The sequence below is a fragment of the Hyla sarda genome, chromosome 4 (assembly GCF_029499605.1).
Source record: "Hyla sarda isolate aHylSar1 chromosome 4, aHylSar1.hap1, whole genome shotgun sequence".
NCBI lineage: Eukaryota > Metazoa > Chordata > Amphibia > Anura > Hylidae > Hyla > Hyla sarda.
The window spans coordinates 404,388,450-404,455,201 of record NC_079192.1 but is presented as its reverse complement, the minus strand read 5'-3'; the positions used below and the strand labels follow the sequence as shown (position 1 = coordinate 404,455,201).

Here is a 66,752-nt window from a genome sequence, read left to right as displayed (position 1 = left end):
GAGAAGTGATGGTATCACATAAGAATACATTATACCAGCTCTCCTGCACCCTTGGATAGAACAGGAGCAAGACCCCCAACTGGTGACATGGAAGGCGGATTCTGGCTGGAAAGATACTGAAGGATGAATTATCAAGACTGGTGCAAAATGAAAAAGTGGAGCAGTTCTCCATAAGATTTAAACTTATTAACAAAAGAAAAAAAAGTCTGCAAACTGATCTGTCACTATGGGCAATTGCACCATGGCATTCCAGAACTGGCTACGTCTAGGTATCAAACTCTCAGCACTGAAGTATCAAAAGATTTTTTAATTTTTTTAAATGACAGTAACGCCTTTAAAGGGGTTGTCCAGGAATCGAAAAACAGAACAGTTTTCTTTCAAAGACCATTCCCTTTCTGTCTCCACTTTGAGTGTGTTATTACAACTTGGCTCCATTCACTTCACATGGAACAGAGCAGTAGAACCACACCCAACCTGGAGACAGACAGGGAGAGGTCTTTGAAAGAATATAGGTCTGTTTTTCGATTCCAGGACAACCCCTTTTAGACAACAGAACTGTGCTTTCCAACAAGGTTGTCTCCAGCTATTGCAAAACAACAACTCCTAGTATGCCCATCCATGCAAGTTGTAGTTTTGCAAAAGCTGGAGGCACTGAACTTAGAAATGTTTTATGGACTTTAAAGGGGGAGATTTATCAAAACCTGCGCAGAGAAAATGTTGACCAGTTGCCCAGAGCAACCAGACGCCTTTCATTTTGAATAGGCCTTTTCAAAAAATGAAAGCAGCAATCTGATACAAATTTTCCACTGTACAGGTTTTGATAAATCTCCCCCATAGAGTATTTCTGCCATGCCTGATTCCAACCTACATAGATGCTGATCTATTATCTATCATAGCACTAGCAATGTACTAAAAACATTAGCACTTTATTTTGTCAAGAGATATCGCCACTCTAACCCATGGGCTGTTCTAGTAGTGCAATTGGATGGAGTTAAAGGGGTACTCTTAAAAAAATAAAAATTTCCACCAATCACCTGGTGCCAGGAAGTTAAACAAATCTTTGTAAATTACTTCTATTAAAAAATTGTTACCATTCCAGTACTTCTTAGCAGCTGTATGCTACAGAGGAAATTATTTTCTTTTTTGTCCGTCTCTCTGCCGACCCCTCTGTCCATGTCAGGAACTGTCGTGAGCAGCATAGGTTTGCTATGGGGATTTTCTCCTGCTCTGGACAGTTCCTGAGTACTGAAAGTGTAAAGATTTTTGAATCAGTCATTTACAAATCTGTTTAACTTTCTGGCACCAGTTCATTTAAAAAAAATAAAATGTTTTCCACCGGAGAACCCCTTTAAAGAGATACTGCGGTGGAATTAAACAGATTTGTAAATTACAAATCTATTTTGCCCGACCTCAAGGAAAGTGTACAAGATTATTAGGTATATTAATAAAAAATATATGTACCGTATATAAAAATGATAGAAACCCGTGCCTCAATTATAATATATATTTTACTTTATTAAAATTATCAATATCCAATATACTATCTTCACACGGGGCATTAAACAATAAAAATTATTGCCACTAGTGAATAATTATTCATTTGATCCTAATAATAATGGTCAAATAATATTGACAAACAGCGTCCATAAGTAACACTAAAAGGTTAACACAGGTTAATGTCTAGTTTTTTTTTTTTATCTTAAATGTTCAGATGTTTCAAAATGTTTTTAAATGTTCAAATGTTTCAAAGTTGTAGCAAGTGTTTATAATTTGTAGCACTGTAGCCTAAGTGTATAGCACTGTAGCACAGGTGTCATATTGTTTTACCAGTCTCTGGATTGCCGTCCGCTTTAGATGGAGTTAGGATAACAGCGATCCTCCCAGGGTTGCAGGAGTTGAGCGCTGGCAGTGGCTGGTCTGGTCTGGTCTGCGCCGGACCGGAGGAGAGCCGCTCGCTAGTGATGGTTCTCACTGCTGATGGGGTCGGCGTGTGACGTCACTGGTAACTGGCTGGAGGCAAATGTTGGAAACAGAGGCTGGGACCAGAAGCTGTGCGTGCTCACTTGGTGGAACAGGCTGGGCTACAAGGTAAAACCCGGAGATGGATATCGCAACAGTAGCTGATATGATGGCACAAGTCCAAATCGTATTAAAGATATTCCTGTGTTGGTGCTGTGGTCAGGATCAATATAGTGGCATATAAAATCAATACAGGACTAGACGCGTTTCAGGGCACTGCGGTCACGGCCCTTTCCTCAGTAGTCATGTTTGTTACTGTGAGAGGTCACCTTTTTATAGAGACACAGATTTAATTTTGCAAGAAACAGTCAAAACCTAAAGTGGACCTCTGGAGCGGAACATCCGGGTCGGCCATGGCGGCAGTCACACGCCAAACCCCCAGGCCGCCCGATCGTTTCTGGGATAGGTTCGATCACATCGAACCTGTCCCAGTACTTCGACAGGTTTTTACAACCATTTGTACAGAAGACACCCACTTATTTAAAAGATACTACACAAATAATTGAATTAATAGCAAAATTTGTTTGGACTGACAATCATATTCTAGCCACTTTAGATGTATCTTCACTCTATACTATCATTCAACATAATTTAGGTATTACAGCAGTGCAACATTTTTTTGAGCACGGGCACATGAAACCACAACAAATTGGTTTTATCACATCAGCGATTAATTTTATTTTGACACACAATAATTTTTTCTTTGAAGGGGATTATTATTTACAGTTGGTCGGTACCGCTATGGGCACCAGGTTTGCGCCAAGTTATGCCAACCTGTTTATGGCGGCATGGGAGGAACAAACCAGCTTACCCCGACTTGGCGCAAATCTGGTGCTCTGGAAGCGGTACATAGACGAACGACATTATTCTCATTTGGGAGGGGAACACTTAGTTTAGAACACTTAATATTGTGGTGATTATTATTCAACTCAAATATAAATTTTACATCTACCATTAGTAAAGAAAGTATCAATTTTCTGGACATACAGATTAATTTATCCCGGTCAGCTCTTATCTGCAACACATGTCAAAAACTCACTGCTAGAAATAGCTATATAGGGTATAACAGTTGTCACCTACCGAGATGGCTAGCGAATGTCCCCAAAGGACAGTTTCGCAGATTAAAAAGAAACTGTACCCAGGAAAATAAATTCCTGGAGGAAGTCATTAATCTCACTAATCAATTTAAAAAAAAATAATTTTCCCGGTTGGCTCTTAGAACAATCCCTTGAATCTGTTAACCAGCTAGATAGGTCCACATTTTTTATGGAAAAAGAAAAAAAAACATTCTGGAAGTGATTTTGGAGGAAAAATAATAATTCCATTTAATAAATATTTTTTAAAAAAGTAGAGAAAATTATAATAATAAAAAAAAAAAATAATACTGGCCAATGATTAGAGAGGACCGTGATATCGGTAGTCTACTGCCATTACATCCCCCAATTGTCTCTACTCGAGCTCCTAACTTAGGCATTTCAGTGGCCCCATCTATCAAACCACCAATTATGAAAAAACAGAATAACTCCTGGCTCATTATGAAGGGCTTTGTGCGCTGTGGCTCCTGTGCCAATTGTAATAAAACAAAAGGCCCCAAAAAAGTTACAGAAATCCAATCATGCACTTACTCTTTCAAATGGAAAATAGAGGAACAATACATCGGACGTACAAAAAGAACTTTAAAAATGTGAATTGCTGAGCATTTAAATAACATTAAGAATAAGAATTTAAAACACCCACTTTCAGCTCATTTTATTACATCACATAATAGCAATCTGAGTTCCCTCTCCTTTACGGGTCTTCAAATAAATAAAAAAAAAAGACCGGGGGGGGGGGGGGGGGGGGGGTGTTAGTTATATGATAAAGATGTTGCGTGCAGAAAGCAAAAAGATCTTTGAATTTGCCACCTTGAAACCTGTCTATTGGGGGGTGCCCTTCATGGCCGACTATATCCCTTATGGTGCATCACAACTCTGTTGTACTGTATTTTTATATTATTCCGATTGTTAATTTAATTGTATCACTATTCATTATTGCTTTTATTTTTTCACTTCTATTTCACTTTTATTTATTTTTTTATTTTCCATTTTTATTAAAATTTTTATTTTTAATGTATTCTCATTATCTATTTTCGTTTATTATCATTCATTATTCATCTTTTTTTCTAATAATTACCTTTCACTCTTTTATTAAGTTTTATTTATAATTATATGCTTCTATTTTCTATCAAAAATTTACGTTTAGTCTCAGTATAGGACTGTTGTGAATTTATTATCTCTATTACTACTATATGGTTGATATGGATGTGTGAGTAATATTCGATAATTACTAGATAGACAGTGTGATATATGTTATTTAAATCTTGCGTAGAGCTGGGAGTGTCTCCGTTGTCCGGCTCGGACGATGTGTGGATGCCGTCCTAGCCGTTCCGGTGATCATTCCTTGGCCGTTTCATATCACTGCCTACTATAATCGATGGCTTTTTGTTCCACATTAGGGAAATACATTTCAGTTTTGAATATTTGTTGCATGCTATTCACACTATATGTATATTTGTAACGTCACGAGCAGTTCCGCCGGCCGGCCAGGACGGTATTCACACTGTTTACTGTGTGGCTGCCGCCATGGCCGTCCCGGATGTTCCGCTCCAGAGGTCCACTTTAGGTTTTGACTGTTTCTTGCAAAATTAAATCCGTGTCTCTATAAAAAGGTGACATCTCACAGTAACAAACATGACTACTGAGGAAAGGGCCGTGACCGCAGTGCCCTGAAACGCGTCTAGTCCTGTATTGATTGTATATGCCACTATATTGATCCTGACCACAGCGCCAACACAGGAATATCTTTAATACGATTTGGACTTGTGCCATCATATCAGCTACTATTGCGATATCCATCTCCGGGTTTTACCTTGTAGCCGAGCCTGTTCCACCAAGTGAGCACGCACAGCTTCTGGTCCCAGCCTCTGTTTCCAACATTTGCCTCCAGCCAGTGACGTCACACACCGACCCCACGAGGTTTTGCAAACCCCCATCAGCAGTGAGTACCATCACTAGCGAGCGGCTCTCCTCCGGTCCGGCGCAGACCAGACCAGACCAGACCAGCCACTGCCAGCGCTCAACTCCTGCAACGCTGGGAGGATCGCTGTTATCCTAACTCCATCTAAAGCGGACGGCAATCCAGAGACTGGTAAAACAATATGACACCTGTGCTACAGTGCTATACACTTAGGCTACAGTGATACAAATTATAAACACTTGCTACAACTTTGAAACATTTAAAAACATTTTTGAAACATCTGAACATTTAAGATAAAAAAAAAAAATTTAAAAAAAAACTAGACATTAACCTGTGTTAACCTTTTAGTGTTACTTATGGACGCTGTTTGTCACAATATTATTTGAACATTATTATTAGGATCAAATGAATAATCATTCACTAGTGGCAATAATTTTTATTGTTTAATGTTTTATTAATAATTGTGAATTGTCTATTCTATTTTTCACACAAGGGCCCTGTGTGAAGATAGTATATTGGATATTGATAATTTTAAGTAAAATATATATTATAATTGAGGCACGGGTTTCTATCATTTTTATATACATATTTTTTATTAATATACCGAATAATCTTGTACACTTTCCTTGAGGTCAGGCAAAATAGATTTATTTGTATTTATATTCCTTGGGTATAGGTGTATGACCGAGGTCTGATGGGCAGTGTAAAAATTGTGAGCTGCACCATTCCTTTTTCTCAGATTTGTAAATTACTTCTATTCTAACACCTGTTGATTTTAAAATTAAAAAAATTCCACCAAAGTATCTCTTTAACCCTTTAAGGACCCAGCCATTTTACACCTCAGGACCCGGCCATTTTTTGCAATTCTGACCACTGTCACTTTAAACATTAATAACTCTGGAATGCTTTTAGTTATCATTCTGATTCCGAGATTGTTTTTTCGTGACATATTCTACTTTAACATAGTGGTAAAATTTTGTGGTATCTTGCATCCTTTCTTGGTGAAAAATCCCAACATTTTATGAAAAATTAGAAAATTTTGCATTTTTTTTAACTTTGAAGCTCTCTGCTTGTAAGGAAAATGGATATTCCAAATAATTTTTTTTTTTATTCACATATACAATATGTCTACTTTATGTTTACATCATAAAATTGACGTGTTTTTACTTTTGGAAGACACCAGAGGGCTTCAAAGTTCAGCAGCAATTTTCCAAAATTTCCAAACTCACAATTTTTCATGGACCAGTTCAGGTTTGAAGTGGATTTGAAGGGTCTTCATATTAGAAATACCCCACAAATGACCCCATTATAAAAACTGCACCCCCCAGAGTATTCAAAATGACATTCAGTCCGCGTTTTAACCCTTTAGGTGTTTCACAGGAATAACAGCAAAGTGAAGGAGAAAATTCACAATCTCCATTTTTTACACTTGCATGTTCTTGTAGACCCAATTTTTGAATTTTTACAAGGGGAAAAAGGAGAAAATGTATACTTATATTTGTAGCCCAATTTCTCTCGAGTAAGCACATACCTCATATGTCTATGTAAAGTGTTCGGTGGGCGCAGTAGAGGGCTCAGAAGCGAAGGAGCGACAAGGGGATTTTGGAGAGTACGTTTTTTTGAAATGGTTTTTGGGAGGCATGTTGCATTTAGGAAGCCCCTATGGTGCCAGAACAGCAAAAATTCCCCACATGGCATACCATTTTGGAAACTAGACCCCTTGAGGTACGTAACAAGGAATAAAGTGAGCCTTAATACCCCACAGGGGTTTCACGACTTTTGCATATGTAAAAAAAAAAAAAAAAAATTTCACTAAAATGTGTGTTTCCCCCCAAATTTCACATTTTTGCAAGGGTTAATAGCAGAAAATACCCCCCAAACATTGTAACCCCATCTCTTCTGAGTATGAAGGTACCCCATAAGTTGACCTGAGGTGTACTATGGGTGAACTACAATGCTCAGAAGAGAAGGAGTCATATTTGGCTTTTTGAGAGCAAATTTTGCTCGGGGGCATGTCGCATTTAGGAAGCCCCTATGGTGCCAGGACAGCAAAAAAAAAAACACATGGCATACCATTTTGGAAACTAGACCCCTTGTGGAACGTAACAAGAAATAAAGTGAGCCTTAATACCCCACAGGGGTTTCACGACTTTTGCATACGTAAAAAATAAATTAAAAAAAATCACTAAAATGTGTGTTTCCCCCCAAATTTCACATTTTTGCAAGGGTTAATAGCAGAAAATACCCCCCAAAATTTGTAACCACATCTCTTCTGATTATGGAGGTACCCCATAAGTTGACCTGAAGTGCACTACAGGCGAACTACAATGCTCAGAAGAGAAGGAGTCATATTTGGCTTTTTGAGAGCAAATTTTGCTCGGGGGGCATGTCGCATTTAGGAAGCCCATATGGTGCCAGGACAGCAAAATAACCCCCACATGGCACACCATTTTGGAAACTAGACCCCTTGAGGAACGTAACAAGGCATAAAATGAGCATTTACCCCCCACTGGTGTCTGTCATATCTGTGGAACAGTGGGCTGTACAACATTTTTAATTTGCACAGCCCACTGTTCCAAAGATCTGTCAGACACCTGTGGGGTGTAAAATCTCTGATTGTTACAACGGTTTTGACAAACGCAAAAAAAACAAAATCCCACATGTGACCCCATTTCGGAAACTGCACCCCTCACGGAATGTAATGAGGGGTGCAGTTTCCGAAATGGGGTCACATGTGGGATTTTGTTTTTTTTGCGTTTGTCAAAACCGTTGTAACAATCAGCCACCCCTGTGCAAATCACCTCAAATGTACATGGCGCACTCTCCCTTCTGGGCCTTGTTGTGCGCCCCCAGAGCAGTTTGTGCCCACATATGGGGTATCTCCGTACTCGGGAGAAATTGTGTTACAAATTTTGTGGTGCTTTTTTCCCTTTTACCTCTTGTCAAAATGAAAAGTATAGGGCAACACCAGCATGTTAGTGTAAAAAGTTTATTTTTTTACACTAACATGCTGGTGTAGACCCCAACTTCACCTTTTCATAAGGGGTGAAAGGAGAAAAAGACCCCCAAGATTTGTTAGTCAATTTCTCCCGAGTACGGCGATACCCCATATGTGACCCTAAACTGTTGCCTTGAAATACGACAGGGCTCCAAAGTGAGAGAGCCATGCGCATTTGAGGCCTGAATTAGGGATTTGCATAGGGGTGGACATAGGGGTATTCTACGCCAGCGATTCCCAAACAGGGTGCCTCCAGCTGTTGCAAAACTCCCAGCATGCCTGGACAGTCAACGGCTGTCTGGCAATACTGGAAGTTGTTGTTTTGCAACAGCTGGAGGCTCCATTTTGGAAACCGTGGCGTACCAGGCGTTTTTCATTTTTATTGGGGAGGGGCGGGGGGCTGTGTAGGGGTATGTGTATATGTAGTGTTTTTTACTTTTTATTTTGTGTTAGTGTAGTGTAGTGTTTTTAGGGTACAGTCACACGGGCAGGGGGGATTACAGCGAGTTTGAGCTGCCGCGCAAAATTTGCTGCATCGCAAACTTGCAGCCTGATACTCACTGTAAGCCCCCTGCCCATGTGAGTGTACCCTGTACATTCACAGGGGGGGGGGGGGGCTCCAGCTGTTGCAAAACTACTACTCCCAGCATGCCTGAGAATGTTTGGGAGTTGTGGTTTTGCAACAGCTGGAGGCACACGGGTTGGGAAACACTGAATTAGGAAACAATGTTTCCCAACCAGTGTGCCTCCAGCTGTTGCAAAACCACAACTCCCAAACATTCTCAGGCATGCTGGGAGTAGTAGTTCGGCAACATCTTTAGAGCCAGATGTTGCCGAACTACAACTCCCAGCATGCTTGGAGTTGTAGTTTTGCAACATCTGGAGGACTACAGTTTTCAGTCCACTAATACAGTGGTTCCCAATCTGTGCCCTTCCAGATGTTGCAAAACTAGAACTCCCAGTATGCCAAAACTGTCCAGGCATGCTGGGAGTTGTAGTTCTGCAACATCTGAAGGGCCAGATGTTACAGAACTACAACTCCCAGCATGCCTGGACAGTAAGGGCATGCTGAGGATGTGTAGTTTTGCAACATCTGGAAGGGCACAGTGGTCTCCAAACTGTGGACCTCCAGATGTTGCAAAACTGCAACTCCCAGCATGCCCAGACGCCAAGGGCTGTCTGGGCATGCTGGGAGTTGTAGTTTACAGGGTCCTATTACAGCAATGCATGTCGCTTTACGGCGACGTGCATTGCTGTAAAGGGCCCGACCGCGGCTGAAGATCTACTCACCTGTCGCCGCCGCCGCCATCTTCCTCGCCGGGATCCGGGTCTTCAGGGACGAGGTAAGTACCGGGGCCGGTCCCCAGCACTCCCCCGTCCCCCGCCGCGTCCTCCGGTCTTCCTCCCGTCCTCTCCGGACTTTCAGGGGCCGGGCAGGACGGGAGGAAGTAACCGCCCCCCCTCCTGCGATTGGTCGGTTAACTAACCGACAGATCGCAGGGGATCGGAGGAGGTGGCCGGCTTGCCACCTCGCTCCGATACTCCAGCATGGTCCTGGCTGTCTGTGACAGCCGGGATCATGCGAAATTACCGGGCGGTCGGGTCCCAGAGACCCGATCAGCCCGGTATCACCGCAGATCGCAAGGGCGATTTCCCTTGCGATTTGCGGCGATCGCCGACATGGGGGGCCTACATGGCCCCCCTCGGCGTTTGCCCTGGATGCCTGCTGAAGGATTTCAGCAGGCATCCAGTTCCGATCTCTGCCCGGCGAGCGGCAGAGACCGGAAAACGCCATGACGTATGCATACGTCATGGGTCCTTAAGACCCAGGGTGTGAAGACGTATGCATACGTCATTGGTCCTGAACAGGTTAAAGGGGTACTCCGGTGGAAAACATTTATTTATTTTAAATTAACTGGTGCCAGAAAGTTAAACAGATTTGTAAATGACTGATTAAAAACTTTACCCTTTACACATTCAGTACTCAGGAACTGTCCAGAGCAGGAGAAAATCCCCAGTTCCTGACATGGACAGAGGTGTCAGCAGAGAGCACTGTGGTCAGACAGAAAAATTCAAAAAGAAAGGGACTTTCTCTGTAGTATACAGCAGCTGTCTGACCACAGTGCTCTCTAGACAGTTCCTAAAATGGACAGATGTGTCAGCAGAGTAGGAGCAAATTCCCATAGCAAAACTATGCTGCTCTGGACAGTTCCTGACATACAGGTGTCCACAGAGAGCACTGTGGTCAGACAGAAAAGAAATTCAAAAAGGTAAGAACTTCTTGTGGAGCATACAGCAGCTGATAAGTACTGGAAGGATTAAGATTTTTAAATAGAAGTAATTTACAAATCTGTTTAACTTTCTGACACCAGTTGATTAACAAGAAAAACAAAACATTCCAGTGGAGTTCCCCTTTAAGCTGCAATACCAGATGCAACCCCTGTATAAAGATTAGGAAACCCATCTCCTTCCATTTATCACATCTGCAGAATCCATGGTCGGCCATGACAAGCTGTACAGTAAATAACTCCACCCATTTAAACCAATATGGTAAAGTATTAGGCATTGGGGTGATCAGTAATCATTTTATTAGTCAAATAGGTCACATAATCCTGTGCAATCTGATGTAGAGGTGAGAAAATAAAATACATTGTCAAGTAATTGTAGAGTTACAGTCTGATTTCTAGTGTCTGCCACATGATCACAGAATAGATGGTACAGAAGATAACGTAGGGACAGAAATACAAGATGTAACACCACAGGTAGGTGTCCCTGGGCTGCCCGTCACCCACAGAGAATTTAGGGTATGATCAACACAGAAATTCCAGTCCGGCAGCCTTCCATTGTATTCTGCAGCACCGTGCACACAGCAACCTGTATTATTTTTTTTTATTATTTTTATAAATAGTAGTTGTGAAACTACAACTCCCAGCACATCTTGCCCATACTGTTTTTTTCATACCAGCTGGAGGGCAACATGTTTTAGAGCATCTGAATGTTATAAAGGATGATGGCTCTTAGAGATGAGCGAACTTACAGTAAATTTGATTCGTCACGAACTTCTCGGCTCGGCAGTTGATGGCTTTTCCTGCATAAATTAGTTCAGCTTTCAGGTGCTCCGGTGGGCTGGAAAAGGTGGATACATTCCTAGGAAAGAGTCTCCTAGGAATGTATCCACCTTTCCCAGCCCATCGGAGCACCTGGAAGCTGAATTAATTTATGCAGGAAAAGTCATCAACTGCCGAGCCGAGAAGTTCGTGACGAATCAAATTTACTGTAAGTTCGCTCATCTCTAATGGCTCTGTTCACCCCCTCATCCAAAGAACTGCTCTCCATCTTGCAGACTATCAGTATACACTAGGAATCGACCGATATCGATTTTTTTAGGACCGATACCGATAATCTGTCAACTTTCAGGCAGATAGCCAATAACTTATACCGATATTCCGGTATAAGTTATCGGCTAATTCAACCCCCCCCGGCAGGGCAGAAGCAGATCAATGATTTATAGCGGGCACTTTAAATCAATGAACTGCAGCGGCTTCTGCCAGGCCAGAGACCGCCACCCGCTTCTCTCCCCCTGCCTGTCCTGGGGTCCTGAGTCTACTCCCCCCCCCTCCCTCTGGTCTTTCACGCCGGACACTGAAATTTCCATATCAGAAATTCCGCCATGTTCACAGTGCAGCAGAATCCCACTGAAATCAATAAGACTCTGCTGCAGTGGAATGTCCATGCAGAATATTCTGGCAGAATTCTCTTTCAGCATTATTGCTGTTAAAGGGAACCAATCATCAGATTTTACCCTATATAACTATTGGCAAAGCATTATATAGGTTAATATCTTTATCCTCACCATCCCCGGGGGACGCTCCTGCCTGCAGGGTTGGTGAGGATTTGAACTTATAAAACTGCTCCCCACCGCGCCTGTAAGTAGTGCTCTGGGCGGGGAGCACCTCTTACCTAGTCCCGTGTCTTCAGTCGGCAGCAACGCCCCCTCCGCTTGATTGACAGGCCGCGTCATCGCTCTGCTCACTGAACAGAGGGGGTGTCGTTGCCGGCCAAAGACACCGGACTAGGTGAGAGGAGCGCCCCGCCCAGGGGACTACATACGGGGCCGGCAGTGACTAGTTTATAAATTAATATCCTCACCACCCCCGCAGGCAGGAGCGTCCCCCGGGGACGGTGAGGATACAGATTTTACCCTATATAAACAAACACTTTGCCAAGCATTATATAGGGTAAGATCTGATGATTGGTTCCCTTTAAAAGGAAAACTGTCAGTCAATTCCTGTGGTTAGTGCGGGAGTGAACACGCAAGTTTTCCTTTAAAGGGGTACTCCACTCCAGTGCTTAGACATCTTATCCCCTATACAAAAGGATAGGGGATCAGATGCCTGATCGTGGGGGTCCCGCTGCTGGGGACCCCTGTGATCTTGCACGCAGCTCCCCAGTTAAAAATCAGTCCCCGGAGCATGTTCGCTCCGGGTCTGATTACCGGCGACCACGGGGCAGGCAGCGTGTGACGTCACGTCTCCACCCCCGTGTGATGTCACGCTCCTCCAATAGACTTGCATTGAGGGGGCGGAGCGTGACGACACACGCCGCCAGCCCTGTGGTGGATGGTAATCAGACCCGGAGCAAACATGCTCCGGGGACTGATTTTAACTGGGGAGCTGCGTGCAAGATCACAGGGGTCCCCAGCGGCGGGACCCCCGTGATCAGGCATCTTATCTCCTATCCTTTGGATAGGAGATAAGATGTCTAAGCGCCGGAGTACCCCTTTAATGTGCACTAGTTACCAGGCTCACCCAGCAATAGAGATGAATTGGGGACCCATGCTATCAGTATCAGAGGCCCTTTTAGATAGATTACGCAAAGTCCAGACCAAAAGAGCACTTTAATATTTTAGTCATATTTTCACTATAACCATGAAAAGAACCTTCAGCATCTAAAAGGAACTTTAATTATAAAAAAAAAATTCAAAATATATTTTGGGGACTAAATGATTCGCAATCCCCCAAACTTTATGAAAAGGTAAATTTTTCATTGTTAAAGGGGTACTCTGCTGGATTTTTTTCCCTTCTTTTTTAACTGATGACAGAAAGTTAACAGATTTTTAAGTTACTTCCATTTAAAAATCTTAATCCTTCCAGTACTTCGCTGCTGTATGCTGCAGAGGAAGTTATTTTCTTTTTGAATAGTTTTTTCTGTCTGACCACAGTGCTCTCTGCTGACACCTTTTTTTTTTTTGAGCCGATACAGATAAAATGTGAACTTTCAGGCAGATAGCCGATAACTTATACCGATATTCCGTGCATTTTAATTCACCCCCCCCCCCCCCCGCCAAATATCCTTGGTAAAATGAGGGTGCGTATGCGGGTATTCCCGGATACTGTTTCTGGCCCCGCAGAAGCGGCTGCAGATCAATGATTTAAAGCGGGAACTTAAAATCAATGAACTGCAGCGGCTTTTGTGAGTCCAGAGACTGCCACCCGCTTCTCTCCCCCTGCCTGTCCTGGGGTCCTGAGTCCAACCACCGCCCGATTGCCTCCCCCTTCCTATTCTCTGGCCAGAGACCGCCGCCGCCCCATTGCCTCCCCAGTTTTATAATTACCTGTTCCTGGGGTCCACGTTACTTCTGGCTCCGGCGGCGTCCTTAGCGGTCACTGTGCGCCGGGCCACTGACTGATGTCGCGTTGAGGACGTCACTCGTCTTTGCACAGCAACAGCGCAGGACGCTACAGTAGCCAGAAGTAGCGCGGACCCCGGGAACAGGTAATTATAAAACCGGGGATGGGGGAGGCAATGGGGCAGCGGCGGAGGTCTCTGGCCAGAGGATAGGAAGGGGGAGGCAATCGGGCGGCGGTGGTGGCCTCTGAACCTGCTGCAGTTCACTGATTTAAAGTTCCCGCATTATCAGCAAGGTAATTGCAGATACCGATAACTTAGAAAATCGTGAATATCGGCCAAAGCGATAATCAGTCGATCCCTAATTTGTAGTATACAGAGCTGATAAGTACTGGAAGGATTAAGATTTTTTAATAGAAGTACAACTTTGTTTAACTTTCTGACACCAGTTGATTGAAAAAAATAAAATAAAAGTTTTATAGACGAGTACCTCTTTAAATAACAATACTAAACTTTAATTTGTTATACATTTCCATTCTGGAAAACCAGAGTCAACATAATGACGTCATAAGTGCCATTTCTGAAGTTCTCGTTCCTTGGAAATTTCCAGCTCTGGCTGGTTATATGGCTAAGTGTATTGGGAAGATTGATCAAGCACTGACAGTCTGGCCGGTATGAACACAGACAAATTCAGGGGTACCCCCAGCATATAAAAGGATTGGGTATTGCTAGGATACGGTATCACTATATGAATGTGGACGGCCCGATTTCTTAAACACCCTTTAATAAACAGGAAAATGCATCATCGGTTTAGCACCATGTACCTTCTTAAGCACCATGTCGCTTGAATGGGCCCAGCTGCAGTTCCTAGCACAGCCAGGTGATTGGGCGGCACTGTGCGGGAAAAACAGCAAAAGGCATTCCATGTTCACACAGCGTAAAATGTGTGGAATGTTCCTCCGGAACCCACAGGCGGAAACAAGTCGTCTCTATAGACGGCAACGCATTTCCTAGCCTAGGGGTCTCAAATTGGTGGCCCTCCAGATGTTGCAAAACTTTAAATTGCAGCATTCCCGACAGCTATTAGTCTGGGCACGTCCAGGCATGCTGGGAGTTGACGTTTTTCCACATCTGGAGGGCCACCAGTTTGAGACCCCTGTCCTAACGGAATCTGCAAAAAACATTGAACAGATGCAATGTTTTGGCAAAAATAAGATTTTCCACAGCGGAATGGGACTCTGCTACAGTGGAATTTTCAAGCTGAATATTTCGGTGGAATTCCGCCGTGTGAACATGGCCTTAGGGAAGGGTCACACGTACAACATCCGAAGCGTATTTTGCTGCCAATTTTTCTAATCCTTGAGTTCAAAGGGTTAAAAAAAAAACAAACAATAATCAGCAGAAAATACACAGCAAATTCTGTAAGTGTGACCCTACTCTTAGGCTACGTTCAGATGTGCATAACCCCCTGTGGGTGTGTAATCACACACCGGATCTGCAGGTGCAGATATTACAATTTTAAATGAGCAGCGGATTTGAATACACCTTTAAGGTACGCTCACACGAGCGGACCCACAGCATATTTTACACTGCAGATCCGCCGCTGAACGACCGCTGCATGGTGGCTTTACATGTGCCTGCTCTGAGCAGACACACTGAAGCGCTGTGCGAGTCGCCGTGCATGCGTGGTGTACTCGCACACAACACGACCACTCCCCCTGTTCCATAAGCTAGGCAGAGAGTAGCTGTGATGTGCGACTATACTGCGCATGCGCGTTGCGACTCACACATAGTGTGTCTTCTCGTAGCGGTGTATTTCCGCTCCGAGCAGGCACATGTAAAGCCACCATGAAGGGGTCCTTCAGCAGCAGATCTGCAGCGTAAACGTACCCTTAGGGCTCGTTCACATGAACGGATTTGAATGCATATTCTAGTGTGTATTGTACTGCGGATTTTGAGCTGCTTTTTTTCTGCAGCTTTGTTTTATGCTGCTAATTTTTAGCTGATCAGTCAAATGATAAAATAAGCAGTAAAAAATAAGCAGCTGAGAATAAAAAGAGCAGTAGATCAGCTGCGGAAAATCCACACAAAAATCTGCTCGTGTGAACGGACCCTTAGGGTCTATTCACACGCACAGTATCCTGCGCAGGTTTGATGGGCAGGATTTGAAGCTGTGTTCAGTCATTTGATTTACATTGAAATCTGCAGCATAAAATCCTGCGCAGGATACTGTACGTGTGAACGCACCATTAGGGTACATTCTCACATGCCGTATTTTGCTGAGTATCTGCTGCTGCATATTTTCTTTCCCACTGAAGTCAATTAGGAAGTAAAATCAGCTGCGTTTTTTGCTCCCATTGACTTCAATGGGTAGGAAAATACATGCTTAGGGTAGAGTTATGCATATCATATTTTGCTGTGTATTTTCTGCAGCTGAGTTTGCTACCCATTGACTTCAATGAGTAGGAAAATTTGAAGAAAAATGTGGCATGTGTGAACCAACCCTTAAAAGGAGTTTTTTCCTAAAAACACTGCCACACCGGTCCTTAGGATGTGTGCAGTATTACAACTCTATTCCATTTGCTTCAATAGAACTGATCTGCAATACCATACACAACCTGAGTACAGCAGCTGTGCTAAAAAAAAAAAAAGTATAAATATAAAAACACCCTTAACCAGTGCTGTGTCCCCTGCATTTTTAGTATAGGTGGGAATCTTAGAGGTTAGATCTCATTGTTCATAAAGTGATAGTATGGCTTCCTAGTGCAGCGTTTCCCCAACCAGGGTGCCTCCAGCTGGTGCAAAACTACAACTCCCATTGTTTTGCAACAGCTGGAGGCACCCTGGTTGGGGAAACACTGGCCTAGTGATATGCAGCAATATTCCAAGATGTAAACACTCCTTTAAGACATTTGTGCTGTTCTGAAGATGCTTCACTTCAGAAGAACACATTAAAATAAACATTACTGGATATTATACAGAAGAAACGTTAACTAACCACACAAAAGGGGGGGGGGGAAACATTTTGTCAAAAAAAAATAAAAAAATAAAAAGGAGCGCAAAGAGCACAAAAGTGGGGCAGAAGAACAGATTAAGTTCTTACTGCTCACACTACACTTGGGTTTTTCCCATTTATCTCCCAAAGTTTTTTGTGGGAGGACCAACTAAGGCTTTGACTGTGATACACGAGCCATTCACATTGACAGCAGGCATTCCTTTTTGACATCGTACATAAAACACTGTTTTCCTTAAAGCTTTATTACCATCCGAATCTTTCCCGAAAAAAAAACAAAAACAAAAAAGAAAAACTTACGAAAACAATCTTTCTGCAGTGAGAAGATAACGGGGGTCAATTGATCTTTACTAGACGAATGGCAACCCTTAAGTTCAATAAATGAGCAGCATCTTGGCAAAGAGAAGAATCCTTTGAAGGCATTTGGGTGTTAGGCCCCCTTTTTCTCCAAAAGAAGTTTGTGCAGCTCGTCGGCGTCCTCTGTGGTTTTCACCCGGACGAGCATGGTGGCGGGAACAGTCGGGTTCTTCTCGTCGACAGGAGGGTTAGGGACGCACACAATCATGACATTGTTCTTCCCTGTCCGTGAACATGGCATAGAGGGCTGAACCAAAATGTTCAACAAGATGTTGCCTGAAATTATAGACGTGATATTAGTTTATTTATTCACAAAAAAAAGTAGGGAATGCAATCTGTGATGAGTTGCTTTGCATATTCCTTTTTCAAAACAAAAATAAATAAATAAATAAAAATAAAACTTTTTTTTAAATCAACTGGTGCCAGAAAGTTACAGATTTGTAAATGACTTCTATTAAAAATGTTTTAATCCTTCCAGTACTTATCAGCCGCTGTATATTACAGAGGAAGTTAATTTATTTTTTTAATTTCTTTTCTGACTGACCACAGAGCTCTCTGCTGACACCTCTGTCCATGTCAGGAACTGTCCAGAGCAGGAAAGGTTTGCCATGGGAAATTGTTCCTTCTCTGGACAGTTCCAGAGAAACTACTATGCCAGAGAACACCAAAGGTGGAAATGTTTTTAGGATAGGTCATTGCTTTATGATAGTTGGGGGTCAGACCTCAGGTGACAAGACTTAGGCTACGTTCACAACTACAGAGATTTCCAGAAGAATTTGATTCTGCTCACAGCAGCAGCCCCTCATTGATCTCAATTAGAATTTTGCTGCTTAGGTCACATGTCGGAAGTTCCATAGGAGAAGATTGGATAGGTGTCATTTGTCAACGGGAGAAAGACAATTTGCAGATTTCAGACAAAGGAAAATTTCATAAATGAGAACACTGCTTTGATTCAGTGCTGCGGCCCTTTATTCTTAGGATCAGGTCCTAGATGACAGACTAATAGTCATACATTTTTAAAAAAAAATGAATTATTCTAAAGCTACATCATCACTTGTACATTATACACTGACCCCTCCCCCCTCCCCCGACATACGATCATTTCAACATACGATGCCACGAGGCCATCGCATGTTGAAGACAACATCAACATACGATGCTTTTGTATGTCGGGGCCATCGCATAAACGGCTATCCGGCAGCGCAGACTGCTTCAGCTGCCACCGGATAGCCGTTTACGGTGCCCCGTGTGGTCCGCTGACGATCACTTACCTGTCCTCGGGGTTCCGGCACGTCTTCTTCGGGATCCCCTGCATAGTCGGCGCTCTCCATCGTCGTCATCACGTCGCTGCGCACGTCGTCCCGTCAGTCAATAGGAGCGGCGTGCATAGCGACGGAGAGCGAGGATGCCGGGGAAGCAGAGGCCTTGCCGGGGCGTCAGGAACACCCCTGGGACGGGGCAACCGTGATGGAAGGCGACATCCAGGGCAGTGGTGACAGTCCGGAGCGGCGGAGACACATGAGTATAACCTCCAATACCAGTGGTCTACATCCTGAGGACCTCCAGATGTTGCAAAACTACAACTCCCAGCATGCCCGGACAGCCGTTGGCTGTCCGGGCATGCTGGGTGTTGTAGTTTTGCAACATCTGGAGGTCCGCAGGATGTAGACCACTGTCCTATACTTTACATTGTTGAAACCATCGTATGTTGAGGGATCCGTGCAAACGATGGTCCATTTGGAACGGATTACCATCGTATGTTGAGGGACCACTGTATACACTTGTATATTATTTAAAGGAACAAGTACCAAACTTCTAGCCCTTTTTCAGCACAGTTCAGTGTTTAGTATGTTTACACCACACTCGATTTCTAAGGTGCTTTAGATCTTTTCCACGCGTATGCAACTGTATGGATACTGTAGATAAGATTTCTTTTAGTGTACAGTATACAAAGCACATGCCTGGCCTACTGTATTGTTGCAAGTATAGAGCAACAAACGCCTTATTCTATATCCTTCAGGTCCTATTGCCTGATGTCAGTCAATGTGAGAGGAATAAGAAATGATTTTAGTTAAAAACAGAACATTTTGCTGCTGGAACAAAACTGTCTGGTTTTTACCAATCCCAGCTCAGTTTCCAATATTAATAAACTCTGGTTCATTGAAAGCTGAGCCGTGATTGTTTTTGAGGCAGTTTTTATGTATTCTCCAGTGTGTTCTAGCAGCAAAACGTTCCGATTTCAACATGACAAAAATCATCTATTATTCCTCTGACAGTGACTGACATCAGGAAGAAACACACTGGAGCCAATACCACAGACAAGAGGAATATATCTCTGAAGAGGCTCAATCTCTATAAGTCAAAGCTCCATTGGGGAAAACACATTGATATGTAAAGTACATTAATAGTCTGAGTGCACATTTCATGCTGGTGAAGTCAAGTGAACGTGATGTGATGAAGTATTCTTAGAGACGCGGTCCAGAATGTAATTCTAAACAGGGCAATGAAGCGCGGGCACAAAATAAAGTGAAATGGTTTCTTTGCCACTTGTTACTCAGAATAGCAGCTTCTACTAGTCAGGATCCAGAATTCAGTCACAACTGGATAGAATAAGGATCATGACTTGTATGTAATGAATTTACCCTGCAAATGACCGATTTATCTATCACAAGTGGGAGTTGCATTTTTCTGTCCTTTAAAGGGGTACTCCGGTGCTAAGGACATCTTATCCCCTATCCAAAGGATAGGGGATAATATGACTGATCGCGGGGGTCCCCTGTGATCTTCCACGTCGAACCCAATTAGAATCAGCCCCCGGAGCGTGCTCGCTCCGGGTCTGATTACTGGCGATCACGGGGACAGAGCATAGTGACGTCACGGCTCCGCCCCCTCAATGCAAGCCTATGGAGGGGGTGTGAGCTGTCAAGCCCCCTCCATAGGCTTGCATTGAAGGGACGGAGCGTGACGTCACACGGGGGCGGAGCCATGACGTCACTATGCCCCGTCCCTGTGATCGCCAGTAATCAGACCCGGAGCGAGCACGCTCCGGGGGCTGATTCTAACGGGGTTCGGCGTGGAAGATCGCGGAGGGTCCCCAGCGGCAGGACCCCCGCGATCAGGCATCTTATCCTCTATCCTTTGGATAGCGGATAAGATGTCTTAGCGCCGGAGTACCCCTTTAATGACTTGAGAATCACATTTCACGTGCAGGACAAATGTTTGTTAAATTGCTGTAATTAAAATAAACTTCTGACATGTCATCCAGAAAAATCATAAAGTTTAGACTGCACCAGGTCTCAGTCCTGAGACCCAATGTGATCGAGAGTTTTAACCTGGTGAATTGTGCAGCAGCAGCACATTTCACTGCCTTCCTATCTGCCTCATTTATTCCATTATAGTTTATGGAGTGGAGTCAGGTCTGAAAGAGCTGGGGAGTGAAGCATGCTGCCACACATTTCACCGGGTTAGACGTACGATCACAGTGGGTTTCAGGACACAGAAATATTGTAATCTACACTATTGACATGTCTGGACAACACTTTATAGCGTATTTCGCTGCTGCATATTTTCCAACCCATCAAATCAATAGGCCAGAAAAAACAGTCACACAAGGAATAAGCTGTAAGACTCCAAATAAAGAAGGCTGACGAGTTTTAGAACCTCTTTTATACTTGCTAAATAGGCGTTAACTTAATACAGGAAGGGTCATTGCCAAATCACGACCGCTGACTGCCCTTCTGTAGGAGACAGATCAGCGCTACATTATAAAAGGCTGCATTTTCCCTATGAAACAGGATAATGAGTCTCGCTTTCAGGAATACATAGTGAAAATACTACATAACATCTTATAATATGAAGCTTTTTAATGTGCTAAGTAAAGATGTGGTACTTACCAAGGTTGGTATCAGCACGGACCAGCAGCTGAGTCTTTTGATCGCCTAAAGTCTTCAAATGAAGGGTGCCGACACCTTTCTCCTTAAATTCATTATCTTTTTTGTAGAACAGTTTACACCTGGAAATAATTTTTATACTTGTCATATTAAGATGACTTCCAAGGGAAACAACTTTCCACTTCCCTCACTTCATTCTCTATCAAGCTCTGGATATGTTGTGTCTTGGACCCCATTCAACTGTTTACACTTCTGATCAGACACCACCTTGAACTTTAGATTTATCCCTGCCTCTGTGCTTTGTCATCAATTTTATGATGCATCAGTACAGAATCACATGAGCAGCTACAACCAGTAACACACATGCATTTTATAGTGTGCGCACTGCGTTCCAAGCTGTAACAATCTTCATAGGATTAACTAGTGTCACAATAAGTCTGTACTCATACACTGCCTGTAGTTAGAGGCAATGGCTAATCTTACCAGTATTGACAAGTGAAGTAAGCAAATGGCATGAATGTTTAAAATAAAAAATAATCCACAACTAGAGAAGTTAAGTATTAACTCAACAGCGCCACAGTCTATTCAAAAAGCCACATTCATTACTAATACTTAAATCTGCCCTTTCAGGTTTTATACATAAAATTATTCATTTGATACTAGTAAGAACACTTGATACTGACTTTTTGGAATAGAAGGCATCATCTTCTTTTATTTCTTGAACAACTACTTTTGGTGGCTCTTCTGCTTCCTCATCAGCAGCACCTCCACCTAAAATTATTAGGAAAAAAACAAATAAAATAATCTAACATAGCTAAAGAAAAAATAAATAAATAAAAAAAAATTACTTTCAGATATCTAGAAGACACTATCAAGAGAAAAACTGTCAGATGAAAGCTATAAAAAAAATGTACACAAATGTCTGTTCTATGGGAGAAAAAACCTAAAAGGGCTACCTGGGGCAGCTGGGACCCTGCTCTTTACAACTATTATAAAGGGGACATCAAATGGGTTACATAATGTCAAAGAGTGATGTCTTATTCTCAAGTCAGTCAGTGAGAGTTTTGGTGCCCAGCACCACCACTGATCAGTTGTTTGAAGGGGCCAAAGTGTTCTGGAAAGTGTTGCAGTGTCTTTAATGTTTACCTCTGATCATTCTTACAATTGCCGCACTATAAGTAGAAGTGGTGCAATGTAACACCGCACTGCCCGATTGAAGTGAACAGGCAACAATGCAGTACAATGCCAGGATGAAGCGTATTGACTAAGGCTACTTTCACGCTGCCGTTGTGCCCCAACCGAAAATGGCTGTTAGGCTTATTATCGGGAAGGGGCACAGCGTGTACCAATGGGTCCCTATGGATCCCATTAACTATAATGGGGTCCGTCGGGTGCAGTTTTTTTTCTTTCCCCCTGCTATTTTCCCCTCCTTTTTCTGCTTGCCGGGTCACAACAGCAATGTGAAAGGAGCCTAAGGCTTCTTTATTGTGGTAAAATAATTACAGATTGAAAGGCTTTAGGTTGGGTCCACAGTAGCCAAATCATGACCTATTTTCATGTCTGCATTATGGTCACAAGATTTGGATTGACCACAGGTTAGATGACCCAAACTTACAGCTATAAGTCTGGCTCACAAGATCTGCAGTCAGGTCAGGACTTGCAGGCGCAACACGTAAGACGTAACACATCTGTGTTAGGAAAGTGTGAACCCAGCTTCATGTAGAAAATCACCTAAAGTTGCTCAAGTATATTCTCCAGCCAAATCGAACAAAAAAAATCTGCACTCTAAACAGCATGTCAGAAATTTGCATCAGCAACCTAAACGCCCAGTATGCTCAATGTTCCACTGGTGGGAAAGTAGGTCTTAATTACTCAGTATCAAGGGCTTTTTTGTGTGCATTGACCCACAGTATCTAAAGCAGCATTTCCAAACCACTGTGCATCAAGCTGTTGCAAAATTACAATTCCTAGTCAAAGACTGCCCGACCACGCTGGCAATTGTAGCTTTTCAACAGCTGGAGGCACAACAGTTGGGGAAAGACTGATCTAAAAGGGTAAAAGTAGCCATTCTTGATCCTCCAAGTGATTTAGAAACAGGGATCACCCTATATTCAACTAATGGCCAAAACCAACTTACTACTGTAGGGTTATCCTGTATATATCACATTCACATAATCAAATTACCTGAATCTTCACTCTGTTTAGTTGGCACCGACTGAACAGAAAATGAAGTTGTTCCGATATTGCTCTTACTTGTATCTTTACCAAACAGACCGGCAGTTCCTGCTGAGAAAGAGAACCCCGCTGCTGTCCCTGAGCCGAATGAACCAAAACTACTAGTATCTGTCTTTTGACCGAATGAGAACAGGGAAGCCGGCTGAGAAGACTTTTTTTCTGGAGAGGACTGAGCTGGAGGTTCAGATTTACTCTCTTTGCAAGTAAAAGAAAAAGTTGGTTTGGTCTCCACTTTTGCAGAGAGAAACGATGGAATGGTTGGAGTGCCCTTGGAGCTGTCACTCTCAGATCCGCTGTCTGTATTCACTCCATATTTCTGCTCTATGGTGGCTAAATATTTTTCATAGTCTTTAAAGATAGGCGTTAGATCACACAGTGGATTGGCGTTCACGTGTTTCACAATCCAGTCACGAACGGAACAGTTTAGGGACGTTAACTGTTTGTTGTATTCGGTGGAGCCAACAGACTTATTTGGACCAGAACTAGAGGTAGGTGAAGGCTTCTCTCCGTTGGTTTTTGCAGTGCTAGAAGTTCCATCAGTGGCTGTAGACGTAGGACCGTTTGTAAAGAGAGATCCTGGTGAATAAGATAAATACTATAAGCCAAATATAGGTATATAAAAGGAGGTACAACAGAGCCCTATCTTACATTCAAATAGGTGTCTAGCTTGGACTTACAGTGGTTTTCTAAAAGTATCCAAGTTGTGCTCCCTGGCTGTAGAATGGTTAAATTACATTAAACATCCTTATTTCACTGGGTTTCATCTGCTGTTAGCACAAGTGTAAGCGGAACAGATTCTGTTTACACTTGCATGCGGCAAGTTTCCAAATCTGCAGCATGCAAATTGTTCCATGCTGAAATTTTCCAAACCTTACCCGCCTGAACTGTAATCTGCTGCAGTGTTTCAAAAATCTGGAACAAATGTGCAGCATTTCAGGGGGGATGTCATCAAGCTGCTTAGGACCAAAATCAATGGGCTTATCTACATGTTAGAATGGAGAGAAGATCCAGCGCCTCACTCTGGAAGAACCAGCCCATCATTAAAGGGGTACTCCAGCATGCACAGAGTGGGGTCAACATGGCCCCTCCATGCATTCTCTATGAGGCTGGGTTCACATCACGTTTTTACCAATACGGGAGCTAAAACCTTGCACTCCCGTATCCCTGCCGTATGCCACCTGTATGTAAATCATTTCAATTTGCCCCGTATGCGGTTTTCCACCGGACCTCAAACCGCGGTCGACTACGGTTTTAGGTGCGGTGGGAAAACCACATATGGGGCAAAAATGAGCCGATCGGGGTCAGTGTTTCACTCCAGCCGGCTCATTGAAATGAATTACATGCGGGCGGCATACGGAAGGTTTTAGCTCCCCTCAGCCGTATGAAGTCTTGTATTGATAAAAATGTGATGTGAACCCAGCCAGAGAGTGTCAGAGATGCAAGATCAATGTACTCTGCTGTCTCGTGCACTCTCCTAGAGAATGCATGGAGGGCCTGTCGGGATGCAAGCAGTCGGATGCCCTGCGATTAGACACATTCCTTTATATGGGATAAATTTTCTACTGGATAAACCCTTCAATAGAAAGTATTACACAGAGAACACTTCATTTGTGTAAAGTTTCCTTTTCCATGTTGTAGTGCTGCAGAGAATATGGATATTTTTTACTTTTATTATTTTTAATTCTCTAGGTACCTTTAGCTCAAAGAGTCATATCCACAGAGAAGCATGTTAAGCTGGGCCCATTCCTGCCTGTGTTACAGAGGATTTCACTAAAGGGGATAAATCCACAGCATTTCCCCACAACAGAATGAGTATGCTGCAAATAAGAAAATCCACAGCATGCACTGTATTCTATACAGATCAAGTGGATGGGGACTGATACTTGCACCGTACTGTAAATTGCTGCTGAGTGCAAATCTGCTGTGTCTAGACCTGGCTCAATAGACCTGACTCAATCAATGTGGAAATCTACTTGTGGCTTTCTACATAAATAAAGGCGTTACAATAAGAAAACTGTATTAGAGTTATAGCATGGTTACTAAGCAGAGCGGCATTAAAAAAATATAAAATAAAAACTCACCAAAAGACTGTTTGTTTTCCCCCGCAGGCTTGGAGGTGAACAATGATGTTGTGCGGCTTCCGTTGGTCAGACTTGGAAAAGGTTTTGCAGCAGAGTCGCTTCCAAATCCACCAAAACTTGCTCCAGATGCTGAGAATAAACCTTTAAATCCTTTAAAAGCGCCACTGCCCTCAGTCTAAAAAGGGAAGAAAAAAAAGACAAAAACGTATATTCAGCTTCACATCACATTTAGATGTCCGGTCACATAAACGTTGCGGATCTTACTTCACTTCCTGGATTTCTCCTTTTTGCCTTCTTAATTTCTCTGCACTTCAAAACATCTTGACTGGCAACAGAGAACGTCCCAGCCTGCAAGATTGTGAGACGGATGATAAAACAACACAGGCATACAGTAAAAAGGCTGCTAGATTTAAAAGATTGTTTTGTATCTCGCAAGCGATGGCTTTACAGCCTTTATAAGAAAGAAGGACAACAGAGTAGGAACAACAGTGTCCAGTGTTTCAGAAGTTTTGAGCCTCTGTAAATAGTTTTTTTTTTATTTACATAAAAAATTTACAATTTTATTGATAACATACATATAAAAGCAGATAAAGAGCATAGAAAGGATATCAGGCACTAGACTAGGCCCACAGCAGATAAGGTGGTGATGGCAGCTGAAAAACCATGAGCATAAATAGGAACATGTGCCAGGGAGGTATGAAAAGATTAGAAAAGAGAAGGCAAATGTTAAACGGCTACACATGATGGATACAGTAAGTACAAACATAAGCAATTCGCTCAAAACAGAAAAAAAAAAAAAGACATACAAATAGCTGCCATGTACACTGCCCGAGACAAACTACCTGCATACACCAACGTACATTTTGCTAAGGCTTCATCAGGGGGATGTGGCTACTCATATTTTCCTACCTCCCTAGCACTTTCTGTTTATGCCCATTGTCCCTCTGTAAATAGCTTTGTTAGTGTTTTAAATAGGAGTCTTAAGTATAGACATCGGTGGAGTTTCACTAATATATTAGTGGTGCACCGAAATGAAAATTTTAGGCTGAAATTGAGAATTAAGGATGTGCTTGGAGAAAAAAAAAAAAAAAGACTTTCCTCATCCACTCAAAGTAAAATAGATAAAATGTGGTATTAGTTTTGGGTCAGCTGCAGAGCCATAGGCTGTGTCAGGGCATGCTAGGAGGTGAAGATAATTACTAACTAATTACAACTCGCAGCATGCCCTGACACAGCCTATGGTTCTCCAGCTGACCCAAACAAAAATCACCACTCCCAGCATGTGGCACTATAACATACTATTAGTGTAAAATGCTAGTTGTTGCAGATTTGGTTTAGGTCAGCTGCAGAGCCATAGGCTGTCTCAGGGCATGCTGTGAGTTGTACTAGCTCTGGGTCAGCTGCACTGGGTCTGCAACCTTTGGCTCATCAGCTGGTGCAAAACTACAACTCACAACATGCCTTGACAGCCTACACCAGCTACAGATTCACAGATGTGCACACTACTATTACTGGAAGGATAGAGGAGGTGCTGTGACAGCTGGTGTTGGTATGGAGAGGGGCGCTGCGACTGCTGGTGTTGGGGTATGGAGAGGGGCGCTGCGACTGCTGGTGTTGGGGTATGGAGAGGGGCGCTGCGACTGCTGGTGTTGGGGTATGGAGAGGGGCGCTGCGACTGCTGGTGTTGGGGTATGGAGAGGGGCGCTGCGACTGCTGGTGTTGGGGTATGGAGAGGGGCGCTGCGACTGCTGGTGTTGGGGTATGGAGAGGGGCGCTGCGACTGCTGGTGTTGGCGTATGGAGAGGGGCGCTGCGACTGCTGGTGTTGGCGTATGGAGAGGGGCGCTGCGACTGCTGGTGTTGGCGTATGGAGAGGGGCGCTGCGACAGCTGGTGGTTGGGGTATGGAGAGGGGCGCTGCGACAGCTGGTGGTTTGGGTATGGAGAGGAAGCGGTGACTGCTGGTGGTTGGGGTATGGAGAGGAAGCGGTGACTGCTGGTGGTTGGGGTATGGAGAGGAAGCGGTGACTGCTGGTGGTTGGGGTATGGAGAGGAAGCGGTGACTGCTGGTGGTTGGGGTATGGAGAGGAAGCGGTGACTGCTGGTGTTGGGGTATGGAGAGGGGCGCTGCGACTGCTGGTGTTGGCGTATGGAGAGGGGCGCTGCGACTGCTGGTGTTGGCGTATGGAGAGGGGCGCTGCGACAGCTGGTGGTTGGGGTATGGAGAGGGGCGCTGCAACAGCTGGTGGTTGGGGTATGGAGAGGGGCGCTGCGACAGCTGGTGGTTGGGGTATGGAGAGGAAGCGGTGACTGCTGGTGGTTGGGGTATGGAGAGGAAGCGGTGACTGCTGGTGGTTGGGGTATGGAGAGGAAGCGGTGACTGCTGGTGTTGGGGTATGGAGAGGAAGCGGTGACTGCTGGTGTTGGGGTATGGAGAGGAAGCGGTGACTGCTGGTGTTGGGGTATGGAGAGGAAGCGGTGACTGCTGGTGTTGGGGTATGGAGAGGAAGCGGTGACTGCTGGTGTTGGGGTATGGAGAGGAAGCGGTGACTGCTGGTGTTGGGGTATGGAGAGGAAGCGGTGACTGCTGGTGATGGGGTATGGAGAGGAAGCTGTGCCTGCTGGTGATGGGGTATGGAGAGGAAGCTGTGCCTGCTGGTGTTAGGGTGCACAAGCCCCAATTGTCAGACAAGTGTCCTGTCCATACATGGTGCACAAGGTCAGTATGACATCAGGCTAGGGGGCAGAGAGTGGTACTTTAGGCTGTATGCCGGAGGGGGCTCGGGGAAGGTATTGTTATTTACGTGGGTGCTGCTGCCGTTTCTGCAGTTGGACCCTCACCAATAAGCTTCTTATCCCCCATCTTATGGATAGGGAATAATCAGCTCTAATGGGAATACCACTTTAACCCTTTTACAAAAGGATTTGTGTAATGTCACATAACTTTAAACTGTATTTTACTCTACTTTCCATGCTGCACTGTGGTATCTAGAGATGAGCGAACTTACAGTAAATTTGATTTGTCACGAACTTCTCAGCTCGGCGGTTGCTGACTTTTCCTGCATAAATTAGTTCAGCTTTCCGGTGCTCCGGTGGGCTGGAAAAGGTGGATACAGTCCTAGGAAAGAGTCTCCTAGGACTGTATCCACCTTTTCCAGCCCACCGGTGCACCGGAAAGCTGAACTAATTTATGCAGGAAAAGTCATCAACTGCCGAGCCGAGAAGTTTGTGACGAATCAAATTTACTGTAAGTTCGCTCATCTCTAGTGGTATCCTATCTTTTCCATGATTGTCTCATACTTCCTTAATGCTTCAGACCCCTCAGTTTGTTGATAAAAAGAACTGACCGTATGGCTGCATGTCATGGAGGTCCGGAACTTGTCCTGCCCGCAAGGTACCTTTCTGGTGTTATCAGTATATTATGATCGATATTCCATCAGCTGAGCCCCTCAATGCATGGTCACACACAGCCAGCTATATTGTACCCTGTTACATTGTGTCTTGTTCTTTAGCCTTACTATACCACGGTTATTTTTTCTTTTCTGTTCTGTTCTTTTGACATATCCTTGTCGAAATGATAACTACGCAATGTAACACTAGTCGCTTTAGTCGACTTCTACTGACTATTTAATTTGTAAGTCTCTGACTTCCATACAGTTGTTCTTGTTTGTACATTACATTTTTTAATAAACTTTGAATTTGGGAGAAGGGGAAAAAAATAAAATAAATAAAAAAAAAAAAAAAAGGACTGACAGACCAAAAGGCTGTATCCATGGTACTTTGCAAGTTCTGTTCAAACACTGAAAATGCTAATTCTCGCAGATCTAAATATTTAGTTGTCATATGTTGGCATTCAAAGACATTGTAAGAGGCTGCAGGTAACCCAAACACTTACATCCTCAGACTCTTCCTCTTGATCCCAGTTGCGATCTGTCAGCTCCTTGTCTGCGATTCTCTTTGCCATTTTGCCAGCACTGAAAAAAAGAAGGACACGAGAAGTTTAGTATTGATTCAGGAATCGTGCAAACCATTATATCCCGCCCCCTCAATACAAGCCTATGGGAGGGGGCGTGACGGACGTCACGCCCCCTCCTATAGACTTGCATTGAGGGGGCGGGGCATGACATCATGAAGGGACGGAGCTATGACATCATGCGCTCCCAGCGTTGGCTTCGGCATTCGGAACAGTTTGCTCCAAACGCTGAGCAGCAGAGTAACCCCTTTAGGGTGCATTCACATACTATTACTAGCAGAGGGTTGCCCGCTGCGAGTTACGCAATCATTGATTTAAATGGGTCCACAGGCAGTCTGCAATAGTGTCAGATTTGCATACTGCCCGCGGACCCATGCAAATGAATGGTAGCATAACTCACAGCGGGAAACCCGTTGCTAGTTACTAGCGTGTGTACGCACCCTCAGAGTACCTACCACTAAGTAAACAGGGAAACATATCTGTTTCCCTCATCCTCCCAAGTCCATAGCACTTTGTCTTTTTCAATTTGGCCCATTATTTATCAAGATATTGCTCTATAAACTCTGCTCACTCTCCCTCTGCTTTAGCTGTGAGTGGCGTTACCAGGCAGGTGTGACGTCACCTGAAGTCTGCATGGTAACATTTCCGCCCCTTCCCTGTTCTATGCTGCGCTCGGAAGCTCGCATAGAACAGGGAGCCAATCATGGCAGGCAGGCCGAGTCCCCTCCTCCCTGTTATGCACATCACGAGGCATACAGAGAGAAGGGACATCGGAGCATGCTGCCTGCTGTGCACCCTGCTGTACAAAGTGAGCATCAAACATGTGCCACACTCTATACTTACATAAAAAATACCTCGATCACAGGACAGAGTAATATGTGCCACACTATGTCCTAGGACCATCAGCGCTGCAGTGAACGCTGATGGCCGGACAGCCTATGTGAGGGGCGGGGACAAGAGGCAGGGGGCGTTCACTATGTCTGTTTGCAGATACCTCTGGACGCGCAGCGCTCACTCCCATCTGCATGATTGACAGCCAGGGAGCGCGCTCATGTTCCGCCCCACCCGCACTTCCGGAAATCGGACCAGTGCCCATCCAGCACTGGTCCGGAGGCTATGCAGGGCCTGCAGAACAGTATAGAAAAGAGACCCCTAGTGGCCACTTTTTGAACAGGTAAAAACTGCTTGAAATATTGTTTTTTTTAATGAAGATATATTGCCCGAAATGACATAAGGTATACAATATAAAAGTTTTACTTGATGACAGGTACTCTAAGCGTAAACTATCAAGAAAACCTGTTTGGTTCTGCAGCTGTTCCAATCCTACAGCTCTGAGAATGCTCTTACAGCTGCAGATATTGGTGCGGACTGTTTGGACAGCTATGACTGTGCAGGGTGTGAATAGCAGTGACTTTTACCCTAGCACTATGGTGGCTCAGTCTGTGATAAGACTAACCCTATAACCCAAATAGCAGTCCCTGATAGCACCTTCCCAAACTACAGAATGGCAAACTGCCAGTCCAATAATCCTCAACTGGCACAAAACCAAGCAACTCTGCCACCAGAACCATAGGAAAGCTTTATAAAACAATAGATAAAAAACACTGAAAAGGATGTCCTCATACCTGTAACTTGCTATGCTAGACCAATGTGTCCCTCTTGTCATAATACTGCTTATTAGGTTTTCTTTATTGTGTCCAATTGTGTGGTTCCCCCCCCCCTTACCATTTTTGTTTTCAATATTGACATATTGGGGTAGATTATTGTTCAGAGGCCTTTTTAAAAATAAAAGCAGCGATCTGATTGGTTGCTTTGGGCATCAGCTCCACTTTTCCTCTACACAGGTTTTGATAAATCATCCCCCCCCCCCCCCCGTTTTTTGTTATGGATGATGATTGTTTCCAATGGCAGCAAGAAGTCATTGCTTGTCTATATTATTTGATCTAACTCCCTCCCGCTTTCTTTTATTTATGTAAAAAATTAAATAAACCTTTTAATGAGAAAAAAAAAAAAATACAGAAAATTTTTAGCAATGTAAAGAAGGACGACAATCTAAGGCTACTTTTACACAGCCGCTGAGCTCCGCTAAAAAGTAGTGGTACAAAATGACAGGAGCGGAGCAGAGGAAAAATTACTGCATGGCCGGTATTTTTCTACGCTCATTCCTCCAGAATAATGGACACCTGACGCACCCCTTGCAAAATCAATGGGATCTGTAGGTAACCAGCTCTCCAACCCATTTAGGGTCCGTTAAAGAGTAGCTCACACCATCCTTTTTTTTATGTCCCTGCCTATTGCCCATCTATCCCTAACCCCCTCTCTGATTTTTTTTTTACTTCTCTTAGAAATGGCTTTTTGTCTACCTGGTAGTGTGCTCACTTACCAGGCAGACTTCCCCAACAGGAAAGATGTCACGGATGCCTGCTGGGGGCCGACTTCCGCCCTTAGCTCATCTTGACAGGCAGGAAGCAAGCGCAGGCTGACTGAATTCGGACCGATGCCCGGCTGGGATTGGTCTGAAATCAGCTGTGACGTCACAGCAGGCTGCAGCTGGCCGCCCCCTAGTGGCTGGATTTCAAAAGCAAAATACAATATTATAACCCCGCAAAAAAGTAATTGAAGTATTTTAGAAATATGTTGAAGTACATAAGTACTACAAAATATATTATATATATATTTATATTTTTTTTGTTTCTTTATAAAAAAACGTTAGTGACAGTGCCCATTTAAGCGGGAAAGAAAGTCTAACAGTCCCTAATGGGACGGAGCATAGCTGGGACTAAAAATTATTATTTTTTTTTAAATTATTATTCACAAGATTTAGAGTTATGTCAAAGGTTCTGATCAGTCGGGTTTGAGTGTTCAGACCCAGACTGATCACTTTAATGAGCCTAAGTGTGTTCTCTCTTCTGGTTCTGTGCTACAAATCGGTTGGAGTTTCAACATTCAAAACTTGTGGCACAAATTATTTTGCAATTGTCCTATTCAAATGAATTTATTCACAGAAACTACTGAAAAAAAAAAAAAAAATGCCATGCACTTCAGGGTATTGTTTGGGGAAGCAAATGATAATCTGCTACTTTAGGTCAGTGTTTCCCAACCAGGGTGCCTCCAGCTGTTGCAAAACTACAACTCCAGCATGCCCGGACGGCCATCGGCTGTCCGGGCATGCTGGGGGTTGTAGTTTAGCAACAGCTGGAGGCATCCTGGTTGGGAAACACTGACCAAGGAGCTCAGAGCACATGTGTTACTTGCTGACTCATCAGGTTTCCTATTCCCCTTACTATAGCAGGAAGTAGACCCAGGATTTTTGGCCGGCAAATGACGGAAACACGTGTTTAGCTGCGAGCACATGCTACATTGTTGTAAAGATCAGGCCTGTGGGGTGAGAATTCTGAGAACACACAACAGGACAGATCGCTATGAATTAACCCCCCCCCCCCCCCATACTCTTCTCGGCTCGTTGAAATAATCAGCGAGTGTCTCAGTTCGACGACCCCGATTGACTAAAACTTTTGACATGTCTCCGAGGTGTGAAAAGTTTATTACAAAATTATAGATAGTGGGGATCTCAGCACTCTCAAAAACTGATATATCTACATGACACCTGACAGCATGCAGAAGTGCAGAGTCTTCAAATCAACCACCAAGAACATTACAACCCAAAGACCATGACAGGTTGACAGGTTTCATGTATTTTTTTTGGGCGCCCCAAACATAAGGATTCTGCACTCCTGGATGCTGTCGGATCTCATCCTTGAGGTCACTTGAGATGCTAAACCCATTACAGAGCTGCTGAATCAACTTACGACTGACAGGCGTTGGACCCTATGATCAGAAACCTGTCACCTATCCTATCTTGGGATAATCCCTTTAACCCCTTAAGACCGAGCGTTTTTTTTTAGTTTTTCCTCCTTACCTTTTAAAAATCGTTTTCACCTTTTTATTTTTCCGCATACAGGGATGTATGAGGGCTCATTTTTTTGCGCCATGATCTGAAGTTTTTATCAGTAACATTTGTTTTGAATGGACTTTTTGATTACTTTTTATCAAAAAAAATTTTATGGTATAAAAAGTGACCAAAAACACGCTATTTTGGACTGAATTTTTTTTGCGCGTACGCCATTGACTGCGCTGTTTAACTAACAATATATTTTTATAGTTCGGAAATTTCCGCACACAGCAATACCATGTCTTTTTTTTTAAATGGGAAATGGGTCATACGGACTTTTATTAGGGGAGGGGTTAGATAATCTTTAACTTTTTATTTTATTTTATTTTTTTACGCAGTGTTATAGCCCCCTCTAGGGGCTATAACAATGCACACACTCATCCGTTACACTCATCCGTTACACTCATCCGTTACACTCATCCGTTACACTCATCCGTTACACTCATCCGTTACACTCATCCGTTACACTCATCCGTTACACTCATCACTTTTTACAGCCCGGGCACAATAGGATCATAAATCCCGCTACACTCCTCGTGGAAAACTGTAACCTTCCCCCATCCGCACTAACCAGCGGTACTGGCTGGTAGCGCAGGGGACACTGATCAGTTTCATGCTTACCGTGCCGGAATCCGCCGCGCCATTCTGCCGTAATATTCTATTTTGGGTATATGCTAATGAGTTTCTAACTGGCACTCTGACATCAGTGCCGCTGACCGCAGCGTCGCCCTGCTCATCAATATTCCTCTCCTCCCTCTTCATTACAGATTGGGGAGAAGAGGGAGAGGCGGAGGGAGGGGAGGAATATTGATGAGCTGGGCGATGCTGTGGCAGGCGACACTGACGTCAGAGCGCCAGTTAGCCCGGTTGGCGCCAGTTAGCCCCAGATCTGCCGTGCCATTCGTTATATGCTAATGAGGGGCTAACTGGCGCCAACCAGGTTAACTGGCGCTCTGACGTCAGTGTCGCCTGCCACAGCATCGCCCAGCTCATCAATATTCCTCCCCTCCCTCCGCCTCTCCCTGTTCTCTCCGCTCTGTAATGAAGAGGGAGGGGAGGAATATTGATGAGAAGGGCGACGCTGCGGCCAGCGGCACTGACGTCAGAGTGCCAGTTAGAAACTCATTAGCATATACCGAAAATAGAATATTACGGCAGAATGGCGCGGCGGATTCGGGAACGGTAAGCATGAAACTGATCAGCGTCCCCGCACTAGCAGCCAGTACCGCTGGTTAGTGCGGGGGGGGGGGGGGGGAGAAAGCTGACAGTGTTCATTTAGAGCCACAATCAATTGCGCTTTGACTCCATCTTTGACACATCTTTGGTCATACAAATCTAGTTACTTCCAGGTGGACATGACCATGTCCCATGTCTGGATCCCTCCACCCTCTATTGCAGTGGTCTTCAACCTGCGGACCTCCAGATGATGCAAAACTACAACTCCCAGCATGCCCGGACAGTGAAAGTGGCGACATATATCGAACAAATATCTATACTATATAGTGTTTAGTTACTAATATTATACAGTGCCCACAAACAGTGACGCCAATTGTCCAAGTGGCGCCATACAGTGTAGAAATATCTATACTGTACAGTTTTTAATAACCTGTATTATTTATTGCCCGCATATAGGGTCATACAGTGCCCAAGTAATGCCGCATAATGTAAAAATATCTATATTAAATAGTGTTTAATTATTAGTAATACACAGTGCCTGCAAACTGTGACATACAGGGCCCAAGTAGTACTATATAGCAGTGGTCTTCAACCTGCGGACCTCCAGATGTTGCAAAACTACAACTCCCAGCATGCCAGGACAGCTGATGGCTGTCCGGGCATGCTGGGAGTTGTAGTTTTGCAACATCTGGAGGTCCGCAGGTTGAAGACCACTGCTTTATAGGCTGAAGGTGGTAGAGATGCCCCAAATAGTCAAGGCGACAGTATTATACAGTTTGAACAACTTACATTTTTGTCATCTGAATAAACTTTTGACACGTCTGGACTACATTCTAAAAGTTTAGATAGCACTGGGACCAGCTGTGATCGAGTGTGTGCCATATATATTTAAGGGATTGACCGATATCGATTTTTTAGGGCCGATACCGATAATCTGTGACCCTTCAGGCCGATAGCCAATAATTTATTCTGGTATAAGTTATCGGCTGTCGTCTCCCCCCCACCCGGCCCCGCAGAGGCCGCTGCAGATCAATGATTTAAAGCGGGCGCTTTAAATCAATGAACAGCAGCGACTTTTGCGGGGCCAGAGACCTCCGCTGCCGCCACCCCGCTTCTTCTCTCCCCCTGCCTGTCCTGGGGTCCAACCACCCCCATCCCCGGTCTTATAATTACCTGTTCCAGGGGTCCGCGCTAGGAATCGACCGATTATCGGTTTGGCCGATATCCACGATTTTGGGCGTTATCGCCAATTACCTTGCCGATAATGCCCCCCCACCACCGCACCGCCCCATTGCCTCCCCCATCCCCAGTTTTATAATTATCTGTTCCCAGGGTCCACGCTACTTCTGGCTCCTGCGTTGCGCTGTGACGCCCTCAACGTGATGTCACCGTCAGTGCGCACAGTGACAGCTCAGGAGGACGCCACCGGAGCCAGATGTAGAGTGGACCCCGGTAATTATAAAACCGGGGATGAGGGGAGGCAATGGGGCCGGGGCGGTGCTGTGCAGTGGGGGGTTTGGCGCGGTGCGTTGGTGGTAGGGATCGACCGATTATCGGTATGGCCGACATTATCGGCCGATAATCACGCTTTTGGGCATTATCGGTATTGGCAATTACCTTGTCGATAACCCGATAATACCCCGCCCCTGCACCGCGACCGCCCCCCCCAACCCACCGCGTCGCACCCCCCACCGTAGTGCTGGGCGATATACCGGTATGGATTTTTGCCCATACCGCTATACCGGTCGGGCCCCTCCCCCACCCTCCGAGTCAATAAAAAAAAAATTAAACTTACCCGTAATGGGGGTGGTCCGGGCCATCCATCGTTCCTGTAGTGTCCGGGGGCGTTCCGGGTGAACTAGTCCGGGCTGTCCTTCTCCGGCGGTCATCTTCTCCACTCCGGACAGGCTCCGGCCTAATAGCTGTATAGACGCCGCTACGCCGTGACGTCAGGTGCGTCGCTGCGCACGGGCGTCACTGCGCAGCGGCGTCTATGCAGCGTACTAGGCCGGAGCCTGCCCGGAGTGGAGAAGATGACCGCCGGAGAAGGACAGCCCGGACCGGTTCACCCTTCACCCGGAACGCCTCCGGACACTACAGGAAGGATGGATGGCCCGGACCACCCTGACAGGTAGGGGGAGAGAAGCGGGTGGTGGCGACGGCCTATGGCCCTGCAAAAGCCACTGCAGTGCATTGATTTAAAGCGCCCGCTTTAAATCAATGATCTGCAGCGGTGTCGCGGGGGGATAGTCGATAACTTATACCGGAATATCGGTATAAGTTATCTGCCCTAACCTCCACTGATTATCGGCCCAATAAATCGGTCGATCCCCAGTTGGTGGGGGTCGCGGTGCGGGGGGGGAGGGGGACTGGGGCGGTGATAGGACTCAGGAGGACCCCCGGACAGGCAGGGGGAGAGAAGCGGGTGGTGGCAGCGGCCTATGGCACCGCAAAAGCCGGTGCAGATCATTGATTTAAAGCGCCCGCTTTAAATCGTACTTGGCTGCCGCTGGGACCCCCACGTTCTCTGTGCAGCACCCCGCATTCGGTTAGAACACTGGGTGCGGGGTTCATGAGGTCACGCCACGCCACGCCCCGCCCCCTCAATGAAAGTCATCACGCCCCTCTTCCATAGACTTGCATTGAGAGGCGTGGCATGACATCAGGACCCTGCTGCTCGCTCCAAGGTGCAGCGGAGTACCCTTTTAAAGGAAATCTGTCACCAGTGTCACCTGCACTAACCTGTCGGTACAGACAGATAGTGCAGGCGACACTGATAACAACAGTACTCACCCTGTTCCGTGGAGTCGTTCTTCGGTAACCTCCATTAACTTCAGCTCCGGGCCTGGTTTGAGGCATGGGCGGAGCTTAGTGATGTCACCGCTGCTGTCCTCTAGCAGCGGGACTCGGCAGAAGTGACATCACTAAGCTCCGCCCATGTCCCAAGCCCATGAGCTGACGGAACCGGAGATTACCGAAGAACGACTGCACGGACGGGGACCAGGTAAGTACTGTTGTTTATCAGTGTCACTGGCGCTCCATTTATACAGGCTGCCTGCACTATCGGACGAGTCGGAAGGTACGAGACCTCCGCCTGTCTGTTACCTTCCGGCTCGTCCAATCGGCATCCGATCAGCTGAGGGGACAGGAGGAGGAGGTCGTCTCTTACCTTCCGGCTCACTGAGCTACCGGCATTTATACGCATTGCATTTAGACGCTGCAATCAACTTTGATCAGTGTCTAAAGGGTTAATGCCAGATATCAGCACCCGATCGGCGATGTCCGGTTTCAGCTGTGGTTCCCGGTTGCTGAGAGTTGTAGTTTTGCAACAGCAGGAGGCACACTGCTTGGGAAACACTGGCTTATGTTGTGTGATCCCCACTCTAAAATGTATCCCCCTAAAGGGGCAAAACACAATTAGTCGGGGGTCACCACCGATCTAAAGAGCAGGGACAAAATTGAACAACCCATGAACCGACCACAGCGCAAATGTGCACCCGGCGTTCCCTTTTTTTTAACTCTCTACGCAGCATCCGGCCATTGCCGGGATACCACACACAGCCGCCATCATCCGGAAACGGCGCCACCCCTGTCCTCAGGATGTGTGTGGTATTAGAATACTATTCCCTTTAAAAGGAACTGTGCTGCAATACCACATACAACCTGAGAAGCAGTGTGGCGCTGTTTATGGATAAAAGCTGTGTTTTTTTTTTTTTTTTTTTATACGATCCCACATATGGGCCACAACGTAGACAAAACCCATTGCGTCACATGGTTTCCGGTAAAACTGCGATACACTGCGGGGAATATATAAAAAAAATAATAATAATAAGTAAAGCAAAAGGATAAAAGTACAAATATATTGTATAATAGCATTATTGCAGCCGTACAATAGTTTTAGTAGCCACCTGCTGCAAAACTACAACTCCCAGCATGCCCTGACAGCCTGCGGCTGTCAGGGCATGCTGGGAGTTGTAGTTTTGCAACAGCTGGAGGCACCTCGGTTGGGAAACACCGGCCTATAACATAATGCTCACGCCAGTGACGTCATCCGAGTCCCCATGTGAGAGAGGATTCCCCCGTCTTCAGCCGCCATTCTCACCTCCTGTAGACACGAGTAGGGGCCCCGTCACTTCACACACGCTGGCCCGATCCGCCTCTGTCCTTCCTCACATGCAGCGACCACCCCAGCGACACAACCAGGGCGGGAAACGTCTTCAGGCGGCCATTTTGTAAGAGCGCCGACAGGTTAGACTCCACTGCGCAAACTCCGGAACTAACGGCCGCGAGAGGGAAAAGAGGGAAAAAAGGGGGCGGGGCTACCCCGGCACATTCATGAAAAAGGGACTCCTACTGCGCATGCGTTAGGTATTGCGTGGCTTTGTTTTAGGACGGAATGCGTGACGTCACGTCCCATTGAGAAAGACGGGAGAGAGCGACGCATGGCCAGACTAGAGCACGTTTTCAAGCGGGGTTTGGTCACGGTGATGCCTTTAGTTAGTTTGTTAGTTGCTTTGTGGGACTACAAGTTCCAGCTATTAATGAAAAACTGAGCCTGTGTCATTCCTTACTTCCTGTCATTACTTCTGTTTAAAAATCATAATACTTCCAGTACGTATCAACTGCTGTATTCTACAGAGGAAGCTGTGTGGTTCTTTCCAGTCTCACAGTGCTCTCTGCTGCCACCTCTGTCCCTGTCAGGAACTGTCCATGGTAGAAGCAAATCTCCATAGCAAACCTCTCCTGCTCTGGATAGGTCCTGACATGGACAGAGGTGGCAGCAGAGAGCACTGTGAGACTGGAAAGAACTACACAACTTCCTCTGTAGCATACAGCGGCTGATAAGTACTGGAAGTATTAAGATTTTTAAATAGAAGTAATTTAAAAATATTTTTAACTTTCTGGCTCCAGTTTATTTGAAACTTTTTTTTTACCCCCACCAGAGTACCCCTTTAAGCCGAGTTTTCATTGTGTTTAGAGGCAGTGTTTTCACTTTGTGGTTTATTAGTGCTACAAAACTAATTGCCACATATTTTGCCAGTGTAATGAAGAAAACTGTGTCCCTGTAGTGGAATGTGACTTTGTTTTACAGTCGGCTCCCTCTCACTCCCTAACTTCTAATCCTAACCCCTAATCCTTATCCTAACCCTTATCCCTAATCCTAACTCTTACCCTAACCCTTAACCCTATTCCTAACCCTTACCCCTTATCCTAACCCTTAAACCTAATCTTAACCCTATTCCTAACCCTTACACCTAATCCTAACCCTTACCCCTTATCCTAACCCTTAAACCTAACCCTTATCCTAACCCTTATCCCTAACCCTAACCCCTAACAGCCATCAGCTCTGACAAGGGCTGAGAGAGCTGAGCTAAGGAGCGCAGGTCACATTTGGCTACAGGTCACAGTTTTTTACATTTCACCAGGTTTTACAGCCAGGCTTTTCTCTTACACTAGGTCCAATGTGGCACCATGTAGGGAGGTTGGGCAACACATTGGGGGAGATTTATCAAAACCTGTCCAGAGGAAAAGTTGCCCTGTTGCCCATAGCAACCAATCAGATCGCTTCTTTCATTTTTAACAAGGTCTCTGCAAAATGAAAGAAGCGATCTGATTGGTTGCTATGGGCAACAGGGCAACTTTTCCTCTGCACAGGTTTTCCTCTGCCAGAGTCACTGTGGAGCTCAAACCTAATACAGCTTCCACTGAGGTCAATAGTAGTGTTGAGCGGCATAGGCCATATTCAAATATTTGTCATATATAGGAAAAAATTTGCATATTGGCAATATTCGCAGCCTTTTTTCAATGCGGGATAAAATTTGCATGTGCAATATCGCGTGATCTTCGGCAGCACAGTTTAATGCTAACTTTTCATCATTGCAACAGGAAAGTGACCACTGGAGCTCGACATGGTTGGGAGCAATTTCACCAGGAAGGAGGAAAGAACCCTCATCAGTGTAAGTATTTTCGCTTTATTCATTACACTTCACATGCATGTTAGGTCAAGTGTTAAAATATATTCGCGCATGCGAAAATTGCCATGCGAAAATTATTTCGCAATAGATACAACTTCAGTTGTAATAGATAATACCAATCAGTAATAAGTCTTTGAAGGGGAAATATTAGATTTACAGCGGCAATATTAATTCTGGGGGCACAGCGGCATAGTTCTGGGGACACAGCGGCATCATTAATTCAGGGGGCACAGCAGCATCATTAATTCTGTGGGCACAGCAGCATCATTAGTTCTGTGGGCACAGCGGCATCATTAATTCTGGGGGCACAGCGGCATAGTTCTGGGGGCACAGCGGCATCATTAATTCTGGGGGCACAGCGGCATCATTAATTCAGGGGGCAAAGCGGCATAGTTAATTCAGGGGGCACAGCGGCATCATTAATTCAGGGGGCGCAGCAGCATCATTAATTCTGTGGGCACAGCGGTATCATTAATTCTGGGGGCATACCTGCATCATTAATTCAGGCAGCACAGCGGCATAGTTAATTCTGGGGGCACAGTGGCAATATTAATTCTGGGGGCACAGTGGCATCATTAATTCTGGGGGCATAGCGGCAATATTAATTCTGGGGGCACAGCAGCATAGTTAATTGTGGGGGCACAGCAGCATAATTAATTCAGGGGGCACAGCGGCATAGTTAATTCTGGGCACATAGCGGCAATATTAATTCTGGGAACACAGCGGCATCATTAATTCTGGGGGAACAGCGGCATACTTAATTCTGGGGGCACAGCGGCATAGTTAATTCTGGGGGCACAGAGGCATCATTAATTCAGGGGGCACAGCGGCATAGTTAATTCTGGGGGCACAGCGGCATAGTTAATTCTGGGGGCACAGCGGCAATGTTAATTCTGGGGGCACAGCGGCATCATTAATTTAGGGGGCACAGAAGCATCATTAATTCAGGCGGCACAGCGGCATAGTTAATTCTGGGGGCACAGCGGCAATATTAATTCTGGGGGCACAGCGGCATCATTAATTCAGGGGGCACAACTGCATAGTTAATTCTGGGGGCATAGCAGCAATATTAATTCTGGTGGCACAGCGGCATAGTTAATTCTGGGGGCACAGCAGCATAGTTAATTCTGAGGGCACAGCGGCAATATTAATTCTGGGGGCACAGCGGCATCATTAATTCAGGGGGCACAACTGCATAGTTAATTCTGGGGGCACAGTGGTAATATTAATTCTGGGGGCATAGCGGCAATATTAATTCTGGGGGCACAGCAGCATCATTAATTCAGGGGGAACAGCGGCATAGTTATTTCTGGGGACACAGCGGCATAGTTAATTCTGGAGGCATTGCGGCATCATTAATTCAGGGGGCACAGAGGCATCATTAATTCTGTGGGCACAGCGGTATCATTAATTCTGGGGGCAGAGTGGCATAGTTAATTCTGGGGGCACAGCGACAATGTTAATTCTGGGGGCACAGCGGCATCATTAATTCAGGGGGCACAGCAGCAATATTAACCTTGGGGGCACAACGGCAATATTAATTCTGGGGGCACAACGGCAATATTAATTCAGGGGGCACAGAGGCAATATTAATTCTGGGGCCCCAGTGGCAATATTAATTCTGGGGACACAGCGGCATAGTTAATTATGGGGACACAGCGGCATCTTTAATTCAGGGGGCACAGTAGCAATATTAATTCTGGGGGCACAGCGGCATCATTAATTCAGGGGGCACAGCGACATAGTTAATTCTGGAGGCATAGCGGCAATATTAATTCTGGGGACACAGCTGCATAATTAATTCTGGGGGCAAAGTGGCATCATTAATTTTGGGGGCACAGCGGCATCATTGATTCTGGGGGCAAAGTGGCATCATTAATTCTGGTGGCATCAATAATTCTGGGTGCACAGTGGCAATATTAATCTTGGGGGCACAGCGGCAATATTAATTCTGGGCACACAGCGGCATAGTTAATTCTGGGAGCATAGCGGCAATATTAATTCTGGGGACACAGTGGCATAGTTAATTCTGGGGGCACAGCGGCAATATTAATTCAGGGTGCACAGCGGCAATATTAATTCTGGGGACACAGCGGCATAGTTAATTCTGGGGGCACTGCAGCATCATTAATTCAGGGGGCACAGCGGCAATATTAATTCTGGGTTCACAGCTGCAATATTAATTCTGGGTGCACAGCTGCAATATTAATTCTGGGTGCATAGCTGCAATATTAATTCTGGGTGCACAGCGGCATAGTTAATTCTGGGGCACAGTGGCATCATTAATTCAGGGGGCAAAGTGGCATCATTAATTCTGGGGGCACAGCAGCATAGTTAATTCTGGGGGCACAGCGTCATTGGTCATTTCTGGGGGCACAGCGTCATTGGTCATTTCTGGGGGCACAGCGGCATCATTGATTCTGGGGACACAGCAGCATCATTAATTCTGGGGGCAAAGTGACATTATTAATTCTGGGTGCACAGGGGCATCAAGAATTCTTTGGGGCACAGAGGTACAATTAGTCAGTACAGGGCACAGCGTTTGTCAAAGATGTATTTGGGGGAATAGCGTGTGGCAGTAATATTACAGGGGAATAGTGTGTGGCAGTAATAATGGAGGGGAATAGTGTGTGGCAGTAATATACCAGGGGGCCAGTGTGCGGCAGTATTATATTCAGGGTGTGTAGTGTTTGACAGTATTATATTTAGGGACCCAGTGTGTGGTAGTATTATATTCAGAGGGTACAGTGTGTGATAGTATTATATTCAGAGGGTACAGTGTGTGGTAGTATTATATTCAGAGGGTACAGTGTGTGATAGTATTATATTCAGAGGGTACAGTGTGTGGTAGTATTATATTCAGAGGGTACAGTGTGTGGTAGTGTTATAGTCAGAGGGTACAGTGTGTGGTAGTCTTATATTCAGAGGGTACAGTGTGTGATAGTATTATATTCAGAGGGTACAGTGTGTGGTAGTATTATATTCAGAGGGTACAGTGTGTGGTAGTGTTATATTCAGAGGGTACAGTGTGTGGTAGTGTTGTAGTCAGAGGGTGCAGTGTGTGGTAGTGTTATATTCAGAGGGTACAGTGTGTGGTAGTGTTGTAGTCAGAGGGTACAGTGTGTGGTAGTATTATATTCAGAGGGTACAGTGTGTGATAGTATTATATTCAGAGGGTACAGTGTGTGGTAGTATTATATTCAGAGGGTACAGTGTGTGGTAGTGTTGTAGTCAGAGGGTACAGTGTGTGGTAGTATTATATTCAGAGGGTACAGTGTGTGATAGTATTATATTCAGAGGGTACAGTGTGTGGTAGTATTCAGAGGGTACAGTGTGTGGTAGTATTATATTCAGGGGTAGAGATGAGCGAATTTACAGTAAATTTGATTCATCACGAACTTCTCGGCTCGGCAGTTGATGACTTTTCCTGCATGAATGAGTTCAGCTTTCAGGAGCTCCGGTGGGCTGGAAAAGGTGGATACAGTCCTAGGAGACTCTTTCCTAGGACTGTATCCACCTTTTCCAGCCCACCGGAGCACCTGAAAGCTGAACTAATTTATGCAGGATAAGTCATCAACTGCCGAGCCGAGAAGTTTGTGACGAATCGAATTTACTGTAAATTCGCTCATCTCTATTCAGGGGTACAGTGTGTGGCAGTATTCAGGTCCACTTGCTCTTTCCTTCATGGCACTGAGGTCGCTAGGTTTGAACCAGGCCTTAACGCTCACCTTGGACCTTTACCGGATGGCAGATCTGAATATGCGGACCCTCACTAAAAACAATTGAGTACCCCGGATCCATAGACTGTCTGTGTCTGTGTGTGTGCGTGTGTGGGGTATATAGTGTGAGGCAGGAAAATGGATGTGCAATGTGAATGTGAGATATATTCCTATGCTGTCCATACATACATGCCACAGACATAGTGCTGTGATGAACAAATACTTTTAGAGAGTGATAATTAATATACTTGCATCTTCATCCTGCAGCGCTTCATCCAAAGAGAATACGACCAGACCCGGTCCCTGGCGGACAAGAAGAGGATAGTCCTCGGGATACAGGGGGAGCTGGCGGCCAGTGGGAGGAGGCACACGGAGCTGGCCATTGTGAAAAAATGGTCCGATCTGAAAAGACGAAATATGGATCGGATCTCTAAGATCAGGGACTGGAGGTGCCCAGGTACAATGCTTACATTACAGAGTGTTGGCGAGAGAAACAAATGTAATTGTGGTGACCACGGGGTGTTGCAGTGGATGTAGCAGGGTCTGGTGGTATTAACCCCGGGGGCAAGATGTTGTTTACCCCTTAGTGTTCGTGACGCCAGGATGTGGTTTTTTTTTCGGTATAGGGACCGCCGGCAACCAGCCCAAAAACGGCATGCAATGAAGGAATGTCCACAGCAAGGGTTTTGAAGTAACTGGAACTTTTACTTGCAATATGCATGAAACAGTCTTTACAATAACGCAGTTTCCTCAGAGGCAACCGGGACACAGGATACCTCGCAGGCTTGCTGGGACTTGTAGTTATTGATAAAATGCAGCAGGCCACTGTGCTACTAATATATTCTTTAGCTGAGTAGTAGTCACTTGATTTGTAGAGATATTTGTAACTCACGGTTTAGAAGCGGCTGCTGGTCTTTATGCTTTGGCCTAGATTAGATGAATTTGCAGTATACAGGACATTGTGCTTTCTTTAGGTGCAGGTCTCAAGAGAGCTAACTGAGAGACTACAGCCCCTTATATACTAGGGGGCTGGACTAAAGCCCATTGTTTGCTAGTTGCCTGGGGTACCTGTGCCCATGGAACTCTGGGTATGTCACATGACTGCAGGTCACATGACCAACACTTTATACACATTTGTACAACTTGCATACAAACAATAAATGCACATAATGAATATACAGTGAGCCCTCGACCTACGATGGCCCCGACATACGATCATTTCCCCATACGATGGCCTCTCAGAGGCCATCGCATGTTGAAGCCAGCATCAACATACAATGCTTTTTTATGTCGGGGCCATCGCATAAACCGCTATCCGGCAGCGCAGACTGCTTCAGCTGCTGCCGGATAGCCGTTTACGGTGGCCCGTGTGGTCCGCTGATGATCACTTACCTGTCCTCGGGGCTCCGGCGCGTCCTCTTCGGGATCCCCTCCACTGCCGGCGCTCTCCATCGTCGTCATCACGTTGCTGCGCACGCCGTCCCGTCATCCAATAGGAGCGGCGCGCGTAGCAACGTGATGGCGGCGACGGAGAGCGAGGATGACGGGGAAGTAGAGGCCTTGCCGGAGCGTCAGGAACGCGGCGACAGCGATGGACGGCAACATCCAGGGCAGAGGTGACGAACGGTGACGGTCCGGAGCGGCGGGGACACGTGAGAACAACTTCCAATGCCAGTGGTCTTCAACCTGTGGACCTCCAGATGTTGAAAAACTACAACTCCCAGCATGCCCGGACAGCCGTTGGCTGTCCGGGCATGCTGGGTGTTGTAGTTTTGCAACATCTGGAGGTCCGCAGGTTGTAGACCACAGTCCTATACTTTACATTGCACGGATCCCTCAACATACGATGGTTTCAACAAACGATGGTTCATTTGGAACGGATTACCATCGTATGTTGAGGGACCACTGTACATTGCATCCACATAACCTAACATGGGGGGAACCCTGCAGGAGAGCCCTGTGGACCTAAGGGACTCTTCCTGAGGGAATTTAAAGCGCAACTGTCATGAACTTTTACTGCAATAACCTGCACACATCATGTGTACTGTGTGCAGGTGGTTTGTATAACAACCTTTCTACCTAATAGTTCCCGGCTTTTATTACCCTAAAAAAGGCTTTTTATGAAAGCCACGGACAGTCGGGTTGGCGTGGCGCGAGGTCCCTCTGCCAGCCACGCCCACCAACTGTAATTCAGCGCTGGGACTCTGTGTGATTGACATACAGGTCCCAGCGCATGCGCCGTTCATTTCTTCTAGTGTGCGTGCCGCTGCGTACAATGCTTGCTCCCGCTCGCTCCCCCAGTGAGAGCTCGCTCCCGTTGCCGTCTTTCTACTCAGGGCGCCTGCGCAGTGAGCGCTTACAAGCATTATACGCAGCGGCGTGCATGTTAGAAGAAATTAACTGTGCATGCGCTGGGACCTGTGTGTCAATCACACAGAGTCCCAGCGCTGAATTACAGTCGGTGCGCGTGGCTGGCGGTAGGGCATCGCGGACCTCGCGCCATGCCTACCCGACTGTCCGTAGCTTTCATAAAAAGCCTTTTTTAGGGTAATAAAAGCGGGAACTATTAGGTAGAAAGTACACATGCTGTGTGCAGGTTATTGCAGTAAAAGTTTGTGACAGTTGCGCTTTAAGGATGGTACAGAACTAGGTTATGTACTGGGACACCACATAACGTATATATACAGTTATGAAAATAAGTTTACAAATGATTACTTAGTACACATTTTGTGATGAAAGGTGAAAAAAAAGGCTATTTTAACAAAGAAATGTTGTGCCTGAATTTTCCCACTGTCCTGAAATGCAATATTTGACAAGCAAACAATCTCACAATGGTTATGATAAGTAAAAGTGTTTTAAATTTACTACCGTATAAAGTGACCCATGTCCAATTTTCTAAAAAGGTGGAAAATGGCCCGGTCATTAAGGGCCTAATTTGCATTGGTTATTATGAGTTGTAAGTTGTTTGTCTACATTCTCAACATTGTCTGATTACAGGAGCTCCACTCCCCTCTGTAAGGAGAAGGAGGGAGGCAGAGGAGGAAGTGAAGTTGAAGGAAGAGGAGGAGGATGAAGAAAATGATGGTGAGGTGGCAGGCCCATCACATCAGTCACCACAAACAGCTTCACCAACTGAAATGTGGGATAACATAAAGGTTGAGGCGGAAGAGGAGCCGTGTTCCCTCCCCCCAGCTCCTGAAAAGGAAGTTCCCCACTGCCCCCGCCAGGAGGGTAAATATGTGAACACAGCATTATAACGTTTTATATACTAAAGATGTACAGAAAAAATGGACAACAATGAAGGGAAAAACCACACAATACAGTAATATAATACAATAACACTAGACACTAATTCATTCATCTACATTAATTACAGAAATAAATCACATTATACTCTACATAGCTATCACAAACTAGCCAACTAAATAACATTAAAGTATACTGAACTAACACTAACCGAGTAAATAAGTCTAGAGATGAACAAAGTTTTGAAAAATTTCAGCCGATTTGCCAAATATTCAGAAAAAATTCAGTTTGATCCTAATCAGGCTTGAGGTGGCAGCAGCATGAGTAGACCATATAGTGGCTGAATGACTCAGCCTGGAGTTGACAGCAGCATGAGTAGACCATATAGTGGCTGAATGACTCAGCCTGGAGTTGACAGCAGCATGAGTAGACCATATAGTGGCTGAATGACTCAGCCTGGAGTTGACAGCAGCATGAGTAGACCATATAGTGGCTGAATGACTCAGCCTGGAGTTGACAGCAGCATGAGTAGACCATATAGTGGCTGAATGACGCAGCATGAGTAGACCATATAGTGGCTGAATGACTCAGCCTGGAGTTGACAGCAGCATGAGTAGACCATATAGTGGCTGAATGACGCAGCATGAGTAGACCATATAGTGGCTGAATGACTCAGCCTGGAGCAGGGCTGCCATCAGGAATTTTGGGGCCCCTTACACAGCTAAAGTCCTGCCCCCCCCCCCTCTGTGGCCCACCCGACTCCGCCCACAGGCCCCTGACTTCGCCCGTATACCTCCCCTATGACCCACCCACAATTTTTTTTTAATACTTTTTAGTACTACAAGGACAGTAAAAGGTGAGACAGACTTATAAATTTCAAATTTTTCTGTTTACGGGGCTATATGAGGGCTAATTTTTTGCGCCGTGATCTAGTTTCTATCTGTACCATTTTTATTTTGATGGGACTTTTTGATAGTTTTTTATTATTATTATTATTATTTTTTTTTTGTATATGGAGTGACCAAAAATGTGCAGTTTTGGACTTTGCGGTTTAAGCAACCTAATATATTAATAGTTCGGACATTTACGCACACGGTGATACCACATATGTTTTTGTTTACATAATTTTATTTGGAAAAGGGGGGGGGGTGATCCAATTTTATTTGGAAGGGGCTTATTCGCAATTTTTTTTTTTTTTTACAATAATTTTATTCCTATTGGAAACTACTACATGTATCCTATAGAAATCAGTGTTATTGGCACTCCATTAGTGGAGCCTGCCATGGCTTTCTGCACTAAAGGAGCCCCGATCAGAGGGCAAGGAGGCAGTTAAGGGCCCTTGCTCTGTCTAATCAGCCAGCTGGAGCTAAATCTCCCATTTAGGTGTCTAAAGGGTTAATACCAAACATCGGCCCAATAGGTGATGTTGCCATTAGCCTTGGGTCCCATCTGCTCATTGCAGCCTGGACCCACCAGGTATGAAGCGCATTCAGCTCCTTGCAGGTGCTTATGTTTATATCATGTTTCTTAACCACTTGGGGAATCAGGGCGTATGCATACACCCTGCATCCCCGATCCTTAAGGACTCAGGGCGTACCTGTACGCCCTGGTCCAATATAACGGGTTTAAACCGTTCTCAGCAGCGGAGAACAGGTTAAACCCGGTGGGCAGCCAGGACCCAGGACTAATGCCGGGCACGGCCGATCGGGCCGATGCCCGGCATTAACCCTTTAGATGCCGCCATCAATGTTGATTGCGTTGTCTAAAACGAAAGTAAAAGAATCCCGGCAGCTCAGTGGAGCTGATCGGGACTATCGCGACAAAATTGCGATGTCCCGATCAGCTTATTAGACAACAGGAGGGTCCTCACCGGCCTCTACGTTGTAAGATTGGCGATCTACTGCTCCATGCCTGCATAACAGGCTAGAGTATCAGAGCGCCGGTTACACTGATCAATGCTATGCAATGGCATATCACTGATCAGTGTATGCAATCAGAAGATTGCATGTTTAAAAAAAAAGTGTAAAAGTTCATTAACCCCTTCCCTATTAAAAATGTAAATCACCCCAATTTTTCCATTTTATTTCACCCCACAAATAATTTTGTTTTTGTTTCACCGCAGGTTATATTATAAAATAAGTTATGTCATTGCAAAGTACAATTGGTGACGCAAAAAACAAGCCCTTATATGTGTCTGTAGGTGCAAAATTGAAAGCGTTATGAATTTTAGAAGGGAAGGACAAAAAAGGTAAAATGCAAAAACGAAAATTTGCTGAGTCCTTAAGGTGAAAATAGGCCCTAAGGGGTTAAAAGAGTAGTCCAGGGCTGAAAAATGTATCCCCTATCCTTAGGATAGGGGATAAGTTTCAGATCGCGGGGGGTCCGAGCGCTGGGGCCCCCCGCAATCTCACGTACGGGGCCCCAGCAGCCCGAGGGAAGGGAGTGTGTCGACCACCGCACAAAGCGGTGGGTGAAACACCCCCTCAATACAACTCTACGGCAGAGCCTTCCCTCGGGCTGCCGGGGCCCCGTACAGGAGATAGCGGGTGGCCCCAGCGGTTAGACCCCCTGCGATCTGGAACTTATCCCCTATCCTTAGGATAGGGGATAAGTTTTTCAGCACTCGACTACTCCTTTAAGGGGTTATGCAATAAAAGCTATGTAGAGGGGTTTAAGACTATGTGTTTTATATAGTTGGGATAGGTCCCTTTGTTAGTAGTTTTACTCCCAACTAATAAAGGAGTTGTCTGGTAAAAAAAAAATTACTTATCCTTGGATAGGGGATAAGTTATAGATCGCGGGGGGGTCCGAGCACTGGGGCCCCTCGCTATCTCCTGCACGGGGTCCCGGCAGTCGGCAGGAAGGGGGGCATGCCGTACCCCGCAAGGAGCGCCGGCCGACACGCCCCTCCATGTACCCCATAGAGGTACATGGAGGTGGTGTGCCAGCAGCGTCTTCATGCTGGGTACAAACGTATGCTTAAGGCAAACTGCCAGGGCCCTGTTTCAGGAGATTGCGGGGGGCCCAGCGCTTGGACCCCCCTGCGATCTATAACTTACCCCCTATCCTTGGATAGGGAATAAGTTATTTTTCAACAGACTACTCCTTTAACAGAGGGGTCTACCCAAACTTTATGGAAGCAGCAACTATGAACAGAGAGGCCTACCCATACTATATAGGGGGCTCCATATAGTTTGGGTAGGCCCCTCTGTTAATAGTTGCCCCCATAGTTGTGGTAGGCCTGGGCCCCTCTCAGAGAAGACTACAACTATATGGTGGGAAAACGATTAGCAAAGAGGGACCTACAACAACTATATGGGCCGGGGCACAACTTGCCACTATATAGTTGTTGTATGCTCCTTTTTGCTGCTAATTGTTGCCCCCATATAGTTTATGCCTGAATGCCTCAGTCATATCTTTTTCCCAGGCAGCAGGCCCCAGCTCAGCTGCCAGCCAAAGTGCACCGCGCTATATAGTTTTCCTGCTGCTGCTCCGGGCCCCCCCCCAGCCCCAAATCAGATTAAATATATATATTTTTAATATACATTATCATTATGGCTCTAGTGACTGTGCACTCATTTCCCACCGCTGCCACCACTCACCTTAGTGCTAGCGGAATGGAGCTGCGGTGCGCTTGACCTCCTTAGTCACTAGCAGGCAGCAGGAGACCATATAGTGGCAGAATCACTCAGCATGGTGGTAGCAGCAGAAGACCATATAGTGGCAGAATCACTCAGCATGGTGGCAGCAGCAGGAGACCATATACTGGCAGAATCACTCAGCATGGTGGCAGGAGCAGTAGGAGACCATATAGTGGCAGAATCACTCAGGCTTAAGGTGGCAGCATAATGAGTAGACCATATAGTGGCAGAATCACTCAGCATGGTGGCAGCAGCAGAAGACCATGTGGTGGCAGAATCACTCAGCATGATGGCAGCAGCAGGAGATCATATAGTAGCAGAATCACTCAGCCTGGTGGCAGCAGCAAGAGATCATATAGTGGCAGAATCACTCAGCATGGTGGCAGCAGCAGCAGGAGACCATATAGTGGCAGAATCACTCAGCCTCGTGGTAGCAGCAGTAGGAGACCATATAGTGGCAGAAGCACTCAGGCTTGAGGTGGCAACAGACTGATGAGACCATATAGTGGCAGAATCACTCATCATGGTGGCAGCAGCAGAAGACTATATAGTGGCAGAATCACTCAGTATGAGGGCAGCAGCAGCAGGAGATCATATAGTGGCAGAATCACTCAGACTGGTGGCAGCAGCAGCAGGAGATCATATAGTGGCAGAATCACTCAGCATGGTGGCAGCAGCAGAAGGAGACCATATAGTGGCAGAATCACTCAGCATGGTGGCAGCAGCAGCAGGAGACCATATAGTGGCAGAATCACTCAGCCTCGTGGCAGCAGCAGTAGGAGACCATATAGTGGCAGAAGCACTCAGGCTTGAGGTGGCAGCAGATTGACAAGACCGTAGGGCCTTCACAATTAAAAAGATCAACCGAGTTACTGGTGCATGATTGTGGTATGATAATAAAATATATAAAAATACGAGGAGACCGTGTTTCAAATATTGAATAATATTTGTTTAGAATAACAAATTAAATACTGTACATATACACTATTACTGCAATTCTAATGTATATTATAGGCATAAAACATATATGCTGGATCAAGGGGGGAGGTTAATAATAATGGTATATAGTAGGGGTGTGAATCGCCAATAATTTGGCGATTCGATTCGAATTGCGATACCAGGGTGGCGATTCGATATATCGCAATATATCGTGATACTGTCATGTTGGCGATATATCACGATATATCGCGATATTCCCTATTAACAGCTTGGGAAAACTTATTCTAGCTGAGAAAGAACAAGGTCCCGCGAGAGTTGTCCTGTGAGTGCGTACGTTCTCCTTTCTGTTTGTTCTGAGTCTGTAGTCTCGCGGTAGCAGCCTGTGAGTGGGACAGAGCTGATAACAGGTACACTGCCAACTAGTGGTCAGGAGTTTAAGTGTTATAAAAAAAAATAAGACAGACAAATAGGACTGTGACTCAGTGAGTGAAATACAGTAAATGTTAATTATAATAATTTATAAAAAAATCGATTCTCAGAATTTTAAAATCGATTCAGTATCGCGGAACAAAAAATTGCGATAATCGCGCGAATCGATTTTTTCTTACAGCCCTAGTATATAGAAGTACTTATTGATAATCTCAACAAATATGTTGTGGACGTCCTGTATAGGACTGACAGCTCTGACAGCGGGAGGACGTCTGGCACCGTTCTGCGATGGGCCGTACGATGTATTATAACACACCGTCTACACTGCACCACTGCCACACTCCATTTTGGTTAGCGGAGAATAGACACTTGTTGCTTCGATCGGCAAGACCGGAGCTCCAGCGGAGTGGTGTCTGACGCCAGGAGAAGGTCCACATGGGGTGAGATGTTGGCATCAAAGGCCAGCTGTTTGATTGAAAGTGCATGAACGGGATGCTATTCTGTCCGGGCAACAGACGAATAGCTTTTCAAAAGATGTCAAATTTCTTGCAGTAATAGTGCATATTAGTCCACAAGCTAAACGCGTTTCAGGGTACTGATACACGACCCGTTCCTCATATTTTGAGATATGTTATATATATTATTATCATACCACAATCATGCACCAGTATCTCTGGTGAGGTCCTGGAGTTTTTTCGGATTTCTGTTTTATTTATCTAAACTTTATAATAGCACCTAGGAGTATAAGTGAACATACAATCTAGCATATTAGCTCTGTAGCTGTGAGCCGCACATTTTTTTTTCTCCGTCTTTACTGCGTATATTACACTTAGGATAGGAAAATACGCCACATGATGTTCACACCTGAATTAGGCGTTAAGAGCAGGTGAATAGGTCTTTTAGTGCTCACACTCACTGGCCCCTATTAGCTTCAGCGTAATATATGCCAGTACAGTAACAACATAAAGTGTACTCTCTCTACTGTCCCTGTCTATCTGCCTGCCTGCAATGATGTGGGCTTCACGTGATTTGATTCACCGGAGTAAAGATGTTTCTCTGGAAATTCCAAACAAATTCTGATTTGTCCGGTTCGATTCGCTCATCTCTATAAATAACAATTCATTTGTTAATGGTATTTATGAAGATTATATAGTTGGTTAGTTAGTGTTAGTTCAGTATATTTTACTGTTATGTATTGTCAGTGCTTTTACAAATATTCTACACAATTACATCTTAATCTTCTTTCTTTTTTTAATCCTAACAGTTATGTCAGAATTGTCAAATGAGATAAGTCAGCTGCAGCGGGAGACCACTGCTGAGATTCAGTATATGAAGAAGAGGATGGAAGAATTTGAGAGGAAACAAAAAAAAAGGCTCCAGAAACTGATGGACCTCCAAAAAAGGTTAACAGAGTTGCCTTAGGGCATGTTTTTTTGTTTTTTGTTTTTTTGTTGTTAATATACATTGTATATGTTTGTTATAAATTGTTATTTAGTTAAAACGTGTGCTTTCTTTTTTTTATTGATAAAAATATAAGTAAATTCATCGATAGATACATAAATAAATAGATAAAATCATATACATCATACAGATATATATATATATAAATAAATTCATCAATAAACTAATAAATAAATTCATTAATGATTAAAAACAGAAATTAAAGTGGTACTCCGCCCCTAGACATCTTATCCCCTATCCAAAGGATAGGGGATAAGATGTCAGATTGCCGGGGTCCCGCTGCTGGGGACCCCGGAAATCGCTGCTGCAGCACCCCGCTATCATTACTGCGCAGTGCGAGATCGCTCTGCACATAATGACGGGCAATACAGGGGCCGGAGCATCGTTACGTCACGGCTCCGCCCCTCGTGACGTCACGGCCCGCCCCGTCAATACAAGTCTATGGGAGGGGGCGTGGCGGTCTTCACGCCCCCTGCCATAGACTTGCATTAAGGGGACGGGCCGTGATGCCATGAGGGGCGGAGCCATGACATCACGCTGCTCCGGCCCCTGTATCGCTCGTCATTACGCACAGAGCGAACTCGCTCTGTGCAGTAATGATGGTGGGGTGCCGCAGCGGCGATCCCCGGGGTCCCCAGCAGCGGGACCGCGGCGATCTAACATCTTATCCCCTATCCTTTGGATAGGGGATAAGATGCCAGAGGCGGAGTACCCCTTTAATCATTCAAAAATTTTTAAAATAAAGACATTCATCCATGATTACAAAAAATAAATAAATTCATCGATAGATACATAAATATATAAAATTATTTATATATATATATATATATATATATATATATATATATATATATATAGGTATATTTAAATAAATTCATCAATAAACTACGAAGTAAATTAAGCAACAAGCAAATAAATAAATACATTTATCAATGATTAAATACAGAAAAAAATTCATCAACAAATTTGATAATAAAGAAATTCATCCATGATTACAAAAGATAAATAAATTCATAGACAAATACAAAAAATAAAAAATATATATATATACCGTATTTATTGGCGTATAACACGCACTTTTTAGGCTAAAATTTTTAGCCTAAAGTCTATGTGCGTGTTATACGCCGATACACCCCCAGGAGAGGCAGGGGGAGAGAGGCAGTCGCTGCCCGCTTCTCTACCCCTGCCTTCCCTGGGGTCTAGAGCCCTGCTGCCGGCCCTTCTCTCCCCCTAGCTATCGGCGCCGCTGCCCGTTCTGTCCCCTTGACTATCGGCCAGGGGGAGAGAAGGGGCAGCGGCACCCATTGCCGGCGCCGCTGCCCCGTTGCCTCCCCCCATCCCCGGTGGCATAATTACCTGGGTCGGGTCCGCGCTGCTGCTGGCCTCCAGCGTGCGTCCCCTGCGTCGTTGCTATGCACGGCGCACTGACGTCATGCGCCGCGCCGTGCAGCGCATAGCAACGACGCAGGGGACGCGCTGTAATGTGTGTGTGTGTGTGTGTGTGTATATATATATATATATATATATATATATATATATATATATATATATATATATATATAAGCAGGAAAGCAGCACTCCAGGGTAAGAAAAGGTGCTCGGGTGCCTACTGTGTCGGGTCTAGGTTGGGGACCCCTCCAAACACAGAAAAATTAAATGGACAGTGGCACACCAGGTGTCAGCAAAAAAAATGTGATTTATTCCAAAGACGTGTAGGCAACGTTTCAGCTGGCTCACCCAGCCATTTTCTTGAAAATGGCTGGGTGAGCCAGCTGAAACGTTGCCTACACGTCTTTGGAATAAATCACATTTTTTTTGCTGACACCTGGTGTGCCACTGTCCATTTAATTTTTCTATATATATATATATATATATATATATATATATATATATATATATATATATATATATATATATATATATATATTTGCAGCAGCACGCATTGGTCAAAAAAATTGAGGCTCTTAGCGCACTTTTTGATCAAAACGTGTCCCCCATTAACCACGGGGAGGTGGCCTCATTTAGGATGGGAACCTAGCACAAATTCTGAGCCTAACACTCAACTATCCACTCACCTCTGCTGGGCATATAGCCTCTGACTGGGTGACATGCTGGATCCATTTAAAACTCCACCTGTGAGAAATGGGGAGGGGTGCACAGCTAAAGAGGGTGCCATTTCCCTCTGAATTGCACATACAAGAAAAAAGAAAGATAGCCAGCACAACAGCCTAATACACGGGTGCACACTGCCATGGCATCAGATTATACAAAAAAAGAGGATTGCAGCAGCACACATTGGTCAAAAAAATTGAGGCTCTATATACACACACACACACACATAAATAAATAGATAAATAAAATAAATAGTTAAAAACAATGGTATCATTGGAGGGAGAGCTAAGGAGAGGGATTGACAAAGGACCCTTCAGTGCCCCGAACTGACGGCGGGGGCCAAGAAGTCGCCGCCGATCCAGGACTCTTAATGAATGTGAGTCTGTGGCCAGACGGGTCCATTTGTCTGTGACCACCCCACCTGCCGCGCTGAATGTCCGCTCAGACAGTAACTCCAGCGCATACTGAGCGAGCTCGCGGCAGGAGTCCAGCCTGGCAACCCATTACTCCATGGGGTCGTTGGTGCTCATGCTGTCGGAAGCCCCACGGACCCCATGTAGTCTACCACCATGCGGGCCAGCCACTGGTGGTGACTGCTACTGCTGCTGCTACTGGGTTGCACAGGTTGGTAGAACAGTCTCATCTCACCCAGAAGGTCACCTGCTCTGTTGGTGCTGCTGGGTCCAGCCACCTGCTGGGTGAGATGGGCGGGAAGAACTGGAGGCCGGGGAGTTGCCCGCTCCAACCAGCTTATGAGACAGGACTGCAGTTCATGCATCCGGTCCTGCCTCCGGCTGGCTGGCATGAACTGCTCCAGTCTCTCCTTGCAGCGGGGGTCTAAAAGGGTGGCCAACCAATAATCCTCCCTCTCCTTAATGGCAATGATCCAGGGGTCCCTCCTGAGGCATCGCAGCATGTGGGCAGCCATGGGGAAGAGGACAGCCCGCTGTGACTCTTCATGACTGCCCATCACCTCTTGGGCCTCCTGCTGCTGTCGCTGCTGCTCCCGTTGGGAGCTGCCCCACCCCCGGACTAACGGTGCCCCCATCACCGGCTCTCCCTTCCCACCAGGCCCAGACTCCTGGACATCATCAGACTCTTCCTCCTCGTCCTGGTCTTGGTGGAGCAGTGTTGCCTCCTCCTGCTCCACCAAGGCACTCTCCCCTGCCTCGAGAAGACGATCTAGTGCCCTGTCCAGCAATAACACTATGGGGAGCACGTCATTGAGGCCGACATGCTCCCCGCTGACCATCTTCGTCGCCTGCTCGAATGGGGCCAACACTTGGCAGACCTGCTGTATCTGCCCCCACTCCGTATTAGTGATATAGGTGAGTTGGTGTGATGGCCCTTGAGTGCCTTCTTCAAGCAGGTATTCCCTCACCGCCCGTAGCTGCTGCTGAACCTCTAGTGCGGCCAGAACATCATGTCCAGGGTGTCTCCGTTCCCCTAGACTCACAAGCTGGAGCACGGCCTGGCAGCGCACGTGCCCCGCACTTGCGTAGCTACGGGGACGGTTACTGGGGGGGCTCAGCAGCTGTGGAGACAGTGGCTTGCTGGAGAGCAGCAGTTCTCCCCTGGACACCCTGGCGTGGCACCACAAACTCAGATGCCGACGATTCCTCCCCGGCGCCTCGGAGGGAAACCCAATGTGCAGTAAAACTAAGATATCGTCCCTGCCCATGTCGGCTGGTCCAACCATCCATTGTCAGATGCACCCTGTCGCTGACAGCATGATTCAGTGACAGGGATACATTCTGAACAACATGATGGAGTAGGGCAGGGACGCCGGTCCTGGCGAAGAAATGGCGGCTGGGGACACACCATCTGAGTTGGGCCTGCTCCAACATTTGCCGAAATGGATTGCTGTACACAAGATTGAAGGGCAGCAGATGTTGGGCGATAACCCTTGCCAGGAGCCCATTGAGTGAACGCACGTGCCGGTCCCCCGGGGGGGGGGGGGGGGTAGGGCGTTGTGCGTTCAAACGCGTCGGTAACCAACGGCTGGCGCCGGATGGCAGTGGAGGACCTAGAGGAGGACCTAGAGGAGGGTGTAGTGGAGGCAGAGGTCTGGCTTCCAGTACCTCACCCATTCTTGGTCACCCTCCTCTTCGCCCCAGATATGTCAGACCCAGGGCCAAACTGTGGTGGACTGTGGGGAACAGCAGATATGGAGCCCCTGACCTGGCTCTGCTGTCCCCTCGCTGACGTCTGGGTGTGACTAGGTGCGGGGGTTGGTTGGATAAAACCTCCCGCACCAGTTGGAAGGGATGTCACTGGGGTACAGATAGCTGGTACCCCCTCCTCCTCCATCATCCCTTCCAAAAGGTCCTGAGCATCAGCACTGAGATGGAGATCAGCCTGATGCAGGACCTCCCCCTCACTGTCGCTGTCAAACAGGAGAAGGCTAAACTCATGGGGGCTGGTCCTAAAGGAACCTGAGTGTTGCTGCTGCTGCTAGGAGCCGGAGCAGAGGAATCCGTGGCACTGGCTTGGGCCACGAGATCCACTACTACCTCGGCATTCTGTGAAGATATGGGGCGGCTGCCACCACCAACAAAAGTCTCGAATGAGACGGACGCCTCTGCCACCTGTGCCTGACTCTCTGTAGCTGCCCCTGGAAACCTCTACCCCTGCTGCCTGAACGGCCACGATTGGTACTCATTGTGGATGGGGAATGCACTTTATTAGGATGGGGACTATGGGCCAAAAGACAATCACAAAGACAAAGACAATCACGCAGACACGGACACAGACAGTACTAAGTAAAGCTAAACAATAAAAAGCTTACTGAAACCTAAACCTAATAAACTTTTTCTTGTTTTTTTTACACAACAAAGACAATCACAAAGACACGGACGCAGAAACAACTAACTACACAAACTAAACGAGAAAAAAATAAACTAAAAACTAAACCTAATAAACTTTTATGGTGTTTTTTTTGTGTTTTTTTTTACACAGACACTAAAATAAAATAATAAAACACACCTGCCCCTCTGCATCATTCTCATTGGCCCACAAGGTAAGAGAAGGGAGGGATCAATATTCGCATATTTTTGCATATACGAATATTCTCGTGTGCCCCAGTTTGACACAGCAACTTGTATTGGAGCCTTCTTTAGACCACAATCTGGAAGCAGGGAGGGATGTTCACTGTCATGTGTACTATAAAAAAAAAAAAGTGAATATTCGTAATTACGAATATATAGCGCAATATTCATGAACTTGCAAATATGCGATATTTGCGAATAATATTCGAATTGCGAATATTCGCGAGCAACACTATTGCATAGTCCAAAGGGCATGCTCTTGAATAGTGATGAGCGGCATAGGCCATATTCGAATTTGCAATATTTCGCGAATATATGCGCGAATATTCGTTGTTTGCCCCCCCCCCCCCCCCCCCATGTGAACATACAGGGTACTTTCACACGGGCGATTTTACAGTGAGTTTCCTGTTTCAAGTTTGCACTGTGGCAGAAATTTTGCCGCAGCTCAAACTCCTAGCGGGAAACTCACCGTAAACACCCCCCCCCCCCCCCAATAAAAATTTAAAACACATCATACGGCAGTGTTTCCAAAACGGAGCCTCCAGCTGTTGCAAAACATCAACTCCCAGCATTTCCAGTTAGCCACTGACTGTCCACACATACTGGGAGTTTAGCAACAGCTGGAGGCACCCTGTTTGGGAATCACTGGCGTAGAATACCCCTATGTCCACCCCTATGCAATCCCTAATTTAGTCCTCAAATGCGCATGGTGCTCTCTCACTTCGGAGCCCTGTCGTATTTCAAGGAAACAGTTTAGGGCCACATATGGGGTATTTCTGTACTCGGGAGAAATTGCACTACAAATTTTGGGGGACTTTTTCTCCTTTTACCCCTTATGAAAAGGAAAATTGGGGTCTACACCAGCCTGTTAGTGTAAAAAAAATAAAACATTTCACACTAACATGCTGATGTTGCCCCATACTTTTTTTTTTCACAAGCAGTGAAAAATTTGTAACGCAATTTCTACGGAAATACCCCATATGTGGGCGTAATATGCTCTATGGGCGCACAACAAGGCTCAGGAGTGAGAGTGCACCATGTACATTTGAGGCCTAAATTGGTGATTTGCACAGGGGTGGCTGATTTTACAGCGGTTCTGACATAAACGGAAAAAAATGAATACCCACATGTGACCCCATTTTGGAAACTACACCCCTCATGGAACGTAACACGAGGTATAGTGCTCCTTAACACCCCACAGGTGTTTGACGAATTTTCGTTAAAGTTGGATGGGAAAATGAGAACAAAATTTTTTTCACTAAAATGCTGGTGTTACCTTTAATTTTTCATTTTCACAAGGTAATATAGGAAAAAAGCCCCCCCATTTCTTCTGAGTATATAAATACCCCATATGTGGATGTAAAGTGCTCTGCGGGTGCACTACAATGCTCAGAAGAGAAGGAGCGCCATTGGGATTTTGGAGAGAGAATGTGTCTGGAATTGAAGGCCACGTGTGTTTACAAAGCCTCCCGTGGTGCCAGAACAATGGACCCCCCCCCCACATGTGACCCCATTTTGGAAACTACACCCCTCACAGAATGTAATAAGGGGTGCAGTGAGCATTTACACCCCACAGGTATCTGACAGATTTTCGGAACAGTGGTCCGTAAAAATGAAAATTACATTTTTCATTTGCACAGCCCACTGTTCCAAAGATCTGTCAAATGCCAGTGGGGTGTAAATGCTCACTGCACCCCTTATTAAATTCTGTGAGGGGTGTAGTTTCCAAAATGGGGTCACATGTGGGGGGGTCCACTGTTCTGGCACCACGGGGGGCTTTGTAAACGCACAAGGCCCCCAACTTCCATGCCAAACAAATTCTCTCTTCAAAAGTTTAATGGCGCTCCTCCTCTTCTGAGCATTGCAGTGCGCCAGCAGAGCACTTTACATCCACATATGGGGTTACAAATTTAGGGAGTCTTTTTCTCCTATTACCCCTTGTGAAAATGAAAAGTATGGGGCAACACCAGCATGTTTTTACACTAACATGCTGGTGTAGACACTAACTTTTCCTTTTCATAAGGAGTAAAAGCAGAAAAATCCCCCTAAAATGTATATGACAATTACATTTGTATGGAAATACCCCATATGTGGCCCTAAACTGTTGCCTTGAAATACAATAGGGCTCTGAAGTGAGAGAACGCCATGCGCATTTGAGGCCTAAATTAGAAATTTACAATAGGGACAGACACCGATACAAGGATGGGGCTTGTCTCCACCAAAACCCTATGGAAGTGTTTCCCAAACAGAGTGCCTCCAGCTGTTGCAAAACTCCCAGCCTGCCAGGACAGTCAATGGCTGTCCGGCAATACTGGGAGTTGTTTAGCAACAGCTGGAGGCACTTTCTAGGAAACACTTCCGTATGAGACGTTTTTCACTTTTATTGGGGGGGGGGAGGCGTGTAAGGGTGTGTATTTAGTGTTCTATTTTGTTTTAGTGTAGTGTTTTAAGGGTATATTCACACAGGCGAGGGTTCCCAGTGAGTTTTCCGCTGGGAGTTTGAGCTGCAGCGGAAAATTTACCGCAGCTCACACTTGTTGAAGGAAACCCACTGTAATCCCGCCCGTATGAATGTAACCTGTTCATTCACATGGGGGGGGGGGGTGCCCCAAACCTTCAGATGTTGCAAAACTACAACTCCAAGAAAGCTCTGATAGACCATAGATGCTGGGAGTTGTAGTTTTGCAACAGCTGTAGGCACACTGGTGGGGACCCACTGAGTTAGGAAACAGACTCTAGCTCAGTGATTCCAACCCGTGTGCCTCCAGCTGTTGCAAAACTGCAACTCCCAGCATGTACAGTCTGTCAGTGCATTTTGGGAGTTGTAGTTATGCAACAGCTGGAGGCACACGAAACAGACTCTAGTTCAGTGTTTCCCAACCAGTGTGACTACTGCTGTTGCAAAACTACAACTCCCAGCATGCACTGACAGCTGAAAGGCATGCTAGGAGTTGTCGTTATTCAACAACTGGGGAAGAACAGTTTGGAGACTGCTAAGTAGTGGTCTCCAAACTGTGGTCCTCGAGATGTTGAAAAACTACAACTTTCAGCATGCACTGACTGCCTGGGCATGCTGGGAATTGTAGTTTTGCAACATCTGTAGGGCTATAGTTTGGAGACCACTGTATAGTCGACCACGATTTTAGGTCCGGTTGGAAAAGCGCATACGGGGGAAAAAAGGGCTGACCGGAGGGAACGTTTCACTCCGGTTGGGTCATTAAAATAAACTATCATACGGGCGCATACGGCCAGATACGGGAGCGCACGGTTTTAGCTCCCCCCAGCCGTATGCGCTCCCGTATGGGTAAAAACGTGGTGTGAACCTACCCATAGCGAAAAAGTGGGATACTTTCCTATTGGTTGCAGGGTATGTTGCTAATCTCCAACAACTGTATTTGCATCATTCTCATTGGCCCACAAGCTAAAAGAAAGGAGGGATCAATATTCGCGAATATTCGCACACCAGTAATTTCAAGTATATAATGCTATATTCGCGAATAAAATTTGCATTGCGAATATTCACGAGCAACACTACTCTTGAACTCAAAGAGCGCCATCGGGTTAAAAACGCCATCTTCTCACGATGCCATCGGTACTTGCCAGTATCCACTGGTTAGGTCTAGGGTGGAAAAGTAAGCAGCTGATCCCAACGCAGTCAGAGATTCTTCTATTCTGGGAAGAGGGTCGGCATCTTTGTGAGTGACATCATTTAACTTCCTGTAGTCTACACAGAAGCGAATGGTTCCATCTTTCTTCTTGACAAGAACCAAGGGAGCAGCCCAAGGACCTTGGCTCTCCCGGATGATGTCAGCCTCCTTCATTTCCAGTAGCATCTTCTTCACTGTCTGATACATACCAGGCGCTACTGGGCAATGTCTTTCTTTAATCGGGGGACTATCGACAGTTATAATCCGATGCTGGATCATCGTGGTCTGGCCAAAATCAGTGGGATGTTTACTGAAAGTCTCTTGATATTGTTTAGCCACTTGGATAACCCCACCAACCTGGTCTCCAGGGGTGTCTTCCTCCCCAATCTGCAACTGGGTCCACCAAGGTCCTGGATGGCCCTTGTCGGCCCCATGGGCGGTCTGAGCGGTCCACTGTCGGGCTACTTGTGGCTTGGACATCACATCCTTGGGCTCATGATAGACCTGAGCTACAGGAGTATAGTTGGGCAGCCTGGTAGCGACATCCGATAGGTTAACCACTCCAACCGGGACTCTTCCATTGCTCACAGTCACAAGACTCCTTGCTGTACGTACCAGAGGATAATCTTCTAGTTGAATTGGTTCTAATAATGCCTGGTAATCTTGGTTCTTTAACCCTGGTCGGGCACGGCACCAAATGATAGTCTCTGTCTGAGGTTGCAGGGCTACAGCCCTGATATCTTGGATTCTCACACCACAGATCTCCCCTTGGCGGTTGACAAACTTCTGTTCGGCTTGAAGGGTTTTCAGATGGTGTTGCGCGGCTCGCCGGCCTGAGGGTGACATGTGAGGGAGAGATGCATGTAATGACCCTACAATCTCCTCAAAACAGTGTCTCATGATGTTCATCCCTAAGATAAACTCTGCTGCATTTTTATCATTAATGTTTGTAACAATAACACCTTGTCCCCTGAGGACATATTTCCCCACCTGTACAGTGGGCTCCCAGTATCCATGCCTGGGTACTGGTTTCCCATTCCCCACAACCACCTTAAAATCCACATCATCGGGCTCACAAAACATTTCAGGACCCCAATACTTATAAAACACCTCTTGGGGAATAGTGGATACCTGGGACCCTGTGTCTATCAAGGCCTCTAGCTGGACCCCCTCTACTAAAATTCTCACATAAGGGCAAGGGGCAACATACATGGATAAACCTGTCTTAATACCTGTTGATTCTGGACCTTCGGTAGTTACTCCTGGGGTGCGGTCCTCGACCCCAGGGGATGCCTGTTTAAAGCCCAGCATTGACTCTTCCAGTGTCCAGTTTTATTACAGTAGCTACAAACAGGCCGCTGAGTCCCAGGTGGTCTCACAGGAGGGGAATTAGGTGGATTGACAGGACGGGGGGCATGTTTTTTAGGTGAAAATGTCTCGAGCCCGGACAAACTAGACCTGCCCACAATTTTCTTAAAGGCTTTGGTCAGCTGATCAATGTCCTGTCGTACATTCTGTAGGTCGGCATTCCATGGACTAGCAGGGGCAGATGCACCAACAGGCTGTGAAGGAGATAATGGTTGGGCCGAGGCTCCCAGTGGCTCTGCAGAAGGGGCACTAACTTCCTCTGCTTCGGGCCCTGACTCAATAACCTTGATAGCTAACCTTTTGAAGGTTGGAAAGGACATATCGGTATTCTGCACCGTCAGCTTCCTAAGTTGGGCCTTATCCCATTTATTATGTTCCCCTACTATGAATCTGTCCATCAGGACCTTGTTACTCTGCTCGGGTGTAGTGCAGTCTAGTCTTTGCACTGATTCCAAGGAATTTTGTAAGGCCACAGCATATGCCCGAAGGGTCTCACCTGGCTTCTGACATCGTTCATACAGCCTTAGAAGTACCTCAGAGGGGGAGTGAGACACGAACACTTGATAGAGTCCCTCGAAGATCTGCTCCACTGTAGCCTTGTCAGCAGCTGGCCAGGTGCGGACCTCCTCCAATGCAGGTCCCTGTAGTTGTCCCGTAAGCAACTGCACCTGCTGATTAGGGGGAAAAGAATAGAAAACAAAGAGACTTTGTATCTTCTCCTTGAAGTCCCTCAGTGTGAAGGGGTCCCCATTGTAGTTGGGGAGGACTGGCTTCCCCAAGAAGACAGGTGCATTCACAGGAACTCCTAAGTTAAGACGTTGAGCCAGAGGTGAGGCAGGTAGCATCCCGCTTGCTTGTTGTGGTGACCCCCCTGGTGGGGTCGCAGGAGCACCACCATCTTGTTGGTTAGGCGGTGGAGAGGGTGCTGTAGGTTCTGACATCTTGACCTACAGCGTTGGCCCTTTAAAGTTTGGACACACGGGCCCTTTAAATAACGTAGCTGTTCTTTAATCTGGAGCTTGAGTGCGGTGATCTCGAACTTGAGAGCGGTGACTTGGAACTGGAGTGCGTTGAGCTGTAACTTAAGTACGACTATCGGGAGCTTGAGTGCGTTGATATAGGACTTGAGCATAGTGATCTGGTATCTGAGAGCTCTGTAGTGTGTTGGGTCTTTAAGAATATTAGCTTGCTACGCTAACTGCACTTTTATGCAGGTCTTCTGTTTGAGGCTCCACCAAAATGGCGGCTGTGGCTCCGGAGTCCTTGGTGGGCAGAGCTGCAGGATTGTGCGTGTGAGAAGGCCCTGCGCAGACTTTAACCCCTTCTAATGGGGATTGTAACTCCGCTGTACTCTTCGCCTCCCCCTTACTTTGCGTGTGCACTTCTTACACACAGTAACGTAAGCACAGTCCCGTTCACTTGTGTGCGCACACCTATTCGCAGCGTGTGAAGTCTTCTCATAGTACATTAAATACAGTTCTTTATGGGGAGTACACTTTAAATGGTGGCAACAGCTGTAAGCACACACCCGTATCCTGTTCGTAAGATGCCAAAAAGCTATGTGGTAGCTTGGGGGTGTAGGGTAGGTGGTGTAGCTGTGCAGTGATGAAAGAGTGTAGCGTTAACCCTTAACTGTTGTGACGCCAGGGTGGGGGTTCTTCCATATATATATATATATATATATATATATATATATATATATATATATATCCTTCCGCCACCATCCCAGGAACGATAGGGAGGAATAAAGGATTGTCCACAACCAGAATTGTAGTAAACTGGAAATAACTTTACTGCAGATTTTATGCAGGTTGAAATCAGCAAACAGTCTATACAAGAGGACCGGGCTTTAGGCTCCTCACAGGCTTGGTTGGGAATAACCTTTGAGGCTTGTTTACGCTGTTCCACTGAATTTAGGGGTTTAGTTTAGGTTCAGTGGTCACGTAGGATTTTAAAATAGAGTTGGATAAACTTATGGTTAGCAAAATGCTGAAGAGATAGGCTTCAGGCCTAGATTTGTCTTTAGATTTGCACAGAGCTCCGCTCACTGTCATATCCCGGGGGAAAGAGAGCGATGATTGGGTAACAGCGCCCTTATATGGCAAGGGGCAGGCTCAAAGCTTATTGGATCCCCAAACCTGTCAGTCCTATTACAAAGAATTGTGGTACATCAGGTGGCACAATCACGTGACCTGGAAGGTCCTTAACTTTAGCATAACACATTTACTGTAGATCACATGACCTAAGGTCCTGCAAGTAACCTTTATACAATAAAATATATACAATATACATATTAAATTGAAGAAGGAAGAGGTGACATGGGGTTATTCCATTAAGAGACTCCGATCAGGATGAAGGAACTCTGACTTTGGGGACTTACAGCACAAGGTACAGTACCATGTACAGTACCGGGACACCACACTGGCAATAATTATTATTTTATCTTCCTTTTTTTTTTGTTAAATGTCATTGAGTACATTGTCTCTTATTAACATGAGACAGTAAATACATGTAGCAGAGTTAGTGCGGTGCAGTGAGTGGCGCGGGGCTGTCCATCATCACACATTCAGACTGTTAAACCGTAATGAATGATAGACACTGATATCCCAGTCAAATCTATAATAGAATCTGCTTTAACAGAGTGACATCGGAAAATATTCAGTAATGGCTTATGAATGACAATGAAGGTCTCGAGGATTCACAGAGGACGTGCCGCCTTCAGAACAGCGCAAAACGTGCCGAACTTCACTGCTAAGACTTTTTTAAGTCATGTGTACGGAACATAAGGACCTTCATGATCAAGGAGCAGCTGAGGTTTAAAGTCTGAGATTAT

General features: G+C 45.6%; 2 protein-coding genes across 3 annotated transcripts; one reads left to right on the top strand and one right to left on the bottom strand.

Annotated features, from left to right (window-relative positions):
• Positions 1 to 13,622: 13,622 nt before the first annotated feature.
• On the bottom strand, positions 13,623 to 38,595 carry NUP50 (nucleoporin 50). 2 transcript variants are annotated; one of them, XM_056517454.1, is made up of 8 exons: positions 33,781 to 33,969; positions 29,130 to 29,208; positions 25,501 to 25,584; positions 25,237 to 25,411; positions 23,105 to 23,731; positions 21,604 to 21,691; positions 20,924 to 21,042; positions 13,623 to 17,306 (listed from the first exon to the last, which is right to left on the bottom strand). In XM_056517454.1, the coding sequence occupies exons 1-8, from the start codon at positions 33,801 to 33,803 to the stop codon at positions 17,104 to 17,106; spliced, it is 1,398 nt and encodes a 465-aa protein (XP_056373429.1). In that variant the 5' UTR covers positions 33,804 to 33,969; the 3' UTR covers positions 13,623 to 17,103. The 2 variants fall into 2 exon arrangements, with proteins under 2 accessions (XP_056373429.1, XP_056373430.1); XM_056517455.1 differs by lacking the exon at positions 33,781 to 33,969 and adding an exon at positions 38,438 to 38,595 and having other exon boundaries at positions 13,625 to 17,306.
• A 95-nt stretch (positions 38,596 to 38,690) lies between these two features.
• Positions 38,691 to 53,736, top strand: LOC130267515 (uncharacterized). Its single transcript, XM_056517456.1, has 5 exons — positions 38,691 to 38,819; positions 40,222 to 40,292; positions 44,297 to 44,486; positions 47,027 to 47,260; positions 53,549 to 53,736. The coding sequence occupies exons 2-5, from the start codon at positions 40,245 to 40,247 to the stop codon at positions 53,704 to 53,706; spliced, it is 630 nt and encodes a 209-aa protein (XP_056373431.1). The 5' UTR covers positions 38,691 to 38,819; positions 40,222 to 40,244; the 3' UTR covers positions 53,707 to 53,736.
• Positions 53,737 to 66,752: the final 13,016 nt, after the last annotated feature.

What these genes read in the sequence shown, in the direction of transcription:
- NUP50 (XM_056517454.1), bottom strand. Translation starts at nt 33,803, where the DNA reads ATGGCGCGGCGGATTCCGGCACG. An exon ending in AAGAGGAAGAGTCTGAGGAT is followed by an intron (nt 25,585 to 29,129) that starts GTAAGTGTTTGG and finishes ACAATCTTGCAG; the next exon opens with GCTGGGACGTTCTCTGTTGC. An exon ending in GATGCCTTCTATTCCAAAAA is followed by an intron (nt 21,043 to 21,603) that starts GTCAGTATCAAG and finishes AATTATTTCCAG; the next exon opens with GTGTAAACTGTTCTACAAAA.
- LOC130267515 (XM_056517456.1), top strand. Translation starts at nt 40,245, where the DNA reads ATGGTTGGGAGCAATTTCACCAGGAAGGAGGAAAGAACCCTCATCAGT. An exon ending in AGGAAAGAACCCTCATCAGT is followed by an intron (nt 40,293 to 44,296) that starts GTAAGTATTTTC and finishes TTCATCCTGCAG; the next exon opens with CGCTTCATCCAAAGAGAATA. An exon ending in CAGGGACTGGAGGTGCCCAG is followed by an intron (nt 44,487 to 47,026) that starts GTACAATGCTTA and finishes GTCTGATTACAG; the next exon opens with GAGCTCCACTCCCCTCTGTA.